Below are 72,089 nucleotides of genomic sequence, written 5' to 3'. Positions count from 1 at the left end.
TGATCCGTATTTGCTTTTATTAAGATAGTGCAGAAAACGCAAGACTGCTTGCACAGGTGCGCTTAACTTATTGTATTGTTACATAGTCCAGTGGTCTTCAACCTTTTTTAAAAACGACCCCAATTTAAAAGAAAATTGAAACAACATCTACGCGCGACCCCATTTTTTCCGATAAGGAGTAACGCCGAAACTAAAACTATTTTCAATATGCCCGCTTAATCTTCAAGTAACTTTCAAATATTAGCATTCAGTGTGCATTATTACGCTCAAATGTTAGAACCCAAAAGTTTTATTTAATTTGGCCTTACCAGTTTGCAGAAATTAGTAATTTATGTATTTTTCCCTATATCTGCTGTATTATTTTCGACACAATATGCCATTCATGGGTCTTTATCGCGTAACAATGGGTTGGACAACGTTTTTTTTTATATAGATTATTGCATCACAATAATTAGATTGTGACACGAGGTACCAAGCTGTACTGCAAAACTTGAGCAAAGGTTGCGAACTGGGACTAAAACGTGCCATTTTTTTGGTAATGAACTTAAAAGCCGTTAGATTGAATTTATAGCGACCCCAGAAAAAGTTTAGGCGACCCCACTTGGGGTCGCGACCCACAGGTTGAAGACCACTGACATAGACTGTACGTAGTCATATGTAACAATGCAATAATAATTAGGAGGGTAAAAAAAGCTGAAATTTCATTAAGACTATAGATACAATGCTTATATTTATAGAAATTTAAAATGTTTCGCGACCCAGACCGGAAGGTCTCGCGACCTACTATTTGCGGACCCCTGAATTAAACTATAGTTAAAAAGGCTAATGTTTGGTTCTGTAAACGTTGTAATGCGCCAACGAGTTTGTTTTGGCCAAGCAAGCCCAGAAATGTCAACCAAAGTTTCGATTGTTTATTGGTATCCAATACAACATATTTTATGTTAACATTCAGACTTCGCAGCATTATGAATACATTGTTCTACAAAGGAAGTAAAGGTGTTTTTAGGCACGTGTTAAAATAATGCCGCTTTTAGTGTGACCGTTTACTAAATTTGATGTATAAATGACAGTGGCTTAACGTCGTTGTGATGTTTGTGAAAAAAGATTTGTCCAAAGTGGAAGTTTGAAAAGACACATGTTGACCCACACTAAAGCGAAACCTCATCGATGTAATATTTGTGAAAAAAGATTCGGGACCATTTCGTATTTAAAACACATACATGTTGACCCACACTAAAGCAAAACCTCAACGATGTGATGTTTGTGAGAAAAACTTCTGGTCTACGTCCCATTTAAAAATACACATGTTGACTCACACTAAAGAAAAACCACATCGATGTGATACTTGTGATATACGATTTGCGCAAAGTGGAAGTTTGAAAACCCACATGTTGATTCACACTAAAAAGAAATCCTATCAATGCGATGTTTGTAATAAAACATTTTTTCGGTCTGCAAATTTGAAAAGACACATGTTGACCCACACCAAAGAGAAACCTCATCGATGCGATGTTTGTAATAAAACATTTTCCCGGTCTGAAAATTTGAAAATACACTTGTTTACTCACAACAAGAAATAACTATGCCGATATGAAGTTCATTGAAAGCGAAAACTTGTGCTGAAAAGTTGCTTTTTATAACGACTTTTATTTCCTAACAGTGTGAAAAAACATGTGTTTCACAGAGTAAAAATAAAAACAGTGACTCTTTGTACAGATAACATTGTTCCGCAAACCATTTAAATCTATTGTAAATTAAGTGAGAAATTCGGCGCCAGTCCATGAGTTGACCGATTGCTTTACATTAGGAATTTCTTCACAATTTTCCATTGTAGCGATTGCGACATAATTTGTGCAAATTCTGCAATAGTTGTTTACCAAATTAGCCCGTTTTGACTCGCTATAACTTAAAGCTTGCGAGGTATTTAAAATCGTGCAACAACCAAATCTAACTGTATTGACAAATCATGTTCGGCCTTTGTAATATTTCCTGTCGCAGTAATTAGGATGCAGATGTGACTTTGTGACCTGGTGGTTACGTGTCTCAACCGTATGTTTTGTCCTGTGCTGAGTTTGGACTCTGCTTTGTGTGGGAATTGTTCAACGGCACATGTGTACGATTTAACGCCTTTACCAAACGCCGGTATACAGAAACCCACACTGGTTCTATTCAGCCTTCTTTCTGGTCATTCGTTTTGACTTGTGCTCGCTTATATCAGCGTGTCGCTTTCTTTCGTCACTTGTGTGGAGTTTCCGGGACTCTGCCCTGACAAGCTCAGGAGCTTAAGGACGGTGGTATACGAGGTTATAACCTTGAGACTTATTGATCACTACACGATCACACGATCATTTGCCTCATAAACTCGGTTGAAAATGTTTCGTAAAGTCAATAATAACAACCCACAATCTATATTGTGACGCTTATGGTACCTATTTTTCCGCATTGTTTGCACACACTATAAAAAGTCTGACGCATATGGCTACTAGGCTGGTAATACTCTTTTCAGTACCTTTTCAGGAGTGTTCGTGGGCCGCACTGGAGGGCTTTGTGGGCAGCACGGCAGCGAGTTTGACACCCCTGATTTAGTTAACTTAAACATTTGTTATGTTTCAAAAACATTTTGTCACCAGACTGACTCGGATTGCTAGAGACGTGCTTGAACTTGTTTCAATTATATTTTGCCAAATGTCATTACCTACTTTTTGTGTTGTAGTGGTTTTTGTCGTCGTTAACTACGCAATTGGTGCAAATGCAACAGCTACTTGCCAGTGAAAAGCTATTTGTGGCATTAAGACTATGCCATTAATGCACTAATGGAAGTATAAATGCACTACTTTTTGGTTAAACGTAAAAATAGTGAAGGGCGCAATTATTGGATGGTAATGTTTTTGATTAAATTTAAACACAACAATGGAATTTGAACTTTGACGCTTGGCGTGCCATGAATAATCAGCACACATTTATCAGTGAGACGCGTGCCAAGGTTGCAAACCTCTACGCTGCAGGAAGTGAGAACTTGTTTACAAGTAAAAACTACGAATGAAGAAAAGTGCAAAATGTAATCTTGTATAAATGCGGTAACATTTTATAATTTAGTGATAAGTGTTTTTATGTTGTGCAGCTCTGAAGCAGAATAAAGTGTTTGTTGAAAGAGTTGTATTCATTTGGATTTAATTGAAGCACAGTATCTAAGAGTAGCAAATTGTGTATGTGTGATACGAGTAACAAATTTAAATTTTTTGGAAGTCGCATGTTTAATGAGTCTGCAATTTATGATAACTTACGTCTAATCTTTACCTAAGCATTTTCAACGTTGGTGGAAATTCGGCTTTTGCGAAAACGCTTAGTTTAAATATCCCAAATTAAAAAAATAATTGAAAATAAGTTTGCATTTTTGTTAACATTGTTTTTTTTCACGGCGACACGCCTATATTTTTGTAAAACTGTATTTGATGCACTGTTCTGCTGGTCATGTCAAAAAACAAAACAACCACATAAAAAAACTGGTCAAAGGTAAAGGCACAACGCCTTTTGAAGACCTCATTTTGTGCATAATTACTCTCAAATTTGGATGTGGAACTAGTTTGGCTCATAAGTTAGTTATCTTTTCGGTTTGGCCGGGCTTTTCGCGCCGCTTTCGGGTCGGGTTCGGGCTTAGTTTTGTCAAAAACGGGCTTGATTCGGGCTTCGTTTTGTTGATTCGGGCCTGACTTTACACTCTGTGTCAGTATTTATTTACTTTTTAAACAAAAATTAACTAGCTAAGTAACCAGTTTTTGGATCTGACCTAATGCAAACAGCCCTAAAACACCTTGTTTAAGACCAATTGTTTGTTGTGTTTTTGTCGTGTCTTTCCTAAGGTTTTAATGTTAAGGCCTGTCACTCAAACTTTCTCAAAAACAATTCGGGTTCAGGCTGGATTTAGGGCTTGTACTTCCAGGTTTGGGTCGGGTTGGGGCTCGAATTTCAGGCCCGTTTACAATTCTGTTTGGGTTCATGTATAAATGACATTTTTGTATTAATTAAACAAAAGCGTGGTGCGAAAAGTAAGATAAAACCTAAACCAACAGATAAAGAGCAATACCTAAATACCCCGATCTGTGCAAATAATTAGCAAACATTTTTAATTAAAAAAAATTAAGTACAACAACCAAGAAGTACTTGATGTCACTTCAACAACAAAAAAACACTTTTTAATATCCAACAGTGCAAACTTCAGGATATCAATTTTTATGGAGAGAATTGAGTCAAGTTTACTGTTGTCCAAACAATTTCACATGACTTGTGTCACTTTCTGTTTCGGCAAGCGGAAATTGGCAGATGTTATTGACTGGCACGTTGGTTTTGACATGAGTCATGACAATAATCTTTTACACTTCGCACGGTTGCATAGCAAAACGTGATGTGACTGAGCGTAAGGACAAAACATGTGTTGGGTATTTGTTTACTTCGGTTTGATCTAAACATGATTAAAAAGCTTTAATTGGAAAATGTAAGAAGAGAGTTTTCGAGGGAATACAAGTTGTTCCTTGGGGTAGTGGTTTTAATCTAGGGTTGCCATTCGTCCGGATTTTCCCTGACATGTCAGGGAATTTAGTGTTTAAATCTGCGTCAGGGAGAAATGTCAAAATGTAGAAAAATTATTTGTATATATTATAAAATTAATGTACCAACGGAGAAAGTTTCTAGTAGATAGCTACAACCGCGTCTATACCATGAAACGATAAGAGGTAAACTGGCGGCGCGCAGGTTAACGTACCTGTTACTGTTTGATGTGTGTGCGCGCGTAACAATACCTGTTTGTTACTAGATATTTAAGGATATGCGTTAAATACACAAACAAAAATCCGCGTCTCAAGAAAACACAGCATTCGAAGCTACATGGGAATGTGGGAAATTTCATTTAACTGTGTACCTATTATGCAGGGAACTAACTTACAACTAAAAGTCGAATGCGTGAGACATCAGAACATTTTTACAGTGGCATTTTTCTTCAAATTTGTAAAGGTCCTTGTGACTCCCATCGTTTAATATTTTTGGTTTAAAAAAAAATTAACTAAACAGAAGCGTGCGCAGAAAGTTAATTGACAAGGATCAGAGTATCGTATGTAACGTTTTCTCGTGTCGCTGTCCGTGTGACTTCCCAATATTCTAATTTATTCCGGAATGAAGTGTTTGGATCGCAAAAATGGTCAACGCAGCGGTTCTCAGACTGGGGTCCGCGGTCCTTTAGGGCATTTGCGGGGACCTCGAAAATGTGGAAGTAATTTTATATCCTTATTTGGCGTCAGTTTGTGCAACTGGATAGGTTGAAATCAAAGTTCAAGTGAGAATCGACCGTCTCCATTGTTAAACAATAGGCTTTATTGCATGACAACTAACAAAAATGCAATTGTTCGCGCACAATTGTAATGTTTTTTGTCCTGTCTGTGATGTCAGATTTGGATCATTGTTATGCGCAATTTTGCATAACTAGCTAAAATCCTGCAATCAGCTTTCGTTTTTCTGAAATACACACTCAGACTTACGTCAACACATTTAGACTTAAAGTTTGAGAAAAACTGGGTTCACGCAACCGAGATAAATTTTGTCAGGGATTGTGTTTCATAAAATATGGCAACCCTATTTTAATTTCAATTATGTGGTATTTGAACAAGGGTAACAGCTAACATGGCAGCATTTTGCAAGTGGTCGAAGAGAACAGCAAGAAGCTAGTCAGTATCGATAAAGGGGTCATCATTAGTAAACACAGACAGTATTTTGCTCAAATACTGTAAGAAAGAACAAGCCATTTACCGCACAATAAATCTGAAGCTATAAACATTTTAAACAATTCCAGATCAATTAACACTACTGTAAATACGAATTATACTCAAAAAGAGTGGCATACGTTCAGCTTCAGTATAATCTTTTATTTATGAAATAAAAATATTAATTTCGCCGATTTAGGCATCGTCAGTTTCCGTCTTCTTCAAACAAAATTATACTTAAATTAAATAATTGAAGACAGATCCGTCGACCACTACCCTGTTACACAGGTTGATTCTTGTAGTCTGTTATGACATTACACTTATTGTAAATACGTTTACAGATTTTGGTAAGTTTAAACATGAATCAATGGAATGTAAGGGATGAAGCTAGCACTTATGAAACCATCGAGTTTAAACGTGATCATGCTCGACATGCCACATCGAGTGCAAGGAAATCAGGTACATATTCATTTTTATTTCTACAGTAGGTTATTAAAAAAGTTACATGACCCTTGCTTATCTGCATCATTGATGTTTATCATTCCCATAGTTGGATTTTCAAGCAAATTCAAAAATTTGCGACATAACAACTTAAATTTTATTCTAAAACTTATTAAAATGTAACGGTATAAAACAAATATGCTTGTAACTAACCCTGGTTGGACTACTATTTTGTAACCCCAGCATGGCAATACTTCATTTGCAGAAAACGCATATGAAAGAAATCCCACAATGAGACCTACAGTAGACACTGTACAAGATTATGGTAAGTTTTATTTCAAATAATCAAGTCCTACTAAAACTTGTTTGCTTCTTGATGTATTTAAACGACTTAAAAATTAAAAATATAAAATTTTGTTATGCAGTAAACGTTACGCTTCCATCGAGTGACAAAGCTCTAAAACCATCTTCAAAAAAACAAAAGTTGACGCATGTTATCATTCTCTTGGTGTGTGTAGTTGTATTCCTGGCTGCCTTGGGTTTAATTTTCGAGATATTCAACTTTACAAGAGACCAGGTATGTGCTGTTTGTTAATTTAATCAATGTATGTTTTTTACTAAATACTAATTGCATTTTTGATAATTGTTTCAGAAATTGGCAAAATCACCATTTGGTACTTTCCTCAACCCTGCCCGTTCATGTGTTGAACTCAGAGATGCTGGATTTAAAGATGGAATCTACGTCATACAACCGTCACTAACAACCAGACACAGGCAACAAATTATGTGCGCATTTCGTTCTCAGGCTTACTGTGACATGCAAGCTGCTGGTGGCGGATGGATACTCGCTGCCACAATCAACGATAAAAATTGCAACATGTCAGAAGTTTATGGTGGATCTTGGTTTCTTACGACGTTAAACAATCAAGATAATGTTTTTGGTAAATTAGATTGTCATGCTTGAACCCCTAAACACATTTTTGACAATTGTTTTATTTGCAGAATACCAAAATTGGATGAACAAAAATATCTTTGGCAGAATCGATGATTGCTTGATCCGATTTCAAAAGTCAAGCTTATTTTGAATATCAGGTAATAATATTTTAGTCAAAAAAATGATCACGTTTTTTAAACCGGGACAATTTTACAGGGTAAAGACATTATGATGCGTCATGTTCCAAACAAAACACCACTGGAAGTCAGTAGAGAGCAAAGTTTCCGGCAATATCATACAGACAACGGCTTTATGGAAAATTATGGGGGAAACTTGTATAATATTTTTAATTACCATTATCCACTAAAACCAACAAATGGTAAGACAAATTTATTTATTTTAATTGTATGTTGTAATTTGAATTATATAAATAAAAGATACAAAACTTTTGAAATTCCTGCAATCATTGGCGAAAGCTAACATTTTGCGTGTGTAAGTATGTATGTCATGGCATTAAAATCCTTTACTCTTTTCTTGTTTTCTTGGTGCTTTGTGTCTGTGAAACCAATATCAATATTTCAGGCCTTTGTAATGTTACGGAATTATTTCGGCAGCTTTGGGAATTCGGCTAAAAGACCTTTCAAGTGGTGATGTTAAATTCCAATCGATCTGTTTATGTCTAATTCTAAACTGCCTCCCTAATTCGGAAACGGCCCGAACCCCGCAATAACGGCTCACCACTAAGCCGAAAAGAGACCACAAACTGGTTTCACTAATGGGCGTCTTGTTTAAATAAAACGATAAAAAGCATTCGCATAAAACAACTCGGAATTCGACAAGTTCCACTACAAGTCAACGCCAGCAAATACACGACACAAAAGTACACACTGCTACTCGCACGGCGCCCAGAGGAAGAATGACCATGCTTCCTTCTCAAGCACGTTTTTCCACACCAATCACGTTGATTAACAAATCACGTATCGCAGAACCAACAAGGGTGAACACGCGAACGGCACATATGAGGCGAACGTATAAAACACAGGAAAAGCATCATGTGTAACAAGAACCATTTAGTGAATATACTGTGTGGTGAGAATAATACGCAAAACAATTAAGTGAAGAAATGAGTGGCGAAACATAACAACGATTAAACAAAACAATTAAGTGAATAAATGAGTGGCGAAACATAACAACGATTATACAGACTAAACAATAGTGAAACACAGGATAATAAACTGTAAAGGATGTTATGGGCATGAAGGTGTGTAATAACCCGAACAAATATAACAAAGTAACGTGAAAGAATAAGTGAAAATACTTGTGTGAAGGTAAATCATTCAAAAGGAGCGTCATAAATAAAACGTGATTAAAATTCGCCACAGTAATTTATTTTCTTATTTGTGCTTCAGTTTTTTATCCCGATGTAAACCCAACGTTGAATCGACTTGAGGCAAAATCTATCGAAATCACAAATTTAATTTCTGATTTCTATTTTTACGATTATGGTACAAGTTATTATGGCCTCCACCGTGGAGGCTCCACGATAGCAATTTGTTTGGAGAAAATGACGGAATGAGGGTAAATGATATATGTTCCATGTTGTTTATCGATTTTTAATACCATCCGCTTATTTAGATCAACTTCTACGCATATCAGAATTGCTATTCATACAAATATGAGAATAACTGTCGAACTGGCTTAATGGGTCACGGATTGCAGGATGGGTAACTCAGATTTGTGATTGATTTGCATTTTCGTTTTTTTTTTGCAAAATTCATTGTACCTAATTTTTTTTCTTTCTCCACAACCAAGATGCGACCTAGGCAACATAATGAGATCGAGCAGAAAAATGCATCCCTTCTTTGCATTGTTTGCTGTTGGAAACTTTGATCACTGTTTTTATTCTTTAAATTTTAATGTAAGTGTAAAATGCTAACAGAATGATCATGATATTTATTTTGAATTTAAATCATTTCTGATACCTTTTCAGGTGTATGCTAATCGACCTGCATGAGATTTAAATGTTTTGTACCAGGGAAATCACACTTTTAACAATTTCTTTTTACATTATTCAGCGGTGTGTAGATATGGGTCAACAATGAATTCCAGCTTGTGTGATATTTTGTTTTACGTGAACATTATTCAGGTAAACAAAGTTGGTATAACTTTTGCTTCTACACTTGCATTATACAAGTTTTGTTGGTGTTTCATAAAGAAGTGCAGGAAATGTAGAAGTTGGACCATAATAATAGCGGAAAGTAACAAAAAATCGGCGCAATATAGCTTCAAACAATTTTGTGTTGTACCTAAGTCGTTTTTTTTATTTCTGCATTTGTTGCAATCCATGCATCTAATTTACAATTGCTTTATAACACATAGAAATTGAAATCATCCGGATTACCAAAAATCGGTTTGCGCAACGATCAACACAGAACACATTATGATTTTCGATGGAGAATTCGTGGAGCTGTATCCAACACACTTTTTGGTTACACAATGGTTTCAAGGTAAACTCTCAAAGCAAGTTAATATTTATTTGTTAAAAAGCACTTTCGGTTACAGAAAAAATGGTGTTTTAATACCTGAAACAGAGATCAACTTTTTTACTTACAAAATACTGGAAATTGTTTCAGAAACAGAGAATTTTTGTGAGTAAATTGTTGTTCCACAAACGATAAATTATCATTTTTTTTAATCAACCGACATTTCATCACCGTAGTTCAGAATTGTAGAACTTTGGAGTACAAACACTAAAAACGTATATACTGATAAAAGTCTGACTTGCAATTTACACTAGAAACATGCAATAAGAATTCCTTTGCTTTTAATGCCATACCACCCATTATTCGCTGCAGTTATGCTAAATGTTCCTACTCAAATAGAATTAACAATTTTTGCTTTTATGATGATGACGTACTTTCAGTACCAGTTCAATTTTCTATCGGGAACGATTCAGTGGTTAACTCGATGCTGCCACCAAGTGTAAAACCTCTACCGCCAGGTTTTGTTCAGTTTCGTGCTTATGGAAGAACAGGGAGCGTCTACGCAATGTGCCCTGCTATTAAGTAAAGTGGATTTATTTTTAAAAAAACTATAGTTACAACCTAGGTGCTACTAAAGCAACATCTTCTGACTAACAAAACCTAAAGCAATACTAAAATACTAAAAGACTCTCAAAGAGGGCGTCTGTATAGAGTGGTAGTGGACCCTGTGAAGTAAATATGCAATTGAGGGCGCAAAATAAACCAATGAAAATATTTTTTGTTTACCAATTTTTTTTTTGAAAACTGTTTAATGACTATTTCCAACGTAAAATCTAAAATTGATGAACTTTTGCACGAAATGAGGTTGATTGATTTGAAATGAAAATGTTACAGAAAATAATACGGAATAGAGAAAAAGAGGGTTTGTTTGGGTGTACCGAAAAGCAATTTGTGTAAACATTACTATTTGTTTAGGGTGAACGATTGGCGAAGTGAATTTGTTTGCATTGGAGGAATGAAGAATGTAGACTCTCCCTACTTGGATGGCTGCAATGATTTTACAAGTAATTTTTCAGTTAGTGCTGTTATAGGACGTTGGGTTGAAAATTTCGTTTGTGTTCAAATAGATTGGAACGGTTTGCCCAATACCACGTTAAACGAAACGACTCCAGTTGATTATGCTCATTCTCAGAGAGATTTAGATTCAACAGTTATGATATTTTATCGTTAAATAAGATTTAAATCGACGCATCTTTTTCTATAGTAGGACAAATAGAAATCCGACTCAAATAATTTGAACAAACAAGTTTTTGAACAGTCTATATTCAAGACCAACTGGTGTTATTTCAATGCAATTAATACATTTTGCGTTAATAAATATGACAATATTTGATTTTGTTCTTAATTGATAATATGTGGTCTGTACTTTATTGTAAAAGTCGCTCCCTTTTAAAAATGAAAATGTTCCATATTGTTTGTATGTGTAATTTCATTTGATTAAATCATTTCAACGTGTATGACTAATTTGCAGGACAGTTTCGGCAAAATTGCCTTAGTTTAACAGTTGTTAACGATTTCCATGTTCGTCGCGTCCATTGACGCCATTCTGTGTTCATCGCATATTTGATTTATTTGTTTGTTTGCTTCCAGGGTTAGGCAACGCATTTTTTATGAAAAAAATCACCTTATTACAAACAAACAACGTGTAATGTATGTCCACTTCTGTGTAATATTAGTTTTGTGATCTTTTAATCAGTAGAACATGTCGACTCCTTCCAATACAGATGCACTGTTGACTCCCGGAAGTTTAGTTTCACTTTGAAACGTTAAAGCAGGGTCAGTAACATTCTGAGTAGAGCTTGCCAGTTTAAAAACTTTGACGCAATGCCACACTTTGCAGTAAATTTCGTACCTTCTATTCTTTTAACATTTCCTTTTAAAGCCAAAAATGGGCAATGTACTTTTACAGCAAAATGTAACAAATACATAAGACTAAGACTATTTAATACGTATTTATTTTTCCATGGGTAACAAATCTTATAGAATGTTTTTTGCTTGTAATCACTAGTAAGACTGTTAAATAACAACAAACTGAAAACAAACAATATAATGGTTCTAATTTAATATACAGCATTAAAAAAGAATTCGTATGTAACTGGCTTGTCGTGAATAATCATGTCACCTGTCATCCATGTAACGCGTGCCAAGGATTTCTGACGCTTGTCTTAAAGGAAATGCGCCCTTTTTTGGATGGGCAACAGCATGTGTTTGCGAGGAAAGCAAGGTGTGGTATATTCAACAGCTAAGTTGGGTTTATCGTGCAAATATTTGAACCCGCATGTGGAGTTTAATAAAGCACTGTTAAGGAAGGCAGCTCGATGCGAACCGGTTTTGAACAGTAGGCCAGTGCTCTTCAACCGGTGTGCACGGTGCACCCTAGGGTGCATCAAAATGTACATGGGGTGCACCAGTACGAAGGGGTATACAAGGGTGTATCAAAAACTTTAAATGAACCATTTATATTTGACTTTCAGGATATTAGAAGGTAAACTTTTTTAATGTTTTATCCCCGTGTCAAGTTTGATAGTGTCTGTGTTACATTCGGGTTATATTAGGATATTTAGTTTTGGCTTTTTCGTCGGTGTTTCACAGAAAATTCGCGAATATATGCTTGGAGTAAAGGAAGCAATTCAAACATTTTTTTAGAGCTCCGCTCGGTTTGATTGACATGATGATATGCATGATGATTTTTCATGCTGCTTACTACCAAAGTTTACCTTTCAAGTAAACAGGGTCCATGAGTTCGTCACAACAACTTCAGGGGTTCACCAAACCAAAACAGGTTGAAAAGTACTGTAGTAGGCACTATTAAAATATACAAATCAATTTTAAAATCTTGCATTCAGTGAAACGTTATAGTTTGTAAGTGCGATGCAGCTTAGCCCAAATCACCAGATTATTATAAGCCGTACATAAAAAATACAAAATCCTACATCTGAAAACAACATATCGAGGTCATAGAGATAGCAAGATATGGGCATGACTTCATTCTTTGCTATTGTTTGCAACACAGTGTGATACCATATTGCGATACGGCACCCAAAATAGCATTTGAAAATGCGAAATCGTAACAATTTGAGTAAAGCTAAACAATGATTGCATTTAACAAACGTTGTGATACACTTATCTAAAAACACATAAAGTTTGTATTTGTATACGTGATTAGTGGTAACAAAACATAAAACAACGTCGACAGTCAGTTTAAAGTTGTCCAAACATTGCACATGATGTGAATAACTTTCTGGCATTTGTTAGCATATGTTGTTGGCTGATACGGTGGTTAAGCCATGAGTCAATGCAGCCAGACAAGAGTTTGTACGGTTACATACCAAAACGTGAAATGAGTAATTGCACGACGAAATATATACTAAACCAAACTAAACTACGTGTCCAAAGATGTAATTCTGTAATTGTTTTACGTTCGACAGATTTTGCTAGGATTTAAACATGAATCATGCTTATAAGAATAATGATGCTAATGCTTACGAAAATATTGGATTAGGTCAAGTTCGACAAGCTGCAACCAATAGAACAATACCAGGTAGTCACATGATGACAACAGAGATTGTCGAAACGTTTGAACGATGTATTCTATATACGCCACTACCTTGACAGTAATGTTTGTGTTTAAACTACTTTTCAAGTCCGTGTATAGTGTTCCTAAATACCAGGCAGATTGTTGCAATCAACATATTTTTATAGAACAAGACTACTTGGTGCCCATTTTTAACATAAAGCGTTTTGATTATTTTTGTGTTAATATCTAGCAATATAACCTTTTTTCAAAAAACTGTACTCAATAAAGTAAATATAAAATTCATGTAACGTTGTTTTTAATGTGACTATTTGTATCAATATTTAATTTTCAGATGAATATGTTGCAATGAATTCTGGAGTTGGAAGTGTTTACAATTATGGTTAGTAAGTGTTTGAATGGCTCGATTTAAATTTGTCAAAAAATCACAACAGCAGTAACGACGACTTAGGGTTATTTCGTAAGCTATTTAGGCCGAATGTTTAATTTTCATTCAATTGAATTTATATCTAAAAAAAACTAGGTAACTTATTTGCTTTTTTTTCTGTTGAATTAAATTTAAGGTTCATTGTGTATAATACGCAGAAATTGTTACTGCACCACCAAGTAACAAACGTCAAGAAAAATCCTCAAAAACTGTAATCATTGTTTTGGTTTGTGCGATTGTATTCCTGGCTGTTTTAGTTCTAGTTTTTGGAATATTGCATTTTACAAAAGACCAGGTAAGCTTGTATAAAAGGGATAAAGTGTAATTCTGTTTGTGGTTTTCTAAGCCTTACTGCAAATTCTTTTAGAAACAAAATGAAGAAATTGATCAAGGAAACAGTAAGTTAAACTTCAAAATTACTTCCAAAATGTTCGTGTCCGTTCTTAAGGTTTCGGTTGTATTGATAAACTTGTTTTATGGCATTACATTAAAACAAAATCCTAACGTTTCTCATTCGTTTTCGGGTAGTTATTAGAATATTATATTCGATTTAACGAAATCCACAATCGAAGCCAAAAACTAAACGTTCTTAATTTTTTAGGATCTATGTCAAAAAATTCACTACTTGGTACTTTCTCCAATCCTGCCCGGACTTGTGTTGAACTGAGAGACGCTGGGTTCAAAGATGGAGTCTACGTCATACAACCATCGCTGACATCATTTGAGGTATTTTACAACCGATTTATTTTCTTGATTGAAGCTTTGTAACCACGTTTATCAAACCCTGAGTATTGGCCATTTGCAGATTACGTTTCATGTTTAGAATTCACAAATAAGAATGCTACGAAAATATAAAGTTAGTAAAAGCTACATTCAACAAGGCTGTTAAAAAGGAAAATTCGACAACGTCGAGCTATCAAGATAATGTCTTGGGTAAAAAGACATTTTTATGCATTTCAAACTCTTTTTGTGTGTGTGTTGCTTAATTCCAGATTATCAAAACTGGATGAACACCAACACATTCGGATCATTTGACAATTGCACAAGATCAGATTTCAAAAGTCACGCATATTCTGAATATCAGGCAAATATTATGTGGTGTACAAATCCGATTATTTTTGTAAAACTGAGAAAATGTTTTAGGGAAAGGACATTATGATACGTCATGTGCCAAACCAAACACCATTAGAGGCCACCAGAGAAGAGAGTTCTCTGCAATATCAAACTGAAAACGGTTTTATGAAAAAATACGGAGGGAATTTGCATAAAATTTATAATTATCATTATCCTTTAAATCCAATGAGTGGTAAGATACTTAATTTTGCGATATTTTGTTTCTAGTTGCAGTAGTAACGTCATTTTGTGTGTGCACATTAAACATATGAATGAGCAAACGCATACAAAGTAGATTTAATTGACTTCCGTGTCAACGCTTGTTGCAAAATGGTCATATTATGTGGATGATTGGTTTGATTGCAGTTCTGAATTATTTTAATTTACTTATCACATTCTATATTTTAGCTTTTTACCCCAATGTGAATTTAACGTTGGATCGCCTTGCTGCAAAATCCACAGAACTCACAAGTCTAATTTCGGACTTCTATTTTTACAAATATGGTACCGCGACAGTTACGGACAAGGTGCATGATTCCAATTTGTTTAGTTCTTATGGACTGCGGGTAAGTTATCTGCATGACCGTATTATTGTAAATTACAAATAAAAACTGTTGGCACAGATTTACTTTGTCACAACCCAATCTTGCTATCCAAGATCTTACCAAACAAACTGTCGTAACGGCTATTGGCTGTATGAGTTTGATTATAAGTAAGTCAAACATTATTTTGGTTTTCCTTTTTTACCGGTTTCTAATCAAGTTGTTATTTTTGTGCACAAAAAAGGTGTGATCTCGGCAATATGATTCGCTCAAACCGAAAAATGCATCCATACTTTGCCTTGTTTGCAGTGGGAAACTTTGAGCGCTGCTTTGATATGCATCTTGATGTAAGGAAATACCGCACTAACGGTTTGTCAATATTATATTTATGTGCTTGATCTGTTCAGGCACAATCGCATCGCCCGGATACAGATGCTATACATTTGTACAAAGGCAGTCACGCTCTCAACAATTTCTTTTTACATTATGAAGCACAATGTAGATATGGGACTCTCTATGCCAGCTTGTGTGATATTTGGTTTTACGTCATTAATATTAAGGTACGTTGGGCTTGTCACGTTGGACTTTTTTATGCTTTTGCGCTAATATATTTCGACAATATACAGACTCTTGCTGTTGACCAACAAAATTACATGAAATATTTTACCCTTTCGGTTGTTTCACTGAATATTAAATGCCATGTTCTTAATTAATGCACTGTAATAAAATCTAACAGTCATAACAACGCAACATCATAACTTGTTGTTTGTCACACAGGATTGGAATTCTTCCGGAATGCCTATTACAAAACCGATAAATGTATCAAACTCAAGAGTTTATCATTTTGGATGGAGAGTTTACGAAACTCCATCTAACACACTTTTTGGTTACACAATGATTTCAAGGTAAACTGTAAAGTGATATTAGTAACACAGACATCGCAACTTTGGTTATATTTGAATTTCCTCTTAAGGAAGAATGCTACTTTGATACCTGAACCTGAGATCAACGCTTTTACTCACAAAATGTTGGAAATTATTTCAGAAACTGAAAATTTTTGTAAGTAAAACATTTTGACACCACTCCATCACAAAGTAATTTGTTTTGTCAACAGAAATGTATACATACACGTTTGCAACATTCAACACTGATGCAATTTATACTGTTCCAAACCAGTCGTCTGGTTATTGCAATACTGTCAATGTCAAACTATTGTTGTAACCTTGGTGTTGTAGGCCCGGATTGCTCATATGATGACGTACTTTCAGTACCAGTTCAATTTTCTATCGGGAACGATTTAGTGCTTAACTCGATGCTGCCACCAAGTGTAAAACCTCTACCAACCGGTTTTGTTCAGTTTCGTGCTTATGGAAGAAGTGGAAGCGTCTACGCAATGTGTCCTGCAGTTAAGTAAGTCTTTGTTTTTGTACATTTAACTGTCAACAAATACAGTATTCTATAGCAGCGGTCCGCAAATAATGGAACGCGAGACCTTTTAGTCTGGGTCGCGACACATTTTAAACTTTCCATGAATATAAGCATTGCATCTATAGTAATAACCTTTAGCTTTTTGAACCTCCTAATTATTTTTGCATAGTTACATATGACTACGTACCTGTTACATATAATCTATGTTACAATGCAATAAGTGAAGCGCACCTGTGCAAGCAGTCAAGCGTTTTCTGCACTTTTTTATATTAAAAGCAAATACAGATCAAGACTAGAAGTATAGGACGATCTTCGGCTTGCCGTATCTCAAAATAAACCTCGAATTGATTTGTTAAAATAGATTCGTTCGTTTACCTACTGTTCTATGTGAAAATAGCAACTGACAATAGCATGTTTAGTATTTTCCACAAACTTACATGCTAACAAAATTCTTGGGTCGCAAGAATTTAGAGCAATTTTTGTTGGGTCGCTCCAAAAAGTATTTGCGGACCAATGTTCTATAGTAAACGAATTAAACTTAAGGTGTTCACATTTGGTACCTATACTCACAAAATCCTGAAATTGTTTAGAGTGAACGATTGGCGAAGCGAATATGTGTGCATTGGAGGAATGAAGAATCCAGATTCTCCCTACTTGGATGACTGCAATGATTTTACAAGTAAATTATTATTTTGTGCGTCAAAACAATTTTTAATTGTTTTTTTTAATTAAACCAAGATTGGAACGGATTACCGAACACTGAAGTCCAATACATTACCCCAGTTGATTATGCTCATTCTAAGAGAGATCTGGATTCAACAATTATGATATTTTATCGATAAATACGATAAATTGAAAATTGTAAATAGTTTTAATGGCTTTATTATTGTGGTTATCATTGTACATTTCAAATTACCTGATTTATATTTTTTAATTGTGTTCTAATCTTCGAATTAGAACATTTCAACCCGTGTTTTGTTAAATGAGTATGTGTTTTTTTATCATACTATTTTTTCTCCCAAAATTCAAATTCATTTTTTTAATTACCAAAGAAAAGTTCGTATCTCTACACCACCCTATACGAAGTGTTCGATACCCATTGCTTTTCTTCAATTTAAATCAGCATCAAGTGTGTACCAATCTGAAAGATAAATACATTTCGAACAGTTAGACTGAGGTTAAACTATTTACATAAAAGCCCTCACTTCGTAGTAGCCTGCGTTTTAGGTTCGACTCTATAGCATACAAGTTTGTACAAGTGTATCAAGTGTATGCGTTTGTTTGATATGTTAACTGTGTTTCGCATTTCGGTCACTACATCAGGGTAGTTTTGTACAGTGTATTTTACCTTCACCCATGTGGTTGGACATTTGTGGTATGACGAAAATACATCTTTGCCTCTACGTTCTGGGACGGAGTAAGTTTGTTGAAATAAAATTGTGTCAAAAAAATTTAAACGTAATATTCCACTGTTTCAAACTGATGCAAAACTAAGTAAAAATACTAACATCTTGTTTCAATTGAAAGCACACATGTTGACTCATACTAAAGAGAAACGTCATTGCTGTGATTTTTGTGATAAAAGATTTACCCAAAGTGGCAGTTTGAAAAGACTGATGTTGATTCACACTAAAGCGAAACCTCATCGATGTGATGTTTGTGAAAAAAAATTCAAGTATATTTCCTATTTAAAAACACCTATGTTAACCCACACAAAAGAGAAACCTCATCGATGTGATGTTTGTGAAAAGAGTTTCAGTGTCATTTCACATTTGAACACACACATGTTGACCCACACTAAAGAGAGACCGGTTCGATGTGACACTTGTGATAAAACATTTATCAAGTTTGGAAGTTTGAAAAGACACATGTTGTCTCATACCAAAGAGAAACCTCATCGATGTGATGTTTGTGAAAAGAATTTTAGTATCATTTTGAATTTGAAAAGACACATGTTGACCCACACTGAAGTGAATCCTCGTCGATGCGATGTTCGTAATAAAACATTTGCCTGGTCTGAAAATTTTAAAACACACATTATGACTCACACTAAAAAGAAGGTTAATCGATGTGATGTTTGTGAAATTTTCAAGTTTGAAAATACACTTGTTGACTCACAACAAAACTTTATAACTTTACCGATGTGATGTTCATTGAAAAGTTTACTTGGTCTGATACATTGTGGTAGGCTTCAGCATTGTGGATGTTCTCGTTTAATGCTGTTTGTATTTCATGTGGTCGAAACAATGATTTTTTACTTGGATTCAACAACAATAAAGACATTGTACGTAATGTAGATGACTTTCTGTTTAGAATTTGTAACACGTTAAGGCAGCAGTTCCGAGTCATTTAATAAAGAATTCCATATGTATCCAAGTTTTGTTATGGTATGAAACTGATTAAGTGGTAATACAAAAATTACATGCGTTGAGTGTTTTATAGTTTAACCAAATTACCTTTAGTTTTCACTAAACTTGGGTAAAATGTTCAAACAGACAAACCTGTGAGGTAGTATGGGAATACCCATCAATCTACCTCGAAAATTCAAAATAAAACTGAAACACAATAGTAACTGAAAATTCTGAAATGAACAGTGAGAAGACTTAGGAGATAGTCTCCAATGAAGCAGGTTTGACGGTTGCGTTACTTGGCATTGCTGTTTTGATTTTTTTTTGAGTCAAGGCGCAATCTATTTTAATTCATTTTAGTGAAATCAAGTTTAATGTGAATAAACATTTTTTTTCAAACTGCTTTTTTATCAATTCTCTTTCATTGCTTATTTAAACAGGTTTTGTATACAAACGCAAACGTTTAAATATTTACATTGTTGTTATGATGTAACTTTTTGCATCATTATGCTGCAATATAAGTTGAGCTCTATCTCTCAGACTAAAACTGTTAAATTTTGCTAAAGGTGTCACATGACTTACCGCTTCGGTATATCCAGGGTTGCCATACCGTCCTTATTTTGAAGGGCTATGTCTTAGAAAAGTTCATTGTCCTTATTTCTAAGAAATGTCCTTATTTTTAACTGTAGTCCTTATTTTGTCTTATTTTCAACAATTACTGTAGTCAAGTCCCTGCTACAAGTATAGAAGTGAACCTAGACCCCGCCTGTTGTTGGAGGCACGTAGTATTTTCTAACAATAACAAGTTGCTGGAACAGATTGTTTCTGGCCAAAATATTGCAAATATTATGTCATGGCTCGTACAAATTCAAAGATTTGTTCAAAAATGTTTACTTTCGCATGGAAAATTATTTTTTCGGTTGTCAACTGGGCGAAATCTAAATCAATTGGCAATCAATAGACACTGTAAAGTTAAAGTTGAGAGTAAAATGTAAATAAAATTATCTACAAAAACAAACAATTATTACCGGAATAGAAATGATACAAACACAACGTGTATGTTATCAAAATCACATTGCGGTGAGAGAGAACCATAACGCCGTACAGCAATTAATATTTGTACAAGAACCATTTTAAAAAGCATTAGGTCACTTCAGTAAACTTACATATTTGAACAAATATGCGGTTGGTGATAACGTACGTGTTTCCTGATAACGAAATCAGCTTATCGGACGTTCAAACAATAAGATTCTGACCTACGCTACTTTCTGTTTAGGCTAGTACACGTTAGTTGATGTTGGTGGCTGGTACAATGTGTCTTTGGTCAATGCAGCAAGCCATCGTAACAGACTTTTATGCAGCAAGTCATCGTAACATACTTATATGCAGCAAGTCATTGTAACAGACAAAAAATGGGTTAAGAATGTGTTATGTGTTTGCAAGTGTAATCCAAGGTTGTTATTTGCTTGCAAGTGAACTGGGCTTAAACAAGAATATGTGGTAACATAGGTTAGAGAAAAGGAACGGGTCAAGAAACTCGCTGTCATACTCTGTAAACCCGACACATACATATATTAATAAAACACGTCTTGGCTGACAAAAATGTGTTAATAAAATACTAAATAACAAAATAAAATGTGTATGCTATCCATAACAGGTTTAATATTTAGATTAAATGCTTTAGGATCAAAAAATATAAATTCTTTGCAAATTCTGCAGAGATTAAAAATGCCCCGTACTTACGCAAATAGCGATGCAAGAATTTACGAAAGCATCGAGTTTGAAGGACAACTTCGGCACCCTACAACTGATTCAAGGAAACCGGGTAAATGTTTGGTTTAACTGCTCGGTTCAGCTCTGCAAGAAGTTGTCTGAATTTTTTGTTGCAACCAACGTCCAATTACGTGTTTTTTTTTTAACTCAGATCCTACTGCAACTGTGTATGAAGAAAATATTGGACGGGAGAGTCCAACAGTTGGTAAGTATATTTTCGTCTTTCTGGGCTCGTAAATAGAATTAGTTGCAATTCGCTTAGCAGCAAACATATACGTTTGTGTACTAATTATCAGTTCACATCATAACTGAGTACACACTACTACTTCAAAACAAGTCTAGCAGTTTCAAACTAGATGCTAAACTATAGCATTGTATTTCCACAATTTTGTATGTTTTTTGTTGTTGTTGTAATTTTCATGTCAAGTTAAGGATGTGCAAGAAAATAATGCCTAATATGTAGATATCGTTGCAAATCCGTCTCTCGAAAAGTCTTCAAAAGTTCAAAGGTTGTCGCTTGTGATTATATTCTTGATGTGTGTGCTTATAATCGTGGCTGCTTCGGGACTAGTTCTCGGAATTCTTAATTTTACAAAAGACCAGGTTCGTAAATTTAAACAGACCGATCTAATCTGATGTTGCTTCTTGAACCTTAACTCTTATCACGTTTATGATTGTTACAGAATGGTAATGGAGAAATTTCATCAAGTAAGTTGAACAACATAAAATTGTTTTTGGAATTCTTTTGAGTTTGCTTTACGGATTCAAAAGCAATTCATACTTAATAGATTAACTACATTATTTGCTTTGCTGCTAAACAACTAAGTGAGCATTTTGTCTGATCTAAGATTTTGGCGTTATTATGTTACTTTTTGGAAAACATTAAAGAGTCTCAAAAATGCAATTAGGTTCGGATGGGATAATAAGCTTTCATAACACGAAATATTAACCAAACCATGCATATGCACATGAAGTTTAAAATTTATATTATTTTTTATTAGGGTTTATGATGAAAGGGAAATGTTTCCCACAAAATTACTCCATTTTGGTGACACAATTTCTTTAATGGCAATCACAATCACTGTTACATAGCTATTTTATTTACGCAGTACCGAAGACAACTGAACAATCAAAATTAAACACGACGGTATCCATCGTAACAAAACCACCACTTGGTACTTTCCCTAATCCTGCCCGTTCATGTGTTGAACTGAGAGATGCTGGTTATCAAGATGGAATTTACGTCATACAACCGTCACTTACAACGTTTGAGGTACTTTATTAATCATATTAATTGGTACGCATAATCGTTGTAAATTGTGTTTCAAGTGTTTAGTTGTGAAGCAAATCGAATTAAACGGTTGTATTGTTCTATAAAAATGCCCAAAATACAAAACATTTACTTTTAGATTTAAATTTTCTGGCCTTAAACGTCTCTTGTATTTAGGTTTACTGTGACATGATAGCTGTTGGTGGTGGATGGATTCTCGCGGCCACAATCAACGACAATTTCAATATAACTGAATCTTATGATGATTTGTGGTTTCTAACGACGTCAACAAATAATCAGAATGTGTCAGGTAGACTATATTATCTGACATTAACTAACAATATACCCATTGCATTTTTACTTTAAGATTATCAAAATTGGGTAAACACAAACATATTTGGTACATTTGAAAATTGCACAAGATCAGATTTCAAAAGTCAAGCTTATTTCGAATACAAGGTGAATATAGTTTAGATAAAGTTTTCCAGTAAATTATATCAGTACGATTTTGAAGGGAAAGGACATTATGGTACGTCATGTTTCAAACTACACACCACTAGAGGTCAGCAGAGAGCAGAGTTTTCTGCAATACCAAACAGTAAACGGATTTATGCAAAATTATGGGGGAAATTTGTACAAAATTTTTAAATACCATTATTCACTTAAACAAGCTGATGGTAAGAAAAACTTTTTTTGTGTTTGGTTTTTTTACAGTCACTTTCCCACGTTGATGGGAATTATTAAAAAAATAATCGCAAATATTGTGCATTCACGAGGCATCGGCTCGCATGAGGTATAATTCGAACCCACGAAGGCAATCCTTTAAGTCAACCTTCCAAGTATACTCCAATTTTCTGCGTTAAAAGTATTTCAATCGGATTTGTTTTTTAAGATTCTTTTTAGATGTTAGAAGATAAGACTGCCACGGTATAAGAAAGAAATTCGTTACCCAGTTAAAGTTTTGCTGTACATTATAGTAAATTTTATACACGTTTCTGAGAAACTATCATTTTTAGAAAAACCTAGTTGTTTTAAGCACAAAAGTGTTTAATTTTTGCCTTCATTTAAATCCGTTTTCTACTGCAAGCTTTTTATCCCGATGTGAATTCGATGTTGGATCGACTTGCGGCCAAATCAACAGAAATCACAAGTTTGGTCACTGATTTCTATTTTTATGACTACGGTACTTCTCCTTATTTGATGTATGATAGTAATTTGTATGCAGATTACGGCATGGGGGTAGGTCATTGTGATTGCACAACTTTCACAAAATTGTGATTAAAAAAATTCGATCCAGATCACCTTTAATACAGGGGGATATTTTTGTTCATTCGGCGTTGAAAATAACTGTCACGATTCCAAAGTGTATTATGGGCAAAGTTGTGGGTAAATCAACAAGTGAAATAGTTTTGCACTTCTCAATATAACTTTCCTTTTAAATGTATAGATGTGATAGTAGTAACATAATATATTCAAGCCGTAAAGTTCACCCATTCTTTGTCTTGTTTACTGTGGGAAACTTTTCATGTAAGTTAATATCTCAGAAATATTTTAAAATTTAAATTGATGCTTCGTTACTGAAAATTCTAGTTGTATTCACGTCGACCAAATACGGAATCATGGGCTAGATACAGTGGAAATCACACTCTCAACAATTTCTTTTTACACTATGACGCAAATTGTAGATATGGGTTGATGTATGCCAGTTTGTGTGATGTTTGGTTTTACGTCAATAACTTTCAGGTAAATTTGTTTGCGTGGTATATTGGTACGTCAATAACTATCGCGTCATTTAATCGAAATTATTTTGGCTTATGAAATATTTATAGCCTTTAACCAAACGGAAATCTTTGTAAATCCAGGATTTATGTGAAAGAGAAATTTGTTAAAAGAAAATTCCAATAGTTCAGCTATAAAAACTTTGTTGCTGTGAATTTTGCAGAATTGGAAATCATCTGATATGCCACCAATAAATGTCGGTTACGATATGGTCCAGAAGACTATTATTTTTCGTGGGGAATTACTGATCCTGTGTCCAATACACTTTTCGGTTACACAATGATTTCATGGTAAACTAAATAAAAGTTGATATTGGTTAGTTTTACGCTTTAATTTTAAAATCGAATTGAGCACATATTTTCAGGGTAGGTGTAGAATTGATACTTGAGATAGAAATGAACGCTGTCACCCACAAAATATTGGAAATTGTTTCAGAATCGGATCAATTTTGTGAGTAGTTTAAACCAGCAAATGTATGTTTTTTAACCAAGTTTACATTTCGAATGATTTATCAGTCGGCTCTTCATCGGGCAAAACAAATCGAATATCCCGAGGCAAGTGCAGGAGTCGCGCTGCACGGTTGTGCCGGGTAGAGCAATCGATTGAAGCAAGCGTTGTGCGTGTGCTGTACTCAACTGTTGCAAGCTGCCGTCCAAACAAATCAAATGTCCAGAGGCACGTGCATGAGTCGCGCTGCTTGTTTATGCCAGGAAATCGCAAGTGCTTGAAGTCGGCGTTGATACACATCTGTTGCAGGTGCCGTTCCAACAAAAAATAGTAACACTGCTGTACGTTGTTCCAATGTGCTGAGATGTAGTTCCAACGTTGCGTCGACGTGAATAAACTCTGTTTTATCTGCCACATCTTGGAACCGAGCTCGTACTTGAAGCAAACCACGTGGCTGAGTTAGCGAACACGTGGAAAGTTTGAGACAGACAGCGTGTTCCATGACCTTCAAAGTCCATTTGAGAGTCGCGGGGTCACCAGTTAAGCGGTCGAAGCTTTATTGAGCAGCGGCGCCATGTCCGAGTCATGTTGGAAACGTGAAAGAGATAGAGCAACGCGAAATCGGCGTTTATAAAGAGGCAATGGCGATAAAAGAAAAAGGCAAATAGCACACTTAGATGCGCATGAGCGAACACGGTAGTGAGGTCGCTACAACACTACATTAATTTGTTAACTATAAAAAGAGACAATAAAATGTTTTGAGTTCAGTAGGTTTTGTCATTGCATATTTGAAATCATATTTTTAGAGTAAACGATTGGCGAAGTGAATTTGTTTGTATTGGTGGAATGAACAATCCAAATTCTTCCTACTTGGATGACTGCAATGATTTTACAAGTATACTATCAGACTGTTCTCCATATTATTTATTTTATTGTAATTTTGTTTTTAATCAATGCAGATTGGAACGGATTACCAGGTACCTCGTTGAACAAAACGACTCCAGTTGATTATGCTCATTCACAGAAAGATTTGGATTCGACAATTATGATATTTTATCGATAAATGAGATTTTATTCTATGCAATGTCTAATAGATTTATCACTTTACTAGTTTGTTCAATCTGCGGATACAAACCCAAGATATCAATTACTCGTATTGATTAGTGATACTTGATTCTGTTCTTTATCGATATTGCCTTTATGGACGTTGTTTGATTTGTGCTTGGTTGTGAATACAAAACTCACTATTGGAATAATTTCTAATGTGTTTGCTAATCGGCTATCAATTGATTTGTGTTCATGTTAAATCACTACATCATGCATTGTTGCATAACGGTATGTTTTGTTGCGTTTGTCAGTATCCTTTGTTTTGTTTTTAAATTATTAAAGGCCGATTGTGTTGAACATTCAGTTAAGTTTATTTCTCTTGGTTATAGCGACACAATAACACTAATACAATCACCAAGACGGAAATAGATTCGCAACGTTAAAGCGTTGTGGGGCCCTTAACAGTGGCGGTTACAATTGTTGGATAATTACTAAACGCGGCTTTCTAACACGTAAATTACTACACTTTACATCATTTCGTAAAATCGACTGAAACGCAGTGCATCTAAAATATACAGGATCGCTTGGATCACTTTGATCGCTTGGTTCACCGCTTGGATCACTTAGATCACTTGGATCGCTTGGTGCAACCTTTATATCGCGTGTTCCACCTTAACACCGCTTGGTGCAACATTATATCACTTGGTGCACCTTTATATCGCTTGGTGCACCATTATATCGTTTGGTGCACCTTTATATCGCTTACTGCACCTTAATTTCGCTTGGTGCACCTTTATATCGCTTGGTGCACCATTATATCGTTTGATGCACCTTTATTTCGCTTGGTGCACCTTTATATCGCTGGATGCGCCTTTATATAACTAGGTGTACCTTTATATCGCTTAGTGCACCTTAGCATGGCTAGGAGGACCTTCATATCGCTTGGTGCACCTTTTTATCACTTGGTGCATTTATTTCGCTTGGTGCACCTTTATATCGCTTGGTGCGCCATGATATCGTTTGGTGCACCTTTATATCGCTTGCTGCGCCTTTTTTTCGCTGGATGCGCATTTAAATAACTAGGTGTGCCTTTATATCGCTTGGTGCACCTTAACATCGCTTGATTCACCTTAACATCGCTTGGTGCACCTTCATATCGCTTGGTGCACCTTCATACAACTAGGTGTGCCTTTATTTCGCTTGGTACACCTTTATATCGCTTGATGCGCCTTTAAATAACTAGGTGCAACTTTATATAGCTTGGTGCGCCTTTATACCGCTTGGTGTTCCTTTATAGCGCTTGGTGCACCTTTATATCACTTGGTGCACCTTTATATCGCTTGGTGCACCTTTGTATCACTTGGTGCTCCTTTGTATCACTTGGTGCACCTTTGTATCGTTTGGTGCACCATAGCATGACTTGGTGCACCTTTATATCACTTGGTGCAACTTTACATCGCTTGGTGCGCCTTTATATCGCTGGATGCGCCTTTGTATAACTAGGTGCACCTTTGTATCGCTTGGTGCATCTTAGCATTACTTTGTGCACCTTTTTATCACTCGGTGCAACTTTGTATCGCTTGGCGCACCTTAGCATCACTTGGTGTACCTTAGCATCACTTGGTGCACTTTTATATCCCTTGGTGCGCCTTTATATCACTTGGTGCACCTTTATATCGCTTGGTGCACCTTTATATCGCTTAGTGCACCTTAGCGTCGCTTGGTGCACCTTAACGTCGCTTGGTGCACCCTTATATCGCTTGGTGGAGCTTATGGTGCTCAAAAGTATGTTGAGATGCACTAAGTGATATAAAGGTGCACCAAGTGAAATAAAGGTGCTCCAAGCTGTGTGAATAATGCACCAAGCGATCCAAGTGATCCAAGCGATCCAAGCGATCCAAGCGATCCAAGCGATCCAAACGATCCAAGTGAACCAAGTGATCCTGTATATTTTAGATGCACCCACAGAAACGCTTTTTTGCATGCAATTAACTGCTGCAACTCATGCAAAAAAAGCTGCAACTCATGCAATAAAACAGCCTGATCAATTAGTAATAAAGTTAAACATGTAACAGTATTAGTTTTGAAACAGTACTGCCTGCCTACATGAAGAATCGAAATCATAAACTTTACTTGTAAAATATCTCAGGACGCTTGGTCGTCAAGCTGATAATTCAAGATCAATATCTTTCCTTCAGGAATCATTTGCAAATATCTTAAAAAACGTCATCCAAGTAGGACAGACTCAACTGCGACGTTGAGCAGGTTCCTTTGAGCATAAAGCTTAGTGTTGCATAGAATATTACGACTACGTCAAATTTTTTAATTATTGACGTAGTTATATCGGTTGCAGGTAGAAGGATATTCTGAACAGTTTTAAATAGCAACAATGTTTTATTATATACCTAAATGCCTGATAAAACACTTAACAAATTTGTAGCTCTTCCAGCAGTTTTTATTATAATATGCCGACGTTTCGATGATACGAGACACCTTCATCAGTTACATAAATTAAAAAAACAAAGTTGTTATAAAGCAACAAGGGAGATAAAACACAAAAAACGCAGTGGCAGCTATCGGAAGTTCTACAAATTTGTCTGGCAGCAACAGTCTATTTACTTAAAACAATGTTGTTAAAACAGTCATACGATCACACACCAATAGATTCTACTTTTTGTGTTTGCTATATGTAAGTTCTTTGCATTTGAAAAGTTGATCAGTGGCAAGCGTTTGTGTAATATATATATTCTAAAACACAATGTTACGAACACCTGGATTTAACCACATTAGCAGGATTACTAGACTGGTTTTAACTAATTTAGGTTTGTATTGCACAATTCATACATAAAACTCAACGCGAAACAGCAAAATATTAAGTGCGGAGATTTTTACGACTTTAACAAACATTGGACAACCTTTTATTGTACATCATTTGTGATAACGACCCTTTTATACCGTTGAAATCACTTAAACGTGATGTACATTACTTTCTGTTTAGCATTTGAAAACGATGGGTCAGCAGTCATTTAAAACAGTCAATAAATGTATTTCTTTGCATGATATAAGATTAAGTGATTTGAAGAGATGATATGCGTTGTGTATTTATTAGTTTAATCCAATTCACCTTTTGTTAAAATATGCACACATGTTAAGAAATGTGAATACCTTTCAATTTAAATAGGAAATGCAAGAAAAGATTGAAAGACATCAGTAATTAAGAATTCTAACTGAAATGAACTGTGAGAAACTTTTAGGATATTGTCTACAATTCTGCCGTCGTTTGGTAAAACCTAGTAACTGCAATTTTCAAGTTTTCGAGAAAAAGCACAAAACGCGTTTGATGTTGGTTAGCATCCAAAAATACTTTTTTTGTCTACCTGTTTGGTGTTTTTCACAAACATGTTACAGTAAAAAATTTTTGGCATATCTACGGTTCACGACATATTGTTAGTTTGTTTATTATCCATGAAAAAACGATATACTAGGTTTTACCGGATAAGAAATGCAAAACTAACTAAAATAAAATTTGGAAAAGTCTAGGCTCAGAACAATACATGGATTTTTTTGCTTTATCGCCCTCACAAATCAAACAGAAGCTTTTTATTTTTTTCATAAACTTTGTTATTACATTTAAGTCACCATTTTTCAAGCTGTTTGAAGAATACTGGAGTACAAATTTTCAGTCAAAAACCTTTTATTAGCAATAGCAACATGCTAGTGCTGAAGACCAATACAAAGTATATTTGTTCAACAACAACACAAGCACATGGCAAAGATACTTTTACAAAACATGTCATAAACTTTTGTGAGTTCTTGATGTGGTTAACTTACCATGCTACAAAAGTCTAACATGAAAACATCAAGCAGTTTAACCATCAATTGAATGACACCCAAAAAAATGTTTTTACATGACAAATAAAAACATATAACATCTACAAAGGTAGCTTTTTTATGTATATTTTATTTACAGATTTACTATATACTTGTCATTTTTTCTTATAACAGCATGTTGTCACAAAACTGGTAAATATAGTTTGTTAAACTACAAAATCTAGTTTCATTGTTTGTTTAGTATGGCTACCACACAAGGAAAGCTAATCTTGGACCTTTTAAAGAAAGAAAAAAAGAATAAAGCTCCATGCAGCTTTCAGTAATTTTGGAAAAAAGACTTGTTTGCCTCAAAAAAGTTTTATCAATATTCTTTTTTTATTATTAAATTGTCATATATTTACAAAACTAGTCAAAAAGAAAGGAAAAAGACACTATCAATCCATATTTGCACCATTTCGAATATTCAGTAATAAACAATCAGTTTTTATTCCCAAATTTGTTCATATAAAACACTTTGCAAACTGTGAGCTTGGCACCACAGCAGCCAGGCAGTTCATGCAGCAAATGGCATGATATCTTTGCTCCAACATTGCAGTTTTATGAATAGTGCCCTTCATGAATTTCCTTCTTCCAGCGAAGTCCTGCGACCAGCAGTTTTTATAATATTTTTAGACATGAAAACTTATCAATATTAATAAAACATTGGAATGGTTAACTTTGAGATGAGCAAACCTAAATGATTATGTTTATCTGTTTGTGAACATTTATATTTTATCAGCTAAAAATCATCATTAACTTTTAACAACATAAATTAACATCATGCAAGGTTTCAAGCGTGAAAGAAAAATACCTGTAATAAGGTTCAGCATGTAAACTTTCAAGCTTAGATGAAATTGTAACATATGGATTTTCTTTGGTTAAACTATCTGAATCTTGGTCCAGTGGCACAATTCTTCCTAACCAAAAACTGTCATTTTGGAGCTGAAATAGTTTTGAATCCTGATCATTTGATGAGTTGAATGATGCTCAGTTGTCATGTCAGATAAGACTACAAATGACAACAACTACTCACGTTATGATTAATATCATCCACACTTGCGGTTTTAATTTCAGCACAATAACCTGTTTCTGAGCCAAATCTATGTGTTATTTTTTGCTTATGGTTATGGTCAGGGTTGCCATCGACTTGAAACCAAAAAAAAGGACAACCGAAAAATATAATTGTCATACGAAACGAAACCAACGTTTTTGAACAAATCTTTGCATTTTTATGGGCCATGACACATCATGTGCAATGTAGGACATTTCTTAAAAATAGGACATTTCTTAGAAATAAGGACAATGAACTTTTCTAAGACACAGACCTTCAAAATAAGGACAAATCTTATAAATAAAGACGGTATGGCAACCCTGGTTATAGTGCTGAAATCAAAGTGTACTTACATGAACTATAATATTTCAAACTTTTATTCTCTTAGTCATTAACAATGTGTTTCTAATCTCAACTTAAATTTCTACCTTAATGCCTTCAGAAGTGTAACCTGGCAAGCAAGTTTATTAATCCAAACTTACTGGAAACTGGAGCTTCATTCTTTGTTTTTTTTAAGGGCCAAGATTAGTTTTCCTCTTGTGGTAGCCATATTAAACAAACACTGAAACTGGATGGTATAGTTACAGCTAAACAAACTTAAAATACCGGTATTTACTTAATGGCAAACAAAACTGAATCACAATGTCAATAGATAAGTAAACAAGGCGACAACAAGCAGCTGTCAGAAAAAAGTTGTCACGTGACGAACTCGACCGTCATGATTGGTCAAACAGCAATACTAGGTTTTGCCAAATACTTTTAGCGTTGTGTTTCACTTACTAGGTTTTTTTAACCGTAAATATATCGACAACTAGATATCTTTCAAATTCCAAATTTTAACACAGAAAACTAGCCAACATTAAGTAACCATTCCACTAAAAAAACGCATTTTGAAAAATATGTCGGTTACTAGGTTTTTCCAAAAGACGGCAGAATTACACAACTTCTTATCCATTGTGTGACTTGGCACTGCTATATTTGTAATATTTTGTTAAAGTCATCTCAGCAGAATTAAACGAAATAAGATCAAAAAGGATTCAGACTACAGACGTATCTTAGTAATAAAATATTGAGACTAGAAAAGGGTAAAGGGAACCGTTACGATTTCGACACAATACTTTGTAAGGTGTAATTCGTAGTAACGAGCACTTTCTGTCACTTGTGGATTATTTCTGCTGTCTGTACTGCTTGTGAGAAGAGAAATACGTGTACTGAGTAGTTGCACAACAATACTTTACTTACCAAATACCACAGCAAGACGCTTTTTTTCTCAGTCTCAAGCTGGATGTTAATGATACAAAGAGCAAAAGTCAACATAAAATCAGATCAATTGAAATGCATACCTTTTAGTTTCAATGTTGGATATCAGCAAATGATATGTTGTCATATTGTAAATAGACCTGTGTAAAATTAAAATCAAAGAGCTATTCGCCAAATATGTCACACGGCCCAATTTCACTTATCCGTTTTGTCAGTTTTTTTTGCGACAAGGCAAACACGCATTCTGTTCTTTGTGTGACTACTATTAAGAGCCAGACTATTGTCCAAGCAGGTTGTAAAACGAGAAGGTAGAAATACCCATCTCTACAGGTTTATTGGCAAATAAACTTTCAGCAAATTATTTGTTCTACCTCAAAGACTAAGACTTTCGGTGTAAGCTGACACATATTGTACCTGTAGCAATGTTGTTTCTTTTGCTTTATTGCACAATTGCTTGCAAGTAGAAAGCAGACAAAGAAGCTATAATTGTCTAAAATACGAATTTAGTAAAAGGTAATATTGTGAGTATCTTAGATTAGTAGAACAGTCTTGCCTAGTGTCTATGCATCGAAATATAAGGAATAATGTAAGGACATTATAGACAATGAACAAAAAAGAAACATATTTCAAAGTTGACGGGCAAAGTTTAATCAAGGTCTTTTTCCGACGTTCTTACATCGAAAATATGCCAAATATTTTTTAATTTGTGTCTAAGAGATTTCTCAGATTTAGAAAAGTTATTAATGTTCAAATCATGGCGCATATTTACATAAATCATGGTGATGACACATATGGGGCGCCGTTTGTAAAAATATTTGTTGTCATTTCCATTCAGATTTACCTAAATCAAAACGGAAATGCCATTCCGCTTTAGTTAAATCAGAACGGGAATAACATTTTCATTCCGATTTAGCTAAATCAGAAAGGGAATGTCATTCCGATTTAGCTAAATCAGAACGGGAATAACATTTTCATTCCGATTTAGCTAAATCAGAACGGGAATGCCATTCCGATTTAGCTAAATCAGAACGAGAGTCACATTTTCATTCCGATTTAGCTATATCAGAAAGGGAATGCCATTCCAATTTAGCTAAATCAGAACAGAAATAACATTTCCATTCCGATTTAACTAAATCATTACGATTTAGCTAAATCAGAACGGGAATGCCATTCCGATTTAGCACTGAACCATGACGAACTAAGTGATGGACCGAACCATTATAATCAACAGGGTGTTGGGGCTTAAATTACATGCTACGTTTCTGATTTCGTTCAGAAATCAGCTGTTCATTGACAACTGTACCATTTTATAAAAAATATAACCAAACAGGTTAGGACTGATAGTGACAAATACGGTTAAACATCAGCAATGCAGCGAACGAACGGCGTGAAAAATCTCGGTTCCAAAACCAGAAAAAAAATATTTTTATGTGAACTCCCGGTGGGTGTAACATAGAAGGTACTCGTTATCACGTAGGATTTGTTTCAGTTCGTTTTTTTGGGCGAAACGATAATATGGATGCAAACCTGCAAGAGCACATAAAAAAAGCTGTAGGTGACTTTGCTGCAGCAATTATTGGTACTGTAACCAACAATTCGGATTCTCCAACATGCTCTTCCACAACTGATAAAATTGGACCAGTGACACCCAACCATGAACAACCATCAAAAGTAAACTAAATTTCAATTCTGCCATTTGATTTACATTAGGTAACACCCATACAAAAATAAGTTATCTTTAGGCCAAACATTTTTACACTCCCAAATGGTTCTTGTTGGATTAATATCATTCAGTATTTGACACCTTAAAAATTAAAACAAATAAAAACTTTGTGCCCTGTAGGTATTTTTTGCATTTAAATGTATATAATCACTAGCATTATCATTTAAACATGTTGTACTTTAAATTAGGTGACAAGGCCTGGTGGAAATGAAGCAACAAAGCTGTTGTTTATAGAATCTGACAGTGATGATGACGATTTTAGAAAGGTAGTTTTGTATATGACAGTTAGTGTTTTTCATTCGGTTAATTCGGCTATTTGGGTTGGTATTGTTGAAAAAAATAAAAATGTTTGGCAGGATTACAAACATTCACTACCCTCGTGCACAAAACAAAGAGGATCTAGGTATGTGCCAACCGCAGTAAAAGGAGGTAGAAGACGAACAAAACCAAAAACAATGTATTACACCCGAACTATAATTTGCATACCTGCAAATATAATGGAGCAAGTACAAAACAACTCGCACAACATTGCGTTTAAAATACCAAGAGGAAAAAACAGAAGTGAACTTGCTGCTATTGGGTTAGTTGCAAAGATTTCAATAAGTAACAGCTGGTCTGAACAGGAAGTAAGAAGAGAGATTTCAGATGTTTTCAAAAGTCAATTTACTCCATTTCAAACACCATTATTATCAAAAGATTTACTACAGTTTGATTATCTCAGCAATTTGCCTGGTTTGAAAGTACTTGTTAAGCCAAAAGTAAGTGAATCATTTAGATGGGATGCTGCTGCAGTGCTTTCACTCGGTAAAAGCATTATTTACGTCACTGTACAAAAAGAACACCAACTTTTGAAATCCTCCATGAATCTTTTGACAGAAAAAACTGTTGAGGTAATATGAGTATGTAAATGTCAAATTAACAATCATAAAACAATAGGGAATGACAATTTTATAAATTTATTGCAGAAAGGTGACAAAACATGTTCAAACATTTCTTTGCATAAATATAATTCAGTTTTAGATGAAGATTTCAAGTGTGGGGTGAGCAAAACTTTCTAGTTAGATTTTCTAACATTTCAAATTATTTTTTATTGCAAAAATATTTTGTGTTTACAGGAGTGCTCAAATACCAAACCTGGCACATGTCAGACACCTTCTTTGTACATGTAAGTGGACACTTAAATTTATCTCTTAATTTTTTGTGGTTATTTGTAATTACTAAAATTGACTTGCACACAACAAAATAACTTCAGGTATGTTTGTGTATTGGTTACCAAATTGCACTTATGTTGTTAGGGATTATGTAAACTTGATATCTGAGGAAATTGATGAGGACACTCTGATTCAAGAGGCAATTGAGGCTTCATTGCTAGAAACCCCAAACAAAGATAGGTACATGTTTCAGTGTTAGTTTTTTCGATGAGTTTGGAATTTGACACATGGTAGCAATATTTGGTACAAAGAAGGTTAATTAACTGTGTTTCTGAAGGTGCCAAGTTGAGGAATTATCTGCTCATGAGTCTATAAGGTGTATTAGAGACAGCATCGATGAAAGTCAAGTAAACTTCTTTAATGTCAATCGCCAAAATGTTCTGGACTGTGCTGTCCGTGCCATAAAGCGAAAAAGTTTTTGTGCTAATGCAAGAATGAGTGTGAAATTTAGTGATGATATTGGCCAGTCTGAGGGTGCTGTAGATGCAGGTGGACCTACCAGAGAATTTTTAAGATTAGTAATGCAAGCTGTGGCAAACAGCATAATATTTGAAGGAAATGAAACAGCAAAAATTCTCACAAGAAATGAAACAGGTACATAATAGTACATTAGATATACCTTAGTTCTACAGTTTGTTGATTAGCAAACAACTTTGTAAAATGTGTACTTTTGTTACGGTATATTGAAGCAAATTAAGAATGAAAAATACTACCAAATTAATAGTTGTGTTTATTTTATAGCAATTGCCAAGGACCTGTATTATGTGTATGGGTGTATTATCTCCCTTTCAATCATTCATGGTGGGCCTGCTCCACGCTTTTTTTCCCAGTTATTGTATGATCAAGTTCTTGATAGATCAAGAAATTTTTTGGACGCTCTTGCAACTATAAATGACCCTGTCTTGTTTTCCAAGTTAACAAAAGTAAGCGCTAATTCAATTGTATAGTATTTGTATGTTAAACTGTCAACTTTGTAAGATAAATTCAACTTGTCAACAGATCAAAAATACTGATACAGTAGAGGAATTAAATGTGGCATTGTCAGATATGGATGATTTCTTGTCTATTTGTGGTTCCATTACATTTGTGAAGGACCTGTCATGCAAAAATGACATTGTTGAAAAAGCAATTAAATTTTATACAGAGGATCGCCTTACCGAGTTATTGGCCAGGTATGGCTTAAAAGCAATGATTTATATTACTGAGACAGTAAGAGGTTTTTGTTTATTTCAAGGTTTAGACTTGGTCTAATGACACATAATTTGCTACATAAGGCAAAATTGGCACCAAATGGATTTGAGGATATTTTTCTGTGGCAAAACAATAAACCATTGAGTGGCATAGAAATTGTTGACTCAATTTTCATCAATTTAAATCTATCAGAACCTGGAAGCAACGAAAGATGCCAGGAAAATCGGGCGGTTTCCTTCTGGAGGGATTACGTACTGGATGTTGAAGGTATTCACATTCAGCACATTAGCATACAACACATGACTTGTGTTTTGACTTTCATTTCAGATGGGGAATCCTTATGTTCAATAAAAGAAATTTTAATATTTGCAACTGGGGCAGATCAAGTGCCTCCTCTTGGTTTTTCTCCAACTCCATCCATTGAGTTCTCGAACGAGTCTATGTACCCTTTGGCAAACACTTGTGCGAACATATTGACTGTACCCACAAGATACAGCAAGTATGAAAACTTCAAAGAAGCAATGGATTTTGCAATCCTGAATTCCCCCGGATTTGGTGTTGCTTAACTGAAATATAACACAAATCTACCCTGATATTTTGGATCCTTTGAAATGGCTAGTTGGGTGTTCTTTTGTTTTTGATCTTTTTTAGCCAGTGCTTTTCTGGTCACTACCTGGATTTAAACCCGAAATAAATGACATCTTGCTGGCACATTTTTGTATTGTTTTCAAAACATGCAAATCAAAAAACTGTTACATTAGTTCATGCATCAAATTTACACTACCAAAGCATTGTGTTGTGTCCGGATTAAATATTCCAACTTTTTGTTGACTGCATTTTTATACAAAATAATTCCATCTAGATTAGAGTTTTGCTGCAATAGGTCCTGTAGCTCACTCACACATTCATGTGGTAAATGGGGAATAGCGTCTACTTCAACAGAACTTGTACCTGGGCATACAATATCCTCACTATCTATTTTACCAGTATCGTTTAAAGTTTGCAGTTGAAGTAAATGTAAGTTAAGATGAAACAACTGTTCAGGAGTGCAATTTTTTTCAGTGGAAAGACTGTGCTTGTTCCAAGCATTAACAAACTCCTGGATTCGCTTATTAATGATGTGGCAAAACACAAAATGTAAACAAAACAAATCTGTATCATTTGTTGGGTCAAGCAAATTACTTTCTTCAAGAAAGAAAAAGTCATTGTAAAATTTATTTACAACTTGTGTGTTTATATCACGGTTGAACCTTTCAATGCGCTGGTTATGGACAGAGCTTCCAGTAATAACTGCATGATAGTTCTGATGCTTTTCTAGCATGTAATTCCACACTTGCACATTTTCTCCTCCATAGTCGGATCGAACATGTAATGGTAAACCATATTTTGCTTCAGCTTCCTTAAACAATTTTAACACTACAGATGATCTGTTATTGGTTGAACAGTGGCAGAATGTAATGAGACGACTAAAGCCATCCATAGCTGCATGTATGACAAATTTCCATCTTATGAGCTTATGTGTTCCATCTATGTGCCAAATATAATTAGGACACGGAACAGTGTAGGTCCTTCTGCTTATTGTAGTCAGCTGTCTTGCATGGATCCCCTCGCCATCAACTCGGTGAAGACTCTGACGCAATCTTTTTCTTTGGATACGTATACCCTGTGATTGAAGATGACCCTTCATCATTGCCTCTCCAGCTGCTGGGTGGTTTTGTTTTATGTTGCGGACTACATCATCCAACTCATTATTGGTCAACGAACTGCAAAATAAATACCCGACCTTGAGAAAATGTACTTTTTGAACCTGTGTATACACATTGATCAGATACAGTATACTCATTTAGAACCAAAACAAAGTTCATGATATACCTGTACTGATTAATATCCACATCGTTTTCTCTCATAACCCTTTTTAGGGTTGGTCGGGAAATTTCCAAGATTTTTGCAATTTTTGTAATTGAGACTTTAAGTTGCAAAAGTTCCAACAACCTGTCCATCGGAACTTGCTTTTTTGGCCTTCCCTTGAAGTAGAATAAAGAAAATAAAAAAATGCTCTTGCATGGATGTTACCAAACTAACCATAATAAAACACATGCAGGTCCGCCTCTACGACGTCCACGTTCCATATTTCTGGTTTTGGAACCGAGATTATCCACACCGTTCGTTCATTGCATTGCTAATGTTTAACTGTATTTACCTCTCCTAACCTAATTGATTGCAATTAAATAATATGTTACAGTTGTCAACTAACAGCAGATTTCTGACCGGTTGCGAATTAGACAAACCCCGAAACGTTGCATGTAATTTAAGTCCTTACACCCCGTTGGTTATTATGGTCCGGTCCATCACTCAGTTCGTCATGGTTCAGTGCTAAATCGGAATGGCATTCCCGTTCTGATTTAGCTAAATCGGAATGGCATTCCCGTTCTGATTTAGCTAAATCGGAACGGAAATTTTATTCCTCTTCTGATTTAGCTAAATCGGAATGGCATTCCCGTTCTGAAATAGCTAAAACGGAACGGAAATGTTATTCCCGTTCTGATTTAACTAAATCGAAATGAAAATGACATTCCCGTTCTGATATAGCTAAATCGGAATGGAACTGTTATTCCCGTTCTGATATAGCTAAATCGGAATGGCATTCCCATTCTGATATAGCTAAATCAAAATGACGTGGTTCTTTACACATGCATATTTTTACAAAGGGCTTCATTATTTGGGCAAAAAAGGCTTTTTAGAAATGTCATTGATATTTTTACAAACGGCGCCCCATAGACACATACGAAACGGTCGGAATTAAAGAAGGACAAGCGATGAAACAAACTCTCAAAAGAGAACCAGGTATTTCAAACTTTAGCGCTCTTTTAATGTATGATTTAATATGGTATGGTTTAATTTAGGAATAAAGCAAATTTTGTTACGACAGAAAGTCGACAAGGATTCTCAAACATATACGAGGAATCATCATCAAATGCTCGTAATGTAACAGGATTGCGGCAAAATGAAACTACAACAAGAGATAAAACTATTCACAATTTTAGTAAGTTCTCAATAAATTCCTTTTAACAAGCTGGCGCCAGTATTTTTAGTTGCTTTTTAATTTTGAGTTAAAGTCAACCATACAGTAAGATTTTTAAAGATAAGTCTTGTGAAGTAAGTCTCAAGCTCTGTAACCTAAGTTCGGAGAAAGAGTGGATCGACGTTAATTGCCATTAGTTAAGATAAATTTAAAACTCAATATGAAACCGAAGAGCTGTAGCAATTGCACATTTACAATATGTTCAATATTTTTAGACAATAAAAGTGCTCAATCACGTCACGAAACACCTAAAAAATGTTGGAATATGCGAGAGATGTGCCATCTGAATACAATCTTGGTGTTGGTGGTTGTGATTCTGGCTGCTTTGGGACTCATTTTCGGCATAATCAATTTCACAAAAAGTCAGGTGACTCAGCAGAAGGAAAAAAAACAACTGCCTTCGTAACTATGGTTATTAAAGTTGTTTCTGTTTGTCTTGTTTCAGAACGGAGAAAAAGCAACATCTGAAAGTAAGAGTTTCAAATTGTTTTTTCATCTGTGAAAATTTTATAGTTGGTAGCGTGAAAAAAAGTACTTAATGTACTTCTGGTAAATGCTTAATAAATAAACACTAAACCAGAGAAATGGCAAGAATAAACTTGGTCTTTAGGATTATCGCCCTTTTATAAAGCAAAATGAAAACAAATTATCCATGAAAAGTTTTAGCACCACACACAACTGAACAAACAACTAACACAACTGAATCAGTGACAACAAAACCACCATTTGGTACTTTCCCCAATCCTGCCGGTTCATGTATTGAACTGAGAGACGCTGGATTTAAAGATGGAATCTACGTCATACAACCGTCACATACGGCATTTGAGGTAAATAATATTTCGTTTGTGTAAGTTTTGTTTGCGTTTCAAAAGTCATTTGCTGAAACAAAATTATCCATTACTTTAAGCGGATGCTTTATTCAACAGCAGTACAATAAGACCACCTAACAATAAAAACGCGCTTGTAAGGCAACAACGTCAGAGCGAGAAAACGGCATAACGCACGTTTCGATAAACACGAATGTAAACATGCAAAAGTGGTCGCCATAACTTTAAATTAAGCTTTCAAGACTAATAAAAATTCAATCAGTTAAAAGCTATAGAAAAAGTTGGTCACAGTTGGTTTTAACTTCAGGTTTACTGTGACATGAAAGCTGCCGGTGGTGGATGGATTCTCGCGGCCACAATTAACGACAGGAATTTCAATATGACTGAAGCTTATGGTGGATCGTGGTTTGTTGCCATGTCAAACAATTACCAGAATTACATGAGTTAGTTTGACAACGTTACATCAATGGCAAAAGCTTATTATAAGCTTTTTAATTCCAGATTACCAAAATTGGATGAACAGAAATTATTTTGGAACATTCGCTACATGCACAAGATCAGATTTTAAAAGCCAAGCTTATTATGAATATCAGGCAAATTTAATGTGGTGTGAAATTCGTACTTTTTTGTAAAACGGAGAAAATCTTTTAGGGAGAAGACATTATGGTACGTCATGTTCCAAACCAAACACCACTGCAGGCCAGCAGGGAAAAGGGTTTTCTGCAATATCAAACGAAAAACGGTTTTATGAAAAATTACGGAGGAAATTTGCATACAATTTACAATTATCATTATCCGTTGAATCCAAGAAGTGGTAATATACCTAACTTTTGCGATAGTTTCTTCTTAGTTCTCATTTTTTGCCTGCACATTAAACATGTGAGTAAGTAAAATGGTAATATAGGCGGCGAATGAGATTGTTGGCGGGACAGGGTTAAAAGTGATCTTTGCATGGATGATTTGTTTGATTACAGTTCTGATTAGTTTAATTTACTAATGACATTCCTTATTTTAGCTTTTTTCCCCGATGTGAATTCAATGTTGGGTCGCCTTGCTGCAAAATCCACAGAAATCACAAGTCTAATTTCGGACTTCTATTTTTACGACTATGGCACTGATTCGGACAACTTGCGTGATAGCAATTTGTATAGTTATTATGGAATGCAGGTAAGTTATCTGCATGACCGTATTATTGTGGACTTACAAATAAAAAAATTGACACAGATTTACTTTTCCACAACCCAATCTTGCTATCCAAGATCATACCAAGCAAACTGTCAAAACGGCTATTTACAATATGAGTTGGATTATAAGTAAGTCAAATATTGTTTTGGTTTCAAGTTTAACTGGTTTCATGCCAAGTTTAACTCTTTGCCAAACAATACAGATGTGATCTCGGCAATACGAAAAGATCGAGCCTAAAAACGCATCCCTTCTTTGCCTTGTTGTCTGTGGGAAACTTTGATCGCTGTTTTTACAACATGTTACTTTGGGTAGGGGATGTTGTATAGATAATTTGTGACAAATAGTTTTTTATGCTTGATCTGTTCAGGTATACTCTGATCGACCAGGTACGGATTCAATAGTTTTGTACAAGGGAAATCACACTCTCAACAATTTCTTTTTGCATTATGAAGCACAATGTAGAAATGGAAGTTTGTATGCCAGCTTGTGTGATGTCTGGTTTTACGTCAGTAATACTGAGGTACGTTGGATTCGCCATGTTACACTGTTTTATGCTTTTTCACTAATATAATTAGGCAAAACATAGACTAATGATGTTGACGTACAACATTACATGAAATATTTTACCATTTGTGATGTGTTTAATTAATATGATGTTAATCAATTAGGCACTGTAATGACAACCGACATTCATAATAACGCAACTAGCTTGTTGTTTGTCAAGCAGAATTGGAACTCATTTGGAACGCCTTTAACAGAACCATACAACTATATATCCTCAAGATCGTATCGTTTTGGATGGAGAATTCGTGAAGCTGTATCCAACACACTTTTTGGTTACACAATGGTTTCAAGGTATACGGTTGATCACTGATGGATGTGAAGTGATATTACTAATACAGACATCGTCATATTTTTGTTCTTTTGACTCTCCTCCACAGAAAAAATGCTACTTTGATCACTAAAACAGTGATCAACGCTGTTAGCTACAAAATATTGGAAACTGTTTCAGAATCTGACAACTTCTGTAAGTAAAACATTTTTAGCAACAATCAATGACAAGTTAATTTGTTTAGTCGACAAAAATGTTACAATTACCTTTACCACATTCACATTCTTGCGTTCTTGTTTAAGTAACCTTGGTGTTGCAGGTCCGGACTGCACTTATGATGATGACGTACTTTCAGTACCAGTTCAATTTTCCATCGGAAACGGTTCAGTGGTTAACTCGAAGCTGCCACCAAGTGTAAAACCTCTACCGACCGGTTTTGTTCAGTTTCGCGCTTATGGAAGAACTGGGAGTGTTTATGCCATGTGTCCTGCTGTTAAGTAAGTCGCAGTTCAGGTACAACAAACTGTACAAAAATACAGATACAATTTAACTGTAGTAAACGGTTAAAAGTAACGGGGCTCACATTGGTGCCTAAATGATACAAAATCTGATTTTTTTAGAGTGGATGATTGGCGAGGCGAATTTGTGTGTATTGGAGGAATGAAGAATCCAGATTCTCCCTACTTGGATGACTGCAATGATTTTACAAGTAAATTACCTTTCGTTCTCTTGAACATTTTATCCTTGAACGTAACATTTTGATTCAACCCAGATTGGAACGGATTGCCGAATACCGCGGTCCAAAAAGTTGATTATGCTCATTCTCAGAGAGATTTGGATTCAACAATTATGATATTTTATCGATAAATACGATAAATTGAAAACTGTAAATAGTTTTAATGGCTGGTGGTTATCATTGTACATTTCAAATTAACTCATTTAAAAAAGTATGAAGCGATAACCTTGATATCTGTTAAAATGACGGTCTAAGTCAGGGATTGTCCAGCCTGCGGCCCGCTAGTCATTAACTCCAAGAAGTATGCATAAATGCAACTTGTGCATAAATGCAACATTTTACTGCAACTTTTGTTGAAATTAAGTGCAACTTTCTCACGTTTTTAGTACATTTTGTTGAAATTACGTGCAACTTTCTTACGTTTTTAGTGCAACAAAACGTTGCCCTAATAATTAGTTAATAAATCGCAATATATTTCAATTTACTAAGTTTGTGGATATGTTGATTAATTGTGCATTTTTGTTAATTAAACGATTTACAAAAATTACAACTTGTTTTTGCCGAACAGTACACACACATGTCGGCCATGATACACCATATACATTTGGATTGTATACATTCCAGGGAACTTTAATTTAAGTAATTTTAGGGCTTTAGATTAATAGGAAAATAAAGAAGTTTCGTATTGCAAATATTATGAACCTTGGTTTGGTGAACTGTCTGCAAAAATCGAACGCTTGTAAATAATTTCCGGTCCACTCGCGCTTTTAGGGCTTAACAAAGCGACCGGTTATTGTTTGAAAAAGTGACTTTGTCACCTGTGTTCGAAAGGTATTTGGTTGTTTGTCACATTGCCTATTGCGAGTTATATTGCTTCAGGTTCAAATCACACAAATCTCGCGCATAAATATATATACGTATAAGTTTTTATTGAAGCACGGGAGAAAGCATTTTGATTTAGTAGCGCCAGTGGACTGTGTCCGATTAGTGAGTTTATAAATGACGCTTGGAATCAGACACACTGGAAAAGGAAATTGTTGCACAGCTGCGTGCCGCATTGCGAAGTCAGAGCATGTTAGACTATAGTTAATCGCATGCGTTTGTCCTGTTTGAAAGGCTTATGTTTGGACATGTTAAAAATACCCGTTTTGCCTGTATTTTTCCAAACGCAACTTTCTTTTAATATGTAGAATGTAGAAATATTTACAGACCTGTGTAATTCCCTTAATGTAACGCACCTGAGGGTAGTTACACATTATCTGACTAACAAAGTTATTGTGTTGTGTTTAAACATTTCCTGTAAGTTTGCAGTAATTAAGCAGTTAAGGTCACTCTTACGTAAAATAATAATGTATGCACAACACGAGGGTTAAAAACAGTTTTTTGACAATCCCACGAATCAGAATTTTTGGCTCAATTTAATATGGAAGAGAGCAAAACACGAAACAGCTGAATAAACAAGTTGTGCTCCTAACCGTTACATGAGCTTATCAAAACAAACTTTCATTTGCCATTAATGTAGCATATTCGCAATAATAATAATAATGCTACACAAAGGCAATGGATATTGGGTCGTTTTTTTTTGTAGCACTTTCTGTTTTGACTGAATATTTCTGCCTACCATGGCGGAGATTTTTATCTGCAAGCACGATAACATTGTAAGAAGGCTTAAAGCTAATTCAAAATTTACGTGAATATTTACACGTATACGTATAATAAATCAGCAAGCACAGGATGGTGATGTCGCCCGGTGGGTCACAAAATAAACCGTCCATAATTTGATATCACTGTACTGAAGCACTGGAGTCATATTGATTTTAGCAGCGCCAGTGGAATATTATGTTCCAACAGTTGGTTTGACCCAGTTTTGGACCAATATAACTGACGCTTGTAATCGGACACGCTGCAAAAGGAAATTGTTGCACAGCTGACTGCACATTATGAAGCCAGTTGATGTCTGTAAGCTTATGCGTTCAGTGGAAAAAAAGCTTTGCACAAATTTTATTACATAAATGTTAGGCCTTTGTTTGGTTTTGTAAACGTTGTAAGGTGCAAATACTTCTTTGCCTAAGCAAGTTAGATAAAGTTGATGTCTTGATATTAAATTTCAGTTTTTATTTTAAGCTATAATTAGCACTAAGAAAGCCTTAACTAATGGAGTAGATCATAATCTCAAGGACGTAATTTACATTTACCTAAGATTATGATTGAAATTTAGTGACGTTATATATGATGCCTTTGGCAGTTACTTCGAACTTGAAAGGACAACTAGAAGCATTAAAATGTAGTGGGTTGCAACGGAATTTATTTTATGTTAACTTCCGAGTATCACAAACACTTTGGTCTAAATATGGTATGTATAGGCTCACGGCATGAGTCAAAATGTAAACACTTCCAGTCTAGCCGTACGCGAAAATTGAGAGGGATCTGACAGTCGCTTTGTCACACTTTGCAGCACTACCAACCCTTTGGTCTACACGTAGAATCGGTGAACTTTAATTTCACATTTGAGTTTGGTTCATGAAATGGGTTTTGTAAAAGTTTGTTACCTCTCAACAACATTACACGCCTTCTTTAGATTGACTTGATTGGATATTTCGTGCTATATTTTAGTGTCATTGAGTCTAACATTTTATGAAGTCCTAGACAAACCATTTTGATATTCCCTCAATAGGTTTTGCATTGTTTGGGAGTCTTGTAATTGGACACGCTGGAAAAGGAAATTGTTGCACAGCTGACTACCGCATTGCGAAGTCAGTTTATGCCAGTTAGCGGCAACATAAGTTTAGAATTGTGATTTGCAACTTCAGATAGTAATCGCATTAATGTTTCTTCTGTTTGTAAGGCCGATGATTGTTTTCTAAGTCCGCGCCAATAAGTAGGTATGTTGTGCCTGCGAATTTGTCCAAAAAAAGGGTTTAGTTGAGTTTCGAGATCCAATATAATTCATCTAAGTAATATTTGTAAGCATAGCACTTACGCTTTTTTAAATTTGCGATATGACGTGAGAATATTTTTGCATTGCGTTCTAGGATGAAATAAGTTTGTTCAATCAAACTTGTACCTAACCATTTCAAACATAATGTTCCGTTGTTCTTAACAGAAGGGGCGGCAAATTTGGTAATACCTTAGTTGCAGCAAGTAAGACAAAACATTTTTATAATACCTGAAGAACTAATTTGAATGAAGATGACATGTCTGGATTTGGACTCAGAGGCAAGTGAACTTTGTGGTCAAAGACTTATTGAAGGTGAAAATGTAAAACGACATACGCTGAAACACAGCAATGAAAAACCTCATCGATGTGATGTTTGTGAAAAAAGGTTTACTCGTGGTGGAGATGTAAAAAAACACGTGTTGATTCACAATGAAAAGAAACCACATCGATGCGATGTTTGTGAAAAAAGGTTTGCTCGTAGTGGAAACTTGAAAAGACACATGTTTACTCACACAGAAGAAAAACCTCTTCGATGTGATGTTTGTGAAAGAAGGTTTGCTCATGGTGGAAGTTTGAAAAGACACATGTTGACTCACACTAAAGAAAAACCTCATCGATGTGGTGTTTGTGAAAAAAGGTTTGCTCAAGGTGGATATTTGCAAATACACATGGTGATTCACACTAAGCAGAAACCGCATCGATGTGTTGTTTGTGAAAAAGGGTTTGCTCGCATGGGAGATTTAAAAACACACATGCTGACTCACACTAAAAAGATGTCTCATCGATGTGATGTTTGTGAAAAAGGGTTTTCTCGTTGGGGAGATTTAAAAACACACATGTTGACTCACACTAAACAGAAATCTCATCGATGTGGTGTTTGTGAAAAAAGGTTTGCTCGTGGTGGATATTTGAAAACACACATGTTGACCCATACTAAAGAGAAACCTCATCGATGTTATGTTTGTGAAAAAAGGTTTGCTCGTTGTGGAGATTTGAAAACACACATGTTGATTCACACTAAAAAGAAACCTCATCGATGTGATGTTTGTGAAAAAAAGTTCGGGTTAATTTCCAATTTAAAAAGGCACATATTAACCCACACCAAAGAGAAACTTCATAGATGTGACGTTTGTGGAAAAAACTTTAGTGATATTTCCAATTTAAAAAGACACATGTTGACCCACACTAAAAAGAAACCACATCGATGTTATACTTGTGATAATTGATTTGCCCAAAGCGGAAGTTTGAAAACCCACATGTTGATTATCACAAAAAAATAAACCTCATCAATGTGATGTTTGGGAAAAGTCATTCAATGTCATTTCATCTTTGAAAATACCCTTGTTGACTCACAACAAAAGTAGCTTTTCTTGTGTGATGTTCATTACAATGTTTACTTGGGGTGAAAATTGCCTTTTTGTATGGATTTTATTTACAAACAGTTTGAGAAAACATGCATCACACAAAGTAACTATAAAAACGGTGACTATGTGTACAGTTAACGTTGTTCACCAAAATCCTACTGCAAATTAAGCAAGAAATGTGGGACCAGTCCATGGGATATTCGAGTGCTTTACATTGGAAATTTCTTCGGAATATTGCAAAAAAAAACAATATTTGGGTTTGTTTCATCTTGCGATTGTTTGCTTCATGAACTCGGTTAAAATGTTTAATTAAAATCAATAGCAACCAATCATGAAATTGTTTAATATTAGCGACTCAATTACAAACAGGTTCGTTTAAACATGGTGGTAGGCTTCAGCATTACCTTCCACTCCATACAGAAGGTTCAATATGAAAGTAACCGAACCAAAACCGAAAAGCTTTAAAAGAAAACGTTTCGGACTACAGACCTGTGTAGCAATAAAACATTTAGACAAGAAAAGCTAAGGGCAGAGTTTTAGTGTTTTGTTTGCAATAACGAGATTTCACCTTAGGTTTGGGGCAATTTACACAATCGATTTAAGTTGTTGACTACTTTCTGTTTAATTCGGAACGTTTTTGTAGTTTTTTATGACACCTGCCCTAGCTTATAGGAAATACAAAAACGATAAAAATACTAAATTACCACGTAATATTAGCAATGGTCTGGATTCTGGACTATAATATAAAACAAATTCTTTCTTACTGTAATTTTGATTTTTATTTAAGTTACCACGCCTTGCCACATGGAAGTTGCTTGGTAACCTGCGGATTGCCAGAATGCAGAATTGTTATAACTTTAACGAAGTCAGACATATGGAAAAATACTGACCAGAATTAGGTCGTTAACACTAGTAACTGCTTGGGTTTTTATAGCTATGGTTTAAACTATGTAAAACAGGGGTGTCAAACTCGCGGGCCGCATGCGGCTCACGAAGCCCTCCAATGCGGCCCACGAACGCTCACGAACATCAGCAACATTTGTAGCATTTGTCACATTTTTATCTAATTATAATCAATTATTCTTACCTTTTAAAGTGAAAGCTGTTATTTGAACGGACATTTACAGAAATTTAATTCATAAAAATATTGATATTCTGTTATGAATAGAAACGACAGAAAAACAGTTCCTCAAAGCGTTAAGTTGCAGTCAGGGATCCACAACCTGCAGTCGCAAGGCTACATGCAGTCACAGAGGCGAGTTTGTGCGGCCGTAAACATGTTAAAAATATGCACTGCCGACTGTGTAATTAAAACTCCTCTGCCAAATATTTTGATTTTCAAACTGCTCTAAACAGATATTGTGGCACTGGAAAGATGATTACCAGCTTAGTAGCCTTGTGCGTCAGACGTTTGTACGCCTATTGTGTACAAACATAACGATAAAACAGGTACCACAAACGTCACAATATAAATTATGACGTCATAAACAGTTAAGACTCATCTTCACATTTCGAAGCTCAATCTCTGCATTGAGTTAAAAATTAGTCTGAGCGTTTTGGGCAGATATAAACCTATTTCATTACATCTGTAAATCAAAACTAGAAGTCAATTGGTGCTGTTGGCGAAATAAAAATCTAACAATGCGGCCGTCGTAGCGAAAAAGTTCTTTAAACGTATAAAACAAGATGAAAATCACATGCGGCCCTTGTAAAACTATGTAAAACATCAGGCGGAAAAAATACCTCATGTTCTTTTTCGCAACCAATAAGGCCCGATAACACTATGCTTGGTGACTGTCCTAATCCAACTTACATCCCTCGGTGCATATCTTAGTTTAGTAAATACAATGCTGGAAGTCATTTCGAGCTCACATCAGCTGTGGGTGGCCATAAATCACCAAATAACTCTATTGATATATAATTTAGAATTAGATTGACAATTATGTATCAATCTAAAATAAACAATATTTTGTGAGTAAACATAATTTTGTATCTTGGGAATCATACTAGATTCTATTGGATGTTATTGTTCAGACTGGTGAAATGCTTATCATACATTCATGTTTCCAAAGTTAATAGTCCACAGCTAATGTCAGCGAACACATTCGTTCCTACAACAATCCGAAAGTAAACACGAAAAAGACAATGACGCAAAAACGTAGATAAAACCGTTGTTCCGCACTGTAAACCGACCGATAGCTAATCGACGTCTTGAATGTTCAACGACTATAAGAACCTTTTTTTCTACAATCTGTCTCGTTGGTAAAGGAAGCAGTTCTAGAATTACGTGAACATAATCAGTTGCGTGGCTAACCATGGCCAATTACTCTGAAACCCTTTTGCTATGTCTCTTTGGTGTTCCTTGGGCGATCCTTTAATGAGCTATCCGGCTCTTCGATGTACAAAGGCTTTGGTTTAACGGTTGGTGGGACACGAACTGCAGGTACCTGGTTGTGCTGGTTTGTTTGTAGAGAAAAACAACAAAATTTAAAAGCATATGAGCCAATAAATGATAAGCTGCAGACAGTGCACACTGTTTCGCATATGAGCCAATAAATGATAAGCTGCAGACAGTGCACACTGTTTCGACCTATGCAGCTTATCATTTATTGGCTCATATGCTTTTACATTGATACTGTGACACTGAGCCGACTTCACTGTGGTTCCCAAGCAGTTGCTTGGCCACTGTGAGCCAGTTTCATTTGTGCTGTATGCCCAGTTGTGGCATCGCACAGACTGGGTGATGTATGGGGTTGAACCCTGTTGCTCACCACAAACTGGAGTGCCGTTTGATGGCTACACTAGCCAATGCGGCCGATCTCTCGTCACCAGCTGCACTGATGAGAGCTTATAGGTCGAAACAGTGTGCACTATCTGCAACAACAAAATTTATTTCCTGGATACAGAAATTTTAAGCCTTCGGATGGTATATTTTTACAAACCAATCAGCATTACAAGATAACTCTACAAATCAAGATAAACATAAAAACTGATGTTCTAATGGCGATTAGCTATCGGTCGCATTTGCAACACTTAACTACGATTCTATCCACGTTTTAATCAATGCATTATCGGCGTTTTCGCGCCAGTGTGTTTTTCGTGTTCACTCTCTTGTTGTTATAAGAACGACTGGTTGACTAGCTGACGTTACCCTTAGACGCATAGTATAAGACGTTGAAACGTCGGATGACTTGTTTGCATTTGCCAGATGAACAAAAAAGTCTGTTTTGTTTCAGGTCATGACATACTATTCGTAAATCAGTGTATTCATTTTTTTAAATATAATAACTGAATTACTAATTTTGACGAGATGACATCAACGGATTTGGACTTGGATCAAAGTGATATTTGTGATCAAAGGTTTTATGAAGATGGAAATGTAAAACGACATATGCCCAAACACAGCATTAAGAAACTTTATCGATGTGATGTTTGTGAAAAACAATTTGCTCGTAGTGGAGATTTAAAAAGACACATGTTGATTCACACTAAAGAGAGATCATACAGATGTGATATTTGTGAAAAAGGATTTGCTCGCATGGGAGTTTTAAAATCACACATGTTGACACATACTAAAGCGAAACCACATCGATGTGATGTTTGTGAAAAGAGTTTCAGTATCATATCAAATTTGAAAACCCACATGTTGACTCACACTAAAGAGAAACCACATTGGTGTGATACTTGTGATAAAAGATTTACCCAAAGTGGAAATTTAAAAACCACATGTTGACTCACACCAAAGAGAAACCTCATCGATGTGATGTTTGTGAAAAAGAGTTTGCTCGTATGGGTAGTTGTAAAAGACACATGTTGACCCACACTAAAGAAAAACCACATCGATGTGATGTTTGTGGAAAGAGTTTCGGTGACAATTCAAATTTGAAAAGACACATTTTGACTCACAACTAAAGTTAACTTTACTGGTGTAGGTTAGCTGAAAATTGCTTTTTTTGTATGGATTTTGTTCCCAAACAGTTTTTGAAAAACATGTACCACACAAAGTAACAATAAAAAACGGTGATTCTGTGTCCATTTAACGTTGTTCACCAAACCATTCGAATCTCTTGTAATTTAAGTTCGGCGCCAGTCGATGGGATATTCGCCTCCTTTACATTAGTAATTTCTTTAAAATATTACTAAAAACACTTGTATCCGATTACGCTATGTTTTACTTGATGAACTGGGTTGAAGATGTTTTGTTTAAATCAATAACATCAAAATATTACCTTGTTTATTTTTAACGACACAAATAAAACTCAGGTTTGTTTACACATAGGTGTAAGATTCAGCATTGTGTATGTATTCGTTTAATATTGTTCTGAATTTCAATTGGGCAAAGAAGTGATATTTTACTTGTATTCAACCACAATAAACACGTTAAGGTACGTTTCCTTTGGTTTAGAATTTGTAACACGTTGAGTAAGCAGGTCGCAGTCATTTAAAGTATTGCATATATATGTTAAATTTTATATCGTATGATAATGATTCAGTGGTTATGAAAATATCAGGGAGCCGAGCCGATTGTCATACGGGTTCAGGTTCGGTTCGGGTTCACTTGGTTTTGTTTTTAAGGGTTCGGGTTCGATTCCGCTTTTTAAAAATGTATATTTTCGGGTTTTGTTCCGGTTCGGCCAAATTATCCGGTCCAAACCGGTTTGCGGTTTTTAAACCGGTTTAAATTTTTATTCATTTTTATTTTATCCATCATCTACATGGCCTCATAAAACTACAAAAGAATTTTGCCCGCGCACTCTAATTTTTGACACGCCCTATAAGTGTTACCTTTTGTATTTTTCAGTGGGTTCGGATTCAGTTCCGGTTCGACTCCCTGGAAAATATTGAAAGTGTTGAGCATTTAATAGTTTAACCAAATCAACTGTATAAAATTTTTAACCAAATCAAATTATTTACTGAACTTGGTAATTTTTTTAAACAGACAAACCTACAAAGTACTGTAAATACGTTCCACTCTACTTAGAAAATTTAGGATAAAACTGAAACACATTAGTAACTGAAAATTTTGTAATGAGCAGTGAGAAACTTTTAGGACATATTCCTTTAGGACGGGTTTTGCCAAATGAAAAATTGCTTATTCCATTGCAGTTTGCATTAGGCAACATGCTTTAATTTGACTTACTTAGCAATAAGCAGCAACAGGCAATGTAGAAAGGTGTTCGTTACGTTGGCTACAGCGAGATATATTGCTTCAGATAGAAGTTGCAGGTGTTTCGCTTATTACATAAGCAGGTGATAATTAAACACTTGACAAACCTTGGGCTAATGAAAACCAGCGTTATGCCAATTGTGTCAGCGCTAATGAAAACCTGTTCTTGCAGTTAGTTTGGCCAATTTCATACCAATATGAATGACGCTTGAAATCGGACACGATGGAAAAGAGAATTGTTGCACAGCTGACTGTAATATTGCGGACCAAGATGGTGCCGGCAGACGTAGACATTTTGATTTGCAGATTGTTGATAGCATTAATGTTGATTCTGTTTGCAAGCCGGTGCAGTGTTCAGAAAACATTACAATGCCCCAAAGAATCTGTATGTTACGTTTGCAAACTTGTTTAAACATAGTAATATTTGTGAAAAACGGTTTGCTTGTGGTAGTCATTTGAAAACACACATGTTGATTCACACTAACGAGAAATCTCATCGATGTGATGTTTGTGAGAAACGGTTTGACAAACACCAATAAAAAAATCATCGACGTGAGGTTCGCTAAAAGAGTTTGCTTTAGCAGGGAATTTCTAGAAGTCCAAATTAAAATGCTGAAATTTTATTGCGAAAACAAGTTTTCACCTGCGAATTCAATGGATATTTTTACTATGAACGTATTTGTGCTCTCAGTGGCAACAGCGATTCCAAAACTTTGTAATTTTTTATATGTAACGTTTTCTGTCCAAGTTGAAAATATTGCTCGTGCTAAATAAAAATCTCGGCTGTGGCGAGTCGTGCCTAAACATACTTGGGGTACTGCTCCTCGTTTTTAGCATTTATAGAACATAAAATAAAACTGGTCTTGGTTTAGAATTGTTAGGTTAGAAACCTGAATCTAAACGAACATGGAATGAAGAACTTTAAAACCAACAGATATTACGATACAGATGAACCAGGAAATTTATCTAGCTTTTAAGTTAAAACCAGAATTTTTTTCCTACACTGGTAAACAACATCCAAACAATATTAGTTTAGTCCAATTAAAAGTGCTCACAAATTATTTTAAATCATCAAACGAGAAAAAAATACATTGTACTACAACTTATCTCATTCACTTTCGTTAAATTTGTTTCAAATCTATGGCGAACTTTCCAAGGAATAGTTAAGCCAGTACAGTAATAAGCGATGTTGTTTTATTTTCTGTTGAATGTTACTGAAAAATAATGCAAGGAAAACTATTTTTTTGTCAGTCATGGTTGAAACTACTTTTTTATGCATATACCCGTGAGGTCCAAGCGACAAACTTGAATATTTTGAGGTTAAAATAGTTTTCACAATCTGAAATTTCGTTTCTACTTCAACAGCATTTTGTAATAGCAACCTTTCCTTGACACACATTTGAGGTTTTTCTGCATTTGTTTCCAATTTCTTTACCACAAAAGATATTTTTCGTAAAACTAGGACCAATTATCATGTGGAATTTTCAAACTCTGTTAGCTTTAACAATTTATGCATTAAACAGACTTTATAGGTGATTGCATACACCTGTAAGCACTTTTTGGTTCGGAATTTTCAAATTTTCTTAACTTTGCCAATTCCGACGTTTAAAATGTTGATATGTTTGTTATAACATACACACTTGTTCGGTTATAACAATAAAGTGTTTAAACTCCGTTTTTTTTTCCTGTTTAAACAAAACAAGGTCTGTTGACCCAATACTATTTATGAAGAGTAAAAACACACACAAAACTGGATAATTGTGAAACTGTTTTTCCTAACGGTGACTCAGCAATTGTATGATGACCGAGAAACAGCTTTTACGTAACCCAAAAAGACGATGAGTAAAATTGACTTTGTCCAGTTTAAATATATGTATAGTGTTAAACAGTAGATCTTTTGGAAACTCTTTTAGTTATTAACAACACGAGTTCAGCTTATTCTTATCCAAATATAATATAGTGCATAGTTAATAAACCAATACAGCATATCGCAAGCAAGTCAATAAAGCAGTCAACATCAGCCAAACAGCTTAACTACTGAGCAATAAAATGAGTTCAAAATCTATGGGATATTATGAGATACTTTCTATTGCAGTACATCTTCATCTGTTTCCAATCATTGGATCCGCAGCGAAATTTACATCTCGTAAGTGTTGCACAACGAACCTTTTAGCAAACATGACTTAATAATCGTGTTGTTTGACGAAGTGATACAAATTTTCGTCTGTTTAAACAATAAATATGATATAGTTCACTTTGTGTTTGAGCTTTCCAATATTGCAATGGATGAATTGTCAGCATTTAGTCAAAGTACTCGCCAAGTTTCGTATCCAATTGCATTGTAAGATAACAGTTGCACAAGTTTTTTGTTGGATGAATCTTTAAAAAAAGTTGTTGAGATACAAATAATTGAAGACAATTACCTAAAAACAAGCGTGTGGACGTTGAATTTCTTACTTTGCAGAAAATATAAATACTTCACCATGGTTTTGTTAGTGCGCTAAAGACAGGGTTGCAAGGCCGTCGTTGTTTTTAAGATTTGTCCTTTTTTGAATTTGTGGTTTGTGGCTAATTTGTGGTTTGTTACGTCGTCAAACAACAACGAAAATGTTATAGGTGAAAAAGATTATTTTCTCCACTCGCAAATTGTTCGTGGTTTTTCAATTCCAGATTACCGAAACTGGATGAGCAAAAATACATTAGAGACATTTGCTACTTGCACAAGATCAGATTTTAAAAGTCAAGCTTGTTATGAATATCAGGCAAATATTTTGTTGCATAATGCAATTTTTTTCAGCACCTGCTAGTTTTTAGGGAAAATACATGATGTTACGTCATGCTCCTAATCAAACACCACTGGAGGCCTGCAGAGAGCAGAGTTGCTTGCAATATTAAATAGAAAACGGATTTATGCAAATTTTTAGAGAATACATGCACAAAATGTTTTACTCTCGATATCAACTAAAACCAAAAAGTGGTAAGACAAACACTTCACATGTTGTTTTTGCAAATAATTTAAGCCAATCAATTACTGAATATTTACTAGTATTACAAATTCAAACGCCAATGGAATGTTTGTTATCAGCGATCGTTTAAACCTTTTAATGCAGTACCATGTAAAGTTAATTGACATTAAACCAAATTTTTTCAGTGTTTTATCCCGATGTAAATTCGACGTTTGATCGACTTAATGCAAAATCAACAGAAATTATAAGTTTACTTACTTATTTTTATCCTTACGTCTATGGCACCCACCCTTCCAGGCTGCAGGATGGTAATTTGTTTAGAAACGATTACAGAATTGGAGTAAGTTTATTAAACGCTGATGATTTTGTTGAACAATTAACAAAGTGCGTAATGTACTTAGATCTACTTTAACCCAAATCAAAATTGTTATCCATACGAATATGAATCAAACTGTCCAAAAAAGTAATGTTAACATTCGCAGCATTACGATGACATGGATGTGATATATTTTTATTTTCCAAATAATATTTTGTGATAGTATATAATCGTATCAACAGCGTTGAAAGCTTTTTTTAGTTTTAGCTGATAGCAAATTGCATACTTTTTGTTTGCCGTTCACGTGGTGTAATGCTAAACCAAATGCTAGTTGTTTTATTAAGAACTTGTATTTTTGCCAACGTTTCGCTCACCAGACCGGTCACTGTAGATAAATGAGTGTGTAATATTACACCGCGTAGTTGAAACCTAAATTGGAATTCAAAGCACAGGCTAAGTATACGCTGCTAAACGTCAATTGATTGACTGCGTGCCCTGAGTCAAACTAGTCAATAGCTTACTGTAACACAAAAACGTATAAACGTCGGAGGTCGCAGTTACACACTTAATTTCTGTCTACATTATTTTGTGTGCGGGCAACAACTGGTCATAGTAAGCCAGATTGAAACGTCAGCTAAGAAATTTCACTTGCAAATATAAGGCCGATGCTAGGCTTAGAAAACATTATAATGCGCCGCAAAGGTCTCTCATATCTGTGAATTTGTTCAAACAAAGTATAATTAAATCCCTGTCGTGGGATTCCATCGCATGTTAGATTTTTCTGGTCTGCTCCTTGTGCAAATTTAAGCGAGATTGGCAGATATTGCAATTAATGTCTTACAGTATTTCGTTTGATTATGTTTCTTGATTGTAATATTTCCTAAAACTCGATTGTTTCAAAGTTTGCCTTAATTTCTATGTGGAAAATTTCTGATTTTTTTCCTTTATGCTGAACAATGTCGCATCATCAGTGTTTAAAATATGTTATAGCTTCAAGCAGTTTTTCTTTGCGTTGTAAATATACTTAAGATTCGTGGCTCCGCTCGTAACAACATTTCCTAGAAGACACACTTTTCAACACTTTACTTTTAAATAAACACTAACAACCCTCTGCATTAATAAAAGGCAAATGAACCCCGGCTGAGGATTCTCTGGCACTCTGATTTGTATACTTCTCCTCAGCAGTTTGGTGATGACGAGTAAATGACTTTTTCGTAACACACAAAGCAAAAACGTTTGAAAATTAATTTTGCATCATACAAAAACGAATAAATATAATCAAATAGTTAACTTTTGGAGAAAACAACGTGTAAACTACGGTACTTGTTGGCTTGCATCATGCAATATGAGGTGTTAACTGACACTTTGTGCAATATCGTTTCCTTATTCAGAAAAACGCTTCGTTCCACTGCAACCTCATGTGACGGGGTTCACACGCGTCACTGTAGCTGAATGAGTGTGTAACATCACGCGTAGTTGACACCTAAATTGTCATTCAAAAATCAGTCAAAACATACGCTGCCAAACGTTCTACTGAAAAAAAAAACGCCACATACACTATTCGTCCCTGACTGCATGCATGCCCTTAGTCAAACTAGCTAATTGCTTCCTGTAATACAAAAACGTGAAAACGTCGTAGGTCGCAGCTGCATAACTGATTACTGTATAAATTAGTTTGTGTACGCGATGCAAATGGAAACAGTAGCCCTGTTGTGGGATTTTCAGTAGCGAGGCAAAGCAAGTGGGAAGTTTAATTGGTTTGTTAAGACGATTTTTTCACAGGTTTCATATTTGACCAGCAGTTAGGTTAATTTGAGTGTGTAATATGACCGCAGTTGTAAATAAAGCGAAAGTTAGTATTACTTGTAATATTTTCCACTAAAGGTAATAAAATCGGCGCAAAAGTGTTTTCACCGATGTGTTAGACATGATGACCACTATAAATGACTCTTGTAATTGAACACGCAGGGAAAGGAAATTGTTGCACAGCTGACTGCCGCGTCGCTAAGCCACTCGATCAGCTCAGCACGTATGAGACACAATGCGGTTAAGTAAAGTCAAGTTAATAAGCACACGCATAGTTACTTTACTGCATTGTTCCACAAACAATATTTGTGACCGAAAGCGTGTGAATTAGGATTCTATTGAACACGATACTATCTGCTGCAAGACAAAACGGTAATTTAGAATAAATCTCATTAGCAAATAGTCAGGCAGCTTGAACAGCAACTTGTATGTCAGTTATGCCACATTAGTTCAAACAAACAAGTGTGTCGCAGTAAGTAACAAGGTGTCTATGGTATATTAAAATAAAAATAAGAAAGACTTTGTCACGTGTGTTCAAAAACTTGGTTGTTTGTCACATTGGCTACAGCGAGTTGCTTTAGGTTAAAGTTACTTAAGAAAGCACAGCACAACGCATTTTGATTTTACCAGCGCCAGTGGACTGTATAAACGGTTTTGCCCAGTTCGGACCCGGACCGTTATAATTAACGCTTGTAATCTGACACGCAGGGAAAAGGAAATTGTTGCCCAGCTGACTGCTGCATTGCGAAGCAAGATAATGCCGATTCGCTCAACACTTCAGTCGAAAATTAGTCTATACGTAATTAAGTGTTTGTTCTGTTTAAAACTTGTGTTTGGTTCTGTTAACTTTGTAATGTTTTCAACAAAGCAAGTCCAGAAATGGTCCACAAAAGTTTAGTTTCTTTGTTGGGATGGCTTACAATTTATTTTATTTTGTTAAATTCTGACATAAAAATATAAGCAGCTTGTTTCAAAATTGCTTCAAATCAGACAATATTTTTTTACTAAAAGAAGCATTGAGCTTTTAGTAACTGTACACAAACATGAAAAATATGAAGTATTACGTTTTTGCTGTTTTTGCAGTTTTGTTGTTTTGCTACTTGCGAACAACGTGCACAATACTCTACGTCAAAAGAAAAAAAAAACCTTCCAGTGTTTTAAAAGTTAGAACAAAAATTGCCAACTTTATCGACCATAGAATCCTAAAGTTTGACGAAATTGATTCTGTTTGTTATTGGATTTTGTTACTGGTTGAGTCTGACATATAATTAAGTTCTTGTCAAATAATTTTTATTTTCCCTCAGTTGGATTGTCCTAGTTTCGGACCAATATAAGTGAGGGGTAATCGGACACGCTGGAAAAGGAAGTTTTTTAGATAGCTGGCTGCCACAAGTTGATACTAGTTTAGTGGTTCCCAACCTCTCTTTGCCCATTTTCCCATACGACGAAAAACAAATATAACTTAAAAAATTATAACAATTTGAAATAGACCTTATAGCTAGGGATGTCCATTTCTAAATCCTTTACAACTAGTTTGAAATTTAAACCGGGTCCAAATTATAATGGACATAATAATGTATTAAAAAAACATTCTGTAACATTTCCAATGCAAATTATTTTTTTTACAGTTTTTATAAAATTCTTCCCTTTGGAGGAATTCCTCCCCGGTTGGGAGCCGCTGTACTAGTTAGTTTGAAATTCACTTGTGAATTATGCTTTGTAGATAGTTAATCGCATAAGTGTTTCTTCTGTTATTTTTCTCTCAATACTCAAGGGTAGTATTGTTCAATATACAGTATTTACTTTTGCACACATGTTGTTGGAAATTTGGAGTATGAAGTCGATATAGGTTTGCTTCTACGTTCCGGTACGTAGTAAGTTTGTTCAATTAAAATTATGTCAAACAATATTACACATAACATGTCCATGTTTTAAACTTCGGAACAGCAATTAAAGCATTTAGTGCAATAGTAAAATTACTAACAACTTTCTTCAGGTCATAACAAAGTACTCATGATTCAGATAAAACTTTTTGTTATAATACCTGGACAACTAATTTGACGAGATGGAATTTCAGGACTTTAAAATCGAGCAAAGTGATGTTTATGATCAGAGGTTTATTGAACGTGGAAATATAAAACGACATAAGCTGAAACGCTGTATTCCGAAACTTCATCGATGTGATGTTTGTGAAAAAACTTTTGTCCGAAGTGGAACTTTGAAAATACATATGTTGACTCACACTGGAGAAAAAACACATCGATGTGTTGTTTGTGGTAAAGGGTTTGCTCGTGGTGGATACTTAAAATCACACATGTTGACCCACACCAAAAAGAAACTTCATCGATGTGACATTTGTGAAAAGAGTTTCAATTTTAGTTCAAATTTGAGAAGACACATGTTGACCCACACCAAAAAGAATCCTTATCGATGTGATACTTGTGATAAAAAATTTACACTAAGAGGAAGCTTGAAAACCCACATGTTGATTCACACCAAACAAAAACCTCATCGATGTGTTGTTTGTGAAAAAAAATTCAGCATCATTTCAAATTTAAAAACGCACATGTTGACCCACACCAAACAAAACCCTCATCGATGTGATTTTTGTGAAAAGAGTTTCAGTGTCAGTTCAACTTTGAAAACACACATGTTGACACATACTAAAGCGAAACCACATCGATGTGATGTTTGTGAAAAGAGTTTCAGTGTCAGTTCAACTTTGAAAACACACATGTTGACACATACTAAAGCGAAACCTCATCGATGTGATGTTTGTGAAAAGAAATTCAGTATCCTTTCAAATGTGAAAAAACACATGTTGACTCACACTAAAGAGAAACTTTTTCGATGTGATATTTGTGATAAAAAGTTTTCCCGAAGTGGAAATTTGAAAAGACACATGTTAACCCACACTAAAGAGAAACCACATCGATGTGACACTTGTGGAAAGAGTTTCAGTGACATTTCAAATTTGAAAAGACACATGTTGGCTCACAACCTAAAGTAACTTTACCTTTGTGATGTTCATTAAAAGGTTAACTTTGGCTGAAAGTTGGATTTTTTGTATGGATTTTGATTCCAAACAGTGTGGAAAAACATGTACCACACAAAGTAACAATGAAAACGGTAACTCCATGTACATTTGACGCTGTTCACCAAACCAGTTGAATCTAGAGAAGTTTAAGTTCTGCGCCAGTCCGTAGGGTATTCGATTGCTGTACATTTAGGAATTTCTTCACTGTATCACAAAAAAGAACACTTAGGTTCGATCATGAAATCATTTGCTTTATAAACGCTGCAATTTTTTTAAATTGAACTCAATCATATCCAAGCGATACATTGTTTAATTCACCACACAGATAAACAACATATTCGTTTCAAACATGGTGGTAGACCAGCATTATTTTCTTACGTAGTATGCACGTGTTCCCCTTTCTGTGTACATGCGCAATAATGTACTAGATCTAATACAAATTATACATCTCGTCTGACCAGGGTTTTTTAAGGTTTGGTTTGGGTGACCGCTAAGTAGTTTTAAGAGACCACAAGTGTTTCATTTAAATATCAAAAAAACCTAATCCGTTTCGGTCCCCCAAAACACCTTAAAACACTCTGCGTCTGACGACAATTTCTTCTGAAAATAAGTATATTTTTTTAACTTTATCGACACGTTTTATAATGGGCCTTGATCCTAAAACAGATAAGGCTATGTTGAAACTCATATTGGGTGTTGCGTTATCTCAACACAAAAATCAGCTAATCTGCTTCGAAAACAGAACTTTGGGAATTGGTTTGTTTTCGTGTCCTGTTTCGCCGCAACAAAGCGTAACTGTTAAAAGATTTAATTGCATTGTTTAAAATGTTTAGATCCTGCCAAAAACTTACTAAATTCTTTTCACTTTTTAAATCAGTTATATGAAACGACAACTTGTTTATTGAGATGCGATACTTTTTAAATCAGTGATATAAACAAACATATATAGAAGGTTTTCACCTTTCTAAGGTATCCTAACATACAATAGCAACTTTAATTTTCCATTGTTTTAAAATCAAATGATATTTACGCTATATTAGTTTGCACATATACCGGATTTCGGGAATAAAACGTTGAGACTGAAAAATGCTAAAGGGTAGAATCTTTACGATTTTGACACAATGCTTTTTAAGATGTACTTCGTATAAACGAGCTCTGTCTAGTTTCAAAGTTGCATAACAACAAGTATCATGTTGTAAGATTGTAAATTGACCTGTGTAATAATAAAACCAAAATGCTATTTGTCAAAGATGTCACACAGCTAAAATTTCCTCATCCGTTTGTTATATTGTTCTACAAAAATGAAGTCTAGTTTGAACCGAAATTGACCTACAGTAGCAGTTTTCCGGTAATGCACCTGAAGCAGACTTGCCAGTCCGACAGTAAACAGTTCGGGGTTTACTCTGGAAAGTTTGGTCGCCAATCGCAAGATATACTGGCAGCTTGTTTAAGTATATCATTGTTTTACTTTTCCATCGCTTTTATGACAGTGTTGTAAACGCTTACAGGAACTGAAGATGCCAAAACTTTTTGGTGAAATATATATTCGGTGAAAATTTTGTATACAACAGTTGATTCTGTTCGGTCTAGGATTTTATACACTGGGTTTTGCATTATATTGTTCTTCTGTTGAATCTCATTAGAATCCATGTGAAGTTTGCAATACTGCAACGGAAAATAGAGCGACAGAAATTTGTAACGATCATCCTGTTTTCAATTCCTGTACGCATAATTATAATTGTTTAATGCATTGACAATATATATTTCAATTCAATCAGTTTGTGGACATAATTGTGCTTTGTTGTTGATTAAATGACTTACAAAAATTAATGAATAATTGTGCTTTGTTGTTGATTAAATGACTTACAAAAATTAAACATCGAAGTTTTAATGAAAAATACGCTTATATATCGGCAATGATGCACTATATACTTTTACATTGTATACATTCCTGGGCGCTTTAATTTACGCAATTTGGGGGCTTCAATGAGCGACAATTTGTAACGATGATCTGACTTTTGATTCCTGTACGCACAAGTATAATTATTTAATGAATCGCCAATATATTTCAATTCAATAGGGTTGTGGACATGTTGATTAATTGTGCTTTGTTGTTGATTAAATGATTTACAAAAAATAAAAATCGTTTAAATGAAAAATACACAGACATATCGGCCATGATGCACCATATACATTCACATTGTACACATTCCTGGGAACTTTAATTGATGTAATTTGAGGGCTTTAGATTGATTGGTAAAAGAAACAAGTTTCGTACTGCGAATATTATGAACATTGGTTGGATGAACAGTCTGCAAAAACCGTATGTAAATAATTTCCGGCCTCCAATGCTTTAAGGGCTTAACAAATGTGTACCATTGCTTTGTGAAGCCGAAAGCCAAACTCGATAACAACCCAACAAGCACTTGATTGCGACGTCGACCGCTTATGGTTCAAAAATGTGACTCTGTCACGTGTGTTTGGTTGTTTGTCACATTGGCTACAGCGAGATATATTGTGCTCTAGTTTGAAGTTACACGAATATCGCGCAAAAATGAATACACGTATTGGTTTTTATTCAAGTACTGGACGAAGCATGCTGATTTTACCAGCGCTAGTGGACCGTGTCCGATTAGTGGTTTTATAACTGACGCTTGTAATCGGACACGCTGGAGAAGGAAATTGTTACTCAGCTGACTGCCACATTTCGAAACCAGTTTATGCCGGTTAGCTTAAAACTTCACTTGAAAATTATGCTTTGCAGAAAGTCAATCGCATTAATGTTTGTTGTATTTATTTGAATCTCATTACACCAGGGTAGCATTGGGCTGTATATTTTAGCCTAGCATACAAGTTGTTCAAATTTGTAGTATGGCGTGAATATAACTTTGCTTCTACGTTCTAGAAAATTTGTGAAACTAAGTGTGTCAACCCATTTTAAACATAATGTTTCATTGTGTCAAACTGATAAACAACAAGGCAAACGTCTTGTTTCAGCTTATAACATAACACTCGTAAGTCAAATATAATATTTCTTTATAATATTTAAACAACGAAAATTGAGAGATGAAATCCCAGGATAGTGATGTTTTTGATCAGCGGTTTATTGAACGTGGAAATGTAAAACGACATAAGCTGACACCCAGCATTATGAAACTTCATCGATGTGATGTTTGTGAAAAGAATTTTGTCCAAAGGGGAAGTTCAAAAACGCATATGTCGACTCACACTCACGAGAAACCACATCGATGTGATGTCTGTGAAAAAAGTGTTGCCCAACGTGGAAATTTGAAAACACACATGTTCACCAATACTAAAGAGAAACCTCATCGATGTGATGTTTGTGAAAAATGTTTTGCCCATTGTGGAACTTTGAAAACACACATGTTGACCCATACTAAAGAGAGAACACATCGATGTAATGTGTGTGAAAAAAGATTTGCTCGTGGTGGAGATTTGAAAACACACATGTTGACCCATACTAAAGAGAAACCTCATCGATGTGATTTTTGTGAAAAAAAGTTTGGTCGCATGGGATTATTAAAAATACACATGATGACCCACACCAAAGAAAAACCACATCGATGTCATGTGTGTGAAAAAAAATTCAGTGTCATTTCCAATTTAAAAACACACTTGTTGACCCACAGTAAAGAGAAACCACATCGATGTGATGTTTGTGAAAAAAGATTTGCTCATGGCGGAGATTTGAAAACACACATGTTGACACATACTAAAGAGAAAACACATCGATGTAATATGTGTGAAAAAAGATTTGCTCGTGGCGGAGATTTGAAAACACACATGTTGACACATACTAAAGAGACACCACATCGATGTGATGTGTGTGAAAAAAACTTTAGTGTCATATCCAATTTGAAAACACACTTGTTGACCCACAGTAAAGAGAAACCACATCGATGTGATGTTTGTGATAAACGATTTACCCAAAGTAGAAGTTTGAAAACACACATATTGACCCACACTAAAGAGAAGCTTCATCGTTGTGATGTTTGTGTAAAATGGTTTGCTCGTGGTAGCGATTTGAAGTCACACAAGTTGACCCACACTAAACAGAAACCACATTGATGTGGTGTTTGTGAAAAAACTTCAGTGTCATTTCCAATTTGTGAACACACTTGTTGACCCACGGTAAAGAGAAACCACATCGATGTGCTGTTTGTGACGATGTTTGTGACGATTTACCCAAAGTGGGAATTTGAAAACCCACATGTTTATTAACACAAAACGAAACCTCATCGATGCGATATTTGTAAAAAGCCATTCAATGTCATTTTAGGGTAGAAAATACACTTGTTGACTCAACACAAAAAGTAGCTTTACCAATGTGATGTTCGTTAAAATGTTTACTCAGGGTGAAATTAAACAGAGATGAAATAAAACGCACGCGGAAAGGTTGCAAGCGGAGGTTTACCGAGGCATGGGGCGACCTCTATATTAGTTGTTCTTAACCTTTTTACAACGGCCGAACCCCTACGATATTCTTCAGCCTTAGGTTGAACCCCAAAGTTACATCCTAGGTTTTTAACCCATTTTGTTTGGTGGGTCATAATTAGTTTTTGTTGAAACATAGTGACAACAGTTACTGTTTGTCATTTTGTTAAATTCTGTCATAATAATACAAGTAATTTGTTTCATGATTGCTTGACATCCAGGAATTTGCGTTTGTTTACCAAAATGAAGCATTGTATTTTTGGCATCTGTACACAAACATGAAACATCCTTTGGGACCGAGAAAAAGTGGCATAGTAGCGAGGGTGGCATAATAGCGAGGATTGTTTTTAAACATAGCATTGTGACGTGACAATGTACTGTAATGCCACGTTGTATTGTACGATTATAATTTATTACAGCTAACAGTATAATTTATTACAAAAAAAACCGGATAGATCGTGCCTAGAACTAACAAGTTCTGTTAGTTTTGCCATGACATAAGCACAGAACGGCGTTTACATAACTCGCTGCAAAGCGCCAAACCTCTTAACATGACCACCTTTGTTTATTCAACGATTTGTTTTATCATGAGCTCAAACCGAAAGTTCGCATAGTAAATATATTTTCTATTGAATTTCCTTGGTTTCGATCAAACATGGTATAGCAGCGAATGTGGCATAATAGCAAGGTGGCATAGTATCAAAGTTTGACTGTAATATGTTTTTGCTGCCACCTAAATTTCATTGTGTTTCTGCTTACGAACAACGCGAACAATGCTTTTTGTTATGTCAAAAAACCTTAGTGCATGGGTGCACAACTATTTTGCTAGGACGGCCGCATCGCAGATTCTTATTTCACCAACTGCCGTCATTTATCTTCTTATTTTTTGTTTTGAAATACTTGGTTTATATCATGTATTTACCATCTAATAGCGCCCAAAAAGCCCAGATTAATTCTGGCTCGGTGCACAGGTTGAGCTGCACAGCGGGGAGATCAGTCTTACGTGTTTATGATGTCATAATTTATATTATGATACTTGTAGTACCTGTTTTGTCGCATTGTTGGCACACAATAGGCGAACAAAAAGTCTGTCACTTATGGTTATTAGGCTGGTAATACTCTTTTCAGTACCACAGAAATATTTAGAGCAGTTTAAAACACACCTGACTAAGTTTAACCTTTCAGTGTTTCGATATTTGGCAAACACACATTGCCCTTTTTACCGACTATAGGACCTAAAGTTTGACAAAAACGAGTATTTGTATTGTACTTCAAAAAGACCTCCGTCGAACCCCTGATTCGGCGTTGCCCAACTCCTGGGTTTCGATCGATTTTCCCTTCGCCACAGCAGTCGATAAACCGGCCCAGTTCCTAACGGACTTATGGAAAACTGTCCCTAAAAAGGGAAGATGCAATTCAACAGCTTGGGTTGAATCGGCTAGAGCTTTTGTTCGAGTAGAGTGTTTCTTGCTGAGGAATCGTTGCACACACTTGTCAATAAACTGGGACGGGTAACCGTTCCGAAAGACCTGTTTGATTTTCTTGAACTGTCAATTTCAATTATCCTGTAAGAACTGACAATTTTGTAGCAGCGTTGTATCAAGGCCAACACAAGGTTACATTTGAAATGCGTCGGTGTAAAGCTTTAACCACTTGCTGCAAAGTCCTCTGTTTGTTGGTTTGCGATAAGTGGATGTTGAAACTTTGTTGACTGTTTTGCTTATGGAAACGTCTAAAAACGAGATGGAGTTATTCCGTTCCTGCTGTTTTCAGAACTTGATGCCGTTCACAACGGAGCTAATATTGGTAAGAAATGTGTCAAAGGTATGTTGGTTAGGAAAGATTTGGATTTAACAATTATGGTATTTTATCGATAAATATGATAAACTGAAAACTGTAAATAGTTTTAATGGCTTTATGGTTGTGGTTAGGATTGTTTATATAAGCGGAACTGATTTAATTCTTTCTTACTTGTGTTCTAATATTTGATTTATAATATTATAACCCGTATTTGCGTAAAAGAATGTGTTTTAGTAATCATGGTATTGCTTCTCGCATATTATATGCTCCTGTTTTTTCAATTGTTCCTGAACTTCGGATCTTTACACCAAATTATACGAAGTGTTATGTTTAAGAGTCATTGATTTTACTTCAATTTAAACCAGCATCAAGTGTGTACCAATCTAAAATTGGACATAAAAACGTTTAGAACAGACATGAAACGCCTTTACTTTGTATTTGCCTGCGTTTTGGATTCTGTTGTATCGCATACAAGTTTTGCCTCTTACAAAGGATTTAAATGCCAATTGCCTATTAAACCATGCTAAACAAGTATATGTCCTGACAAAAGTGTTTCATTGCGCAAGATACATGTGAAAACTATGTTATATTTAATATCGAAAATAGACCTGACGTCATAAAGATGTTGTCTATTTTTTCCTCTGGTTTAGCATTTTTTAACAAGATATGTGTTGAACAGTAATGTTTCGTATTGTCAACTAGGTAAAAAGGTGTAATAATACCATTTTATATTTAACCGTATTACAGCAATGCTGTTTGTTTCCTTGCCACTGTGATTAGTTGTTTGCTTGCTCGTATAAAACGCGGCCCACTCTTTTCCACTTGACCAGCTCAACACGCATAAGACGAAAAATATTAGTATTCCAATCAGCACACGCATAGTTATTAATACATTATTGCACAAACAACAGAACTTAGAGACTTCTTGGAACCATCCAATAAGATTCAACGACTAAGTGGCAGTGTAACCGAATTTCAGAAAAAGTAAACAATACATTCATTACATTGTCGGTCAAAACAGCAACAATTAGATTTACAATGACAGTAGAACATTAAAACGGCAAAAAGTTTTTATAAACCGCAAGGTTAAGCGATAGTTTGATTGAATTATTATATTAGTCTGGTACGTTTTGTTGCTGGTAGTGTAAGCAAATAGTTAGGCAGTTTTGATTAGCAACTTGTTTACATGTTAATTATGTGTTAAGATGTACACCAGCGTTTTGTGTCACAAGTACACTGTACAATTTGTGTGGTACATAAACTAAAAACAACAAGATTTTGAACCATCCAGCAGCTCCTGCAAAACATGTTGTTTGAATTGTTGTATCGATTAATAGGCGGGGGTTGTTTCTTTGCTTCTCACAGTAGACGTAACAACCTTTAAATAACACCCCACTGTTTGTTGGTTGTCGATGACAGAATGCGTTTAAATAAAGATTGCCGTGGGCAAACACAATAGTTTGCGTGTACGTAATTATACCACACAGGCCTTTTTTATAAGCAGTGTTTAGTTAAACATCTCCAGGAATGTTGCTATTTTGAATACAACCATTGCCATTCCAGTTTTCGGTTATGAGCGTTAGATAGCATTTTTCTACTGGACGAAAGGAAGGTTTTCAATGCGCCCTACATACAAATGTTACAATAGAGGTAATGCGAGACTATAGAAACATCTTTTATACGCAAGATCCGTCGGGTAAAGATTGTATATGGAACCAACAAAGCAACTTTTTTATGTTCGCAACTGTTAACATACGGTGATAAGGTATCATGTTCGTACGCTTTGCAGATTTTAATGGAAGTTTTAAAATGGCTATAGCTTCTGCAAATAGTGATACTGGTGCATACGAAACTATGGAGGTTACAAAGGACAGCAAGTTGCTCATAATACGAATCCAAGTGGGTTTATCAAACATGAGCAAAAATGTTGCTGTAACAATACTTGTTACATGCTGAAGTTGACTAAATTATCAATATAAATCAAAAGATTTGTCGAAAGGATTTGGTATAATGTGTGCAGTAACTAAACATTAGTTTAATAGCTTTTATCCTTTGGCAATACTTTAATGTAAAGGAATGCCGGTTTGACCAGCAATATTACCTCATCATATTTTTGAAACCGCAAATTTAACCGCAATTTTACAGAAGATAAACGATTTGAAACTATAACCTGTACCTACCTTTATCTTTGATTTAATCAACCAGGAAATCATGAGACATTTCGTAATGTGTACGAAGAATCTTCAGCATATTTTCAAAAAGAAAGTAACAACAGAGACCAGACAACAAGCAGAGCAATGCACAATTATGGTAAGTTGTTTTACTCTACTCCATTTCCTCTGTTAAGCAACTGAATGATTTTTAAACTTTCACGTTAATTTTAACAAAAACATTTTTGGCGTTTCTGCTTCCTTTTTTGCATAAAGATTTATGCATCTCGTTTCAACTGATTATCAGAATAACATTTTTTATTATTTTGTAAATCACACAGAAACTGTAACGACACAACCAAATGGTTTGCGAAAATCCTCAACACACCAAAAGTTATCGCACGCGGTTATAATATTGGCGTGTGCTGTTGTAATCCTGGCTGCTTTGAGTCTAGTTTTCGGGATACTCATTTTTACAACAAACCAGGTGTTTGAAAATTCTTGAAATAGTGTGATCAACTGATTGTTTAATCCTTTTTTATTACTACCTTATGTTTTGCTGTTTCAGAAAATAAATGAAAATACTTCTCAAAGTAAGTAAAGTAACATGTTTTAATTTTCGGGGTAATCTATGAACGTTAACAAAGGCCTTTAACTTCTTCGGTCACCATATGTCTGAAAAGATAATTTAGATTTGTGGACAAAATTATGCGATTCAAATACCAAGTTGAGATTACACAATGCTTAACTTATCAAAAGAATCAAACTACAATAAAACCTGTACGATAAATTGTGTCTAAAAGGTTGTTTCAGTGACAAACATTCCCTTTAAAAATTGTCCTACACATATGTAAATTGATTCTAATATTATTTTTGAGCAGCACAGCAGACAAATACAAGTTTAACGGTGAACACAATTGATTCTGCAACAAAACCACCGCTTGGTACATTCCTTAATCCAGCACTTTCATGTGTTGAACTGAGAGACGCTGGGTTTCAAGATGGAATCTACGTTATACAACCTTCCCTAACTCCTTTTCAGGTAAACTGTGATTTTTTTGGAATATGTACCCAAAGCAGTATATGTCAAATTTGTTTTTCATTTTCGCACCAGTAGTTTAACATGCTGCAATAAATATGAGTTATTCGGCTGCGGTGTTATGCAATGTTAAAATTAAGAAGAAAAATGCGCGATCTGAAACTCTTAATGACACCAGACTGATAACAACTAAAGCGGTTTAATAAACAAAACGAATATAACTACAACAAACGTAAGTGCATAACGTTGGCGATAACTTCGTTTAGCCTCTGGTAAGTAAGTTCAAATAAGTAATTTAGAAGTAAGTACTTAGATTAGCAAACGCAAATATGTAGTCAAGCGACAACGTGGTATCGTAACCCGGGGCAAAGGTAGTGTCGCTCCAAAACAAAAGAAATAACTACTGCGGAAGAAAGGCGGCTACAAGAAACAGTTTTACGATTGCGCAAGTGCTAGGGTGTGTGGTTTAAGAAAACGCAACATCTAAGGCCGCTAGACTATAAAAAGCAAAACTGCTTTGACGTGTCTGATGTTCCGCTAAAATGAAAATAAACTAAACTGTGAAATATACACTGCTAAAAATACATTCAAATTATGTTCTCTACTTTACATCCAACTAAATTTAGTTGTAGCGTTATTAAAAATATGCTCAGAAAAAAGTAAAACGTTTCGCAATGTAAGGATAGAAGCACATATTTTGTGTTTCTTCTGCAAATCCACTTTACATTTTTACAACAGCAGTAAGCGGGAAGAAATACTTTCTTACGTTGTTTTGGTTTACTGTGACATGATAGCTGCTGGTGGTGGATGGATTCTTGCTGCTACCATCAATGATAATAATTTCACTTTACAAGAATCTTATAGTGAATTGTCGTTTCTTACAACAAAAAAGACTACTCAAGCTTCAATAGGTAAACTATATTTTTTAACCTTTTTTTAATTCCTACAAAGCTAAAGGTAATATTTCTTTAAAATTTCAGACTACCAAAATTGGATGAACACAAACACTTTTGGAACATTTGCTACTTGCACAAGATCAGATTTCAAAAGTCAAGCATATTTTGAATATCAGGCAAATAGTGTATAAAGAAAATATATGTTTAAATACAAGACAATTTTGTAGGGCAAAGATATTATGTTATGTCCCAAACCAAACACCACTAAAAGCCAGCAGAAAACAGTTTTCTGCAATATTAAACGGAAAACAGATTTATGGAAAATTACGGAGGAAATTTGCATAAAATTTACAATTATCATTATCCACTGAAGCAAGCGAATGGTACGGATAACGTTTTTTTAATTAGAGTTCAAAAAATCATTCACATTACTAAAGCATGTGTCGTAGTTCCTTTGTTTGTCATTCAAGGTTTTTATTCAAACGTAAACTCGATGTTGGATCGACTTGAGGAGAAATCTACAGAAATTACAAATTCAATTTCTGATTTCTATTTTTGCGACTATGGTTCTGTTGCTTATTATCTGGATGATAATAAAATGTATGGTAACAATTTCGGAATGAGAGTAAGTAACTTTATTAACATGTTTTGTTTAAGAATAATAATAAATCTTGTTCAGATCAGCTTTCAAACACGTCAAGCATGTTATCCAAATACATATCAAGCATTTTATCCACATACATATCAAACAAACTGTCCAGGTGGCGTTTAAATTTCGGATTGCATTATAGGTTGGTTTAAGATATCTTTTCTAATATATTTTACAATATTTTTTGTTAATTCTTGTGAACAATGTAGATGTGACCTAGGCAACATAATGAGTTCAAGCCGAAAAATGCATCCCTTCTTTGCCTTGTTTGCTGTGGGAAACTTTGATCACTGCTTCTTCTCTTTTTCCCTCGATGTACGTAAATACAGCGTCAAATTATTGCCCTGTGTTAAAATAACAAGAATTTGATGTGTGCAGGTGTTTGCTTTTAGACCAAATGCTGACTTAAAAGTTATGTACAAAGGAAATCACACGCTTAACAACTTCTTTTTACATTACGAAACACAATGTAGAAATGGTTCGTCATTGTCCAGCTTGTGCAATGTTTGGTTTTACGTCATTAATATTAAGGTTCGTTGCATTGAATACCTTCTGACACAAGCAGGCATTTGTTTACCATTTGGTTTGCCAAACAATTGAAAAGCGCTTTTAAATTTAACTAAATTCCGAAAGATAGTACAGAAAGTTTATTTGTTAGTTGCATGATCTTTGCAATCTTTGGTTTTGTAAGTTTGCAATCTCAGTTTTTGTAGGATGGCAATTTGAAAATAGGCCTTAATAAATTCATGTGATGCTATCATTTTTACGCCATTTTAGAAAGACTCAAAACCAATCAGACTGTTTTACACTGCTTTGGTTAAAATACAGTTTACCAGCAAACTCTTCATTCAAAGGCACTAAAAGCGCCTGATAATCAAAGTTAATCATCAATAATGAAAGACAACAATTCCAACACGTCACACATCACCATAAAATCATAACTAGGATCAGCCCTAAAGCGTCTATGCAGACCAGCGATCACGGTGCACTTATATATACACAGTTCGCAAGGCCCAAACACGCATAGACGTTTTAGGGATGATCATCTGGCGATCACCTACAATGAAGCTGGCATGCTGGACAATTGTAAACGATTTTTTGCTGTTTGTCATGTAGAATTCGAAATCATCCCAAATTCCAAGTGTAAGTTTATACTCATAC

The 72,089-nt window shown here is 35.1% G+C and overlaps 8 protein-coding genes across 8 annotated transcripts; 7 read left to right on the top strand and 1 right to left on the bottom strand.

Annotated features, from left to right (window-relative positions):
- The first annotated feature begins 13,100 nt into the window (after positions 1-13,100).
- Positions 13,101-14,134, top strand: LOC145219410 (uncharacterized). Its single transcript, XM_080086777.1, has 5 exons — positions 13,101-13,209; positions 13,538-13,585; positions 13,789-13,925; positions 13,998-14,028; positions 14,079-14,134. The coding sequence occupies exons 1-5, from the start codon at positions 13,116-13,118 to the stop codon at positions 14,132-14,134; spliced, it is 366 nt and encodes a 121-aa protein (XP_079942903.1). The 5' UTR covers positions 13,101-13,115.
- Positions 14,135-14,778: 644 nt separating this feature from the next.
- On the top strand, positions 14,779-16,699 carry LOC145218021 (uncharacterized). The gene is made up of 8 exons (XM_080085419.1): positions 14,779-14,936; positions 15,152-15,309; positions 15,367-15,455; positions 15,530-15,632; positions 15,693-15,845; positions 16,063-16,190; positions 16,259-16,344; positions 16,521-16,699. Exons 1-8 carry the CDS (start codon positions 14,786-14,788, stop codon positions 16,697-16,699), a joined length of 1,047 nt encoding a protein of 348 aa, XP_079941545.1. The 5' UTR covers positions 14,779-14,785.
- Positions 16,700-36,385: 19,686 nt separating this feature from the next.
- Positions 36,386-37,957, bottom strand: LOC145217964 (uncharacterized). Its single transcript, XM_080085352.1, has 3 exons — positions 37,766-37,957; positions 37,556-37,707; positions 36,386-37,446 (listed from the first exon to the last, which is right to left on the bottom strand). The coding sequence occupies exons 1-3, from the start codon at positions 37,778-37,780 to the stop codon at positions 36,459-36,461; spliced, it is 1,155 nt and encodes a 384-aa protein (XP_079941478.1). The 5' UTR covers positions 37,781-37,957; the 3' UTR covers positions 36,386-36,458.
- A 198-nt stretch (positions 37,958-38,155) lies between these two features.
- LOC145217963 (uncharacterized) lies at positions 38,156-43,204 on the top strand. Its single transcript, XM_080085351.1, has 17 exons — positions 38,156-38,527; positions 38,613-38,726; positions 38,981-39,132; positions 39,211-39,235; positions 39,426-39,592; positions 39,900-40,035; positions 40,094-40,185; positions 40,244-40,406; positions 40,608-40,759; positions 40,817-40,905; positions 40,980-41,085; positions 41,145-41,297; positions 41,505-41,632; positions 41,719-41,804; positions 41,929-42,106; positions 42,230-42,318; positions 42,382-43,204. Exons 1-17 carry the CDS (start codon positions 38,500-38,502, stop codon positions 42,474-42,476), a joined length of 1,953 nt encoding a protein of 650 aa, XP_079941477.1. The 5' UTR covers positions 38,156-38,499; the 3' UTR covers positions 42,477-43,204.
- A 1,289-nt stretch (positions 43,205-44,493) lies between these two features.
- LOC145218068 (uncharacterized) lies at positions 44,494-47,426 on the top strand. Its single transcript, XM_080085457.1, has one exon. The coding sequence runs from the start codon at positions 45,529-45,531 to the stop codon at positions 46,507-46,509; it is 981 nt and encodes a 326-aa protein (XP_079941583.1). The 5' UTR covers positions 44,494-45,528; the 3' UTR covers positions 46,510-47,426.
- Positions 47,427-48,915: 1,489 nt separating this feature from the next.
- On the top strand, positions 48,916-51,040 carry LOC145218081 (uncharacterized). Its single transcript, XM_080085476.1, has 2 exons — positions 48,916-49,090; positions 49,884-51,040. The coding sequence occupies exon 2, from the start codon at positions 49,958-49,960 to the stop codon at positions 50,378-50,380; it is 423 nt and encodes a 140-aa protein (XP_079941602.1). The 5' UTR covers positions 48,916-49,090; positions 49,884-49,957; the 3' UTR covers positions 50,381-51,040.
- Positions 51,041-58,144: 7,104 nt separating this feature from the next.
- LOC145218069 (uncharacterized) lies at positions 58,145-62,516 on the top strand. The gene has a single exon (XM_080085458.1). It carries the CDS (start codon positions 58,968-58,970, stop codon positions 59,910-59,912), a length of 945 nt encoding a protein of 314 aa, XP_079941584.1. The 5' UTR covers positions 58,145-58,967; the 3' UTR covers positions 59,913-62,516.
- Positions 62,517-62,582: 66 nt separating this feature from the next.
- LOC145218067 (uncharacterized) lies at positions 62,583-66,467 on the top strand. The gene has a single exon (XM_080085456.1). The coding sequence runs from the start codon at positions 63,006-63,008 to the stop codon at positions 64,026-64,028; it is 1,023 nt and encodes a 340-aa protein (XP_079941582.1). The 5' UTR covers positions 62,583-63,005; the 3' UTR covers positions 64,029-66,467.
- The last annotated feature ends 5,622 nt before the right edge of the window (positions 66,468-72,089 follow it).

This window comes from Phallusia mammillata, chromosome 3 (assembly GCF_965637545.1).
Source record: "Phallusia mammillata chromosome 3, kaPhaMamm4.hap1.1, whole genome shotgun sequence".
In the NCBI taxonomy this organism is placed as follows: domain Eukaryota; kingdom Metazoa; phylum Chordata; class Ascidiacea; order Phlebobranchia; family Ascidiidae; genus Phallusia; species Phallusia mammillata.
Note: the sequence above shows the minus strand (reverse complement) of the source record. Positions and strands in the feature narration are given on the sequence as shown.

Bases quoted from the DNA above. Each gene is read 5' to 3' on its own strand.
- LOC145218067 (XM_080085456.1), top strand. From the start codon at position 63,006: ATGAAATCCCAGGATAGTGATGTTTTTGATCAGCGGTTTATTGAACGT.
- LOC145217963 (XM_080085351.1), top strand. From the start codon at position 38,500: ATGAAACAAACTCTCAAAAGAGAACCAG. The intron at 42,107-42,229 runs GTAAGTCGCAGT...TGATTTTTTTAG, and splicing joins GCCATGTGTCCTGCTGTTAA to AGTGGATGATTGGCGAGGCG. The intron at 42,319-42,381 runs GTAAATTACCTT...GATTCAACCCAG, and splicing joins TGACTGCAATGATTTTACAA to ATTGGAACGGATTGCCGAAT.
- LOC145218068 (XM_080085457.1), top strand. From the start codon at position 45,529: ATGAAGATGACATGTCTGGATTTGGACTCAGAGGCAAGTGAACTTTGT.
- LOC145218021 (XM_080085419.1), top strand. From the start codon at position 14,786: ATGATACGTCATGTGCCAAACCAAACACCATTAGAGGCCACCAGAGAA. The intron at 14,937-15,151 runs GTAAGATACTTA...TCTATATTTTAG, and splicing joins TCCTTTAAATCCAATGAGTG to CTTTTTACCCCAATGTGAAT. The intron at 15,633-15,692 runs GTAAGGAAATAC...TGATCTGTTCAG, and splicing joins GCTTTGATATGCATCTTGAT to GCACAATCGCATCGCCCGGA.
- LOC145218081 (XM_080085476.1), top strand. From the start codon at position 49,958: ATGACATCAACGGATTTGGACTTGGATCAAAGTGATATTTGTGATCAA.
- LOC145219410 (XM_080086777.1), top strand. From the start codon at position 13,116: ATGAATCATGCTTATAAGAATAATGATGCTAATGCTTACGAAAATATT. The intron at 13,210-13,537 runs GTAGTCACATGA...TTTAATTTTCAG, and splicing joins AACCAATAGAACAATACCAG to ATGAATATGTTGCAATGAAT. The intron at 13,926-13,997 runs GTAAGCTTGTAT...AAATTCTTTTAG, and splicing joins TGCATTTTACAAAAGACCAG to AAACAAAATGAAGAAATTGA.
- LOC145218069 (XM_080085458.1), top strand. From the start codon at position 58,968: ATGGAATTTCAGGACTTTAAAATCGAGCAAAGTGATGTTTATGATCAG.
- LOC145217964 (XM_080085352.1), bottom strand. The intron at 37,447-37,555 runs GTATATCATGAA...TTTATTTTGCAG, and splicing joins GTGGATATTAATCAGTACAG to TTCGTTGACCAATAATGAGT.